This window comes from Lepisma saccharinum, unplaced genomic scaffold, assembly GCF_977018435.1.
Source record: "Lepisma saccharinum unplaced genomic scaffold, izLepSacc3.1 HAP1_SCAFFOLD_739, whole genome shotgun sequence".
In the NCBI taxonomy this organism is placed as follows: domain Eukaryota; kingdom Metazoa; phylum Arthropoda; class Insecta; order Zygentoma; family Lepismatidae; genus Lepisma; species Lepisma saccharinum.
Genome location: NW_028143405.1, coordinates 24,741 through 96,829, shown reverse-complemented (window position 1 = coordinate 96,829; position 72,089 = coordinate 24,741). Strand labels below are relative to the sequence as shown.

General features: G+C 39.0%; 1 protein-coding gene across 1 annotated transcript; it reads right to left on the bottom strand.

Moving 5' to 3' along the window:
* Nucleotides 1–24,186: 24,186 nt before the first annotated feature.
* Nucleotides 24,187–55,807, bottom strand: LOC145983280 (battenin-like). Its single transcript, XM_083116434.1, has 9 exons — nucleotides 55,662–55,807; nucleotides 50,572–50,723; nucleotides 47,702–47,835; nucleotides 42,539–42,697; nucleotides 40,982–41,125; nucleotides 30,362–30,818; nucleotides 29,319–29,468; nucleotides 28,135–28,275; nucleotides 24,187–25,127 (listed from the first exon to the last, which is right to left on the bottom strand). Exons 1-9 carry the CDS (start codon nucleotides 55,681–55,683, stop codon nucleotides 24,999–25,001), a joined length of 1,488 nt encoding a protein of 495 aa, XP_082972560.1. The 5' UTR covers nucleotides 55,684–55,807; the 3' UTR covers nucleotides 24,187–24,998.
* Nucleotides 55,808–72,089: the final 16,282 nt, after the last annotated feature.

Sequence of the window (72,089 nt, the reverse complement as noted above, 5' to 3'; positions counted from 1 at the left end):
ACATTTGGTCTCGTAACTCGTGATGTGATGCTGTCTTTGACGTGTTGACCAGCTGTTAAGATCCTCTCCCTGAGCTCTTCTTGCGAGTTTACCGGTGCCTTGTAAACTAATTTTTTCATGTGGTAATGTAAAGGTCGCAAGGCGTCAAATCGGGTGATCGAGCAGGCCAGGGAATCGGGCCGCCTCGGCCAATCCATTTCTTTGGGTAAGTTTCATCCAGCCACTGTCGCACGCCCAGGCAGAAGTATGGATGGGCGTCATCAACAATCATTTGATCGACCCATTTTTCCTGCCCCAAATCTTAAATGGCATCACTTATGAACATTTTTTGAGGAACGGAATGGCAATGTTGTTGGAGGATGTGCCTCTAGCTACAAGACATGACATGATCTATCAGCATGATGACTGCTCAGCTCGATCCTCACGCCTTGCGACCTTTACATTTGGAGCCACATGAAAGAATTAGTTTACAAGGCACCGGCAAACTCGCAAGAAGAGCTCAGGGAGAGAATCTTAACAACTGGTCAACACGTCAAAGACACCATCACATCACGAGTTACGAGACCAAATGTCCGTAAAAACCTGCGTGCTTGCATTCGTAACGGAGGTGCCCACTTTGAGCAAGACTTGTAATATTCTTTAATTGTATTGTTCATTGATTCCATTCATATGAAGATGAATGAAGTATTATTTCTTGTACACAAATGTGTATGTTAGCAACATTTGTACCTTGTTGGATAGCAGATGACACAAGGAAGTATTTAAGTAATTTGTACGCTTCGTGTCATACCATTTTTGTTATTAATACGTTGCCAAGTAAACTAAGAGTGCATTTTTTTATCATCACTTGTAAGTTTAGACCCACCCGGTACTTACATGTGATGGTTATTTGGGAAAAACTTTTTTTTCAACGAACCACTTATTCGTTAGCTATCAGAAAATGCTGAAATAAGTTCCATACACTGCGCAGTTTTTTCTCAATTCATGTTTTTATGTGGAAAATTGTCATTTTTTAAAAAAACAAAAGAAATTCGATTATCTCGAAAACTACTAATTTTCGGACGGGGTATCATATGGTCAAATTTATTGCAAATTGTCTCTACTTTAACCCCTTTCAGGGAATACACCTAATTACTAGTCACCCTGTATATATAATATACATACACACATATATATATATAGTGTGTGTCTGCCCGTGCGCGATTTGTAATTAATTAATACACTTACTAGGGAGGTATAAGTCTCCCCCTCCGATTTCCATGAAACTTGGCAGGTGTATAGAGGCCCCCCCCCCCTCAAATGTCAAGATCAGGAGAAATTGAAGTGGGGATCTGACCCCGAAACCACGTAAATATGGCATAGGAAGAAGCAGGGGCATAGGGCCTCTCTATACACCTGTCAAATTTCATGGGAATCGGAGGGGGACACAGGGGTCAGATGATTCCCACGTCAATTTGTCCTCATCTTGACATTTGAGGCGGGTTTTGCCCCCTAAAACAGTCTTTTAGCCGAAACAAAAAAACACGTATTTCTTCCTTTGGGCCCCTCTATACACCTGCCACGTTTCATGGAAATCGGAGGGGAACACAGGGGTCAGATCCCCACTTCAATTTGTCCTCATCTTGACATTTGAGAGGAGGTTGCCCCCTAGAACAAATTTTTTGCCGAAACAAAAAAACACTTATTTCTTCATTTGGGCCCGTTTATACACACACCTGCCAAGTTTCATGGAAATCTGAGGGGGACACAGGGGTCAGATCCCCACTTCGATTTGTCCTCATCTTGACAATTCAGTGGGTTTCGCCCTGTAAAACAGTTTTTTAGCTGAAACAAAAAAAAACACGCATTTCTTCCTTTGGGCCCCACTATACACCTGCCCAGTTTCATGGAAATCTGAGAGACACAGGGGTCAGATCCTCACTTCAATTTGTCCTCATCTTGACATTTGAGGGGGTTTTGCCCCCTAAAACCGTTTTTTAGCTGAAACAAAAAAACACCTAATTCTTCCTTTGGGCCCCACTATACTGCCAAGTTTCATGGAAATCGGAGGGGGACACTTAGATAACCTCCCTTGTTAGTCATACACTTTGTAATTATTTAACACTGCATATATTATAATGTTTTATTTTAATTTGTAAAACTGTAACTGTAGAACAATTGTGTAATTTTTGTATAACATTTCTATTTTGTTATATGTGTTAAAGGTTTCATCCTGGAATGGAATGTCTCACATTTATGTGTGTTTTCATTTCCAATACATTCGAATGAATACATATTCGTTTCAATGGCATTTACAAAATCACCTCGGACATTTGTGCACGAGTGTGTTAGCCGATGCGTAGCAAAGTATTTTAGGAACAACACTTGAAAAAAATTCTTGTAGGACTAAAGAAAAATTTCTTTGTAATCGAAGATCATAATACCTTTTAAGGTGTGGTAATGTTATAATGGGATTGAGATACGAAACTCTCAGATCCGGATACGGATTTTCGGATCCGGATCCATATCCGAAACTTTCAGACCCGGATCCGGATCCGGAACTCTCGGATCCGGATCCAGATCCGGAACTTTCAGACCCGGATCCGGATCCGCGGATCCGGAACTCTCGGATCCGGATCCGGATCCGGAATTTTCGGATCCGGATCCAGATCCGTAACTTTTGGATCCGGATCCGGATCCGTTTGGCCATCCCTAGTCTCTATGTGTGTCCCGCTTGATCCAGTGCACAGAAGGGCCTGCTTACAGTGGAGTCAGCATCATCGAAATTGAACCCTGAACGAACTGAGGAATGTGCTCTTTAACAGATCAGTTCAGATTCAATTTGAAAAACGATTCCCGTTGCACATTCATCTGGAGAGAACCTCGATCACAATTTAATCCAAGGAATATCATCAAAAGGGATCAGTTTGGTCGAGATGGAATACTGGTATGGGAAGACATCATGCTCAATGGACGTACAGAGCTGCACGTCTCTGCTGGAGGTACTCTTACTGCCCAGAGGCACAGAAATGAGGTACTCCAACAACATGTGCGACTTTTCAGAGGCGCAGTCAGCTCAGACTTCAACTTCAAGGATGAAAATATGATAATACATGTGCGCATCGGACCAAATTGGTGGATGACTTTCTTGAGGATCTCCGACTTCCTCCTGATGGGAAATGGAACCAGCTGGCTGTAGAATTCTTGAACCACCTTGTAAACAGCGTGGTACGTCGTTGCAAGGTTGTGTAGCTGTTAGGGGTAACTTCACCCCATACAAGTATCTTTTTTTGTCAAGGAAGTATCTTCTATATTCATGTGTGCCTTTACACTAAAAAAACAATAGTTAATTTCATGCATTCTACTCTATTGTATACCATATATCGTTTTGATTAATTTTCACTATGTTTTATGCAGTTTTGTAACTTTATTAATAAAACATTTTCTCATATCTAAGTTATGCTTAACTATTGGACACTAGTAGTTATAAAAATTATAAAAATATTTTATACTTTTTAATTATTAACAGAAAATGCCTCTGGAAAAATCTGATAATCGAACTCGAAATCAGGATATGGACAATATATCACGTGCAGAACCTCCAAGGCAGCCATCTTCGATTTCGGACGTCATGTATGGTTTCTGACACATTGTAATACATGATTGCATGCCTCCAAATGAAAGCATTCTCCATACACATGTCTTCCCTTCAAACTTACAAATTATCAAAATTACTCCTAAAGGAGTAATCAGGGGGCGCGATGATATGCGATTTTGTGTACGGACGCTTGCCATCTCTTGGGGGGGGGGTACGTATTTGTAAACACTGCTAGGATATCTCCGAATCATGCTACAGTGTAGGAACATTTTCCAGCTCTCACTGTTGTCTAGGATTACTACTGTAGGAGTTGCAATCCTGCCCAATGGTGGTCATGTTTCACATTTGATTTCACGCCATTGTCAATTGGAGCTACGTAGAGACTCTGGAGTTGCTGTATTATTGTTGTTATGATAAGATCTTTCAAACGACACATTCTTCGACCCCCTTGCTATTTGAAAAAATTGAGTCGACCCCATCCTACCCCCTTGTGGGAGGCCCGGGTAGGGAATGGTTGACCTCAAAACGTTTCCCCCTGAACATCATGGAATAAGTGTTTTGCTATTTCTTCCTATTTACAGCCGTTCTCATCTCACAATACCCAGGGTGGTGTGGGTTCAGACGGAAACAGAGAACTGAGCAGTAGACTGTAATTACGTACATAATTTATTATAAATTATATTACTTACAATTAAGAGTAAATATGTCACTGCATATGCACGGTCCACCTACTGGCGTACTGGACAATTACCGACAGGTTGATTGTGGAAATTGTAGTAACTACACTTTCTTCAAGAAAATTCACAAAGGCTTAACACTTATAGTAGACACACTTTTCTTACCTTTTTCGCCGATTTTTTTTTTTTTTTTTTTTTGGGTGGAGGCCCTTCACAGTTTCCTTTTGGTGGGGGCCCCGGGGCAATTGCCTCAGTTGCCCATAGGTTAATCCGGCCCTGATTGCTCTGTATATTGAATATTAAGAAAGTTATTTTTGGTAAGTTACCAGTATGAGAAGCAATGCAATACCAATATAAATCATACCTAATATATTTGATTCTCGTTATTTGCATTTAGAATATATTTTAGGACTGTGGAGATGGAGTGCCTACACATTGGAAGAGAGCTGCACCACTTGAAGTCAGCACTTAAGAGCACAAAATTAATTAACTGGAACACTCAAATACTTTTAAAAATGTTCATGTAAAGCATAGACAAACAGTGTTAGATGTTGCTCAAGAGAAAGAAAGATTGTCATCAGGTACAGTGGAACCTCGATTTTACGTTTTTCAGGGGACCAGACTGAGAAACTTAAAATATGGGAAAATGTAAAATCGAGGAAAATTTTATAACATTTTGCTATGTTGGGATCGTCAACATTGAATGTGCATATAATGCGGGAAAATGTAAAATCCGGAAACGTAAAATCGGGGTTCCACTGTATATGCAACATGTACTGGATCCAGCATGACAAGGCAAAGGATATAGATATTCAATAAGTACCCACATATGCAAATGCAGGAAAAGAGCTTACAAAGAATTGGGTTTCAAAGGTAATGAAGTTCTTGGGGAAATATTTGTAATTATGTTATCAAGATTCTGAAAAGAAGGAAAGTTGAAAGAGGAATATCTTTGACCTGCTATTTATGTGTAAAATAGAACTTGCTGTTATCTTAACTTTTATCTATAGAAGTAAATTCAGACCACATTGGAAGTTTCAATTTGCATCTATCTGCATTACTAAGCTCCAGCTTTACATAATAACTGTGTGTTCGGGCATTTTAAAAGAAGACTGGGGCCAAACTACTTCACCAACTAATACTTAGTCAGGCATTCTTCTATAGGGTCGATGTAAGTTATAAAGCTTGATGAGAACATTTTCATTCAAGGTGCCCACCAGATGTTAAGACAGCACTTCTTGAAACTTCACATATACAACAAGTTCTCCAATTCTGGCCATTCGTTACATCGTCATCTAGCAACTTGATTGAGAAAATGATAGAGCTGAACCAAGGATTTGGAATATTTTCGAGAACAGCTGAATTAATCTCTTGGATATTGTGGACTGAAAATGGAGGTTTAGGATTGTTACACACAATGGAAAATTATCACAAAAAGAGGATATAGTAAGGTAGTTGTCAAAGCTCTCTGTACTGAAATGCACAAACAAGGAATGCATCCAATTGCTACAAATGTGGAAGGCAATGTTGCTTCACAACAAATGTTTGAAAAACTAGTTTTCAAATGTATTTGTAAGATAGACTGGATCCAGTATGAACCATATGCTTCTGAATAAAAGGAAGAAAGAAGTTTGTTTTCTTTTGCAATTCAACAAACATACTTCCTTTTCAATGCCAAACATGTATGTCATGTATGTCATGTATGAACACAGGTAAACCTTTGAAACTGAGTTTTCAGTCCCATCTCCGGGACATCACAAAAATTTACAGGTTGAGCTTGAAATAGAAATTCCTAGACCCAGGATGTTTGCTTGAGCCTTGGCATCTCCACCTTGTAATAAAGGGCTCTCAGGTTCAATATCCAATGAAGGCAATTGCACAGTGATTGAGATCCCACTTTAGACTGTAGATCCAGTCCTAATTAGCCTATCTGTGCATAAAGTGGACTTAAAAACTCAAAACTTGGGAATAGACTGGAAAGGAGTGCTTTATGTAATTTATCCTAACTGAGGGATAAATTACTTTGAATTCTCTATTCAATATGTGGGGGAAGTCGGGGTGGAACAGGGTACTTAACATAAATGGCAATATAAGGGCACTTATAATGATGAGTGTAACGCTATTGCGTGGGGTTTCTAATAACTAAAAACTTAACACTAACTCTTCAACTAAAAAGGCATTGTTTCGTGTCATGACATATGTTTAATATCTTAGACTTACACTATAGTACCTAAGTACTGATTGCTAGCTTCATGGCCATATCCTGATTATAGCTAATAGGCAAATTCTAAGTGGAAAGACCACTCAGTAAAAATGGGTCTTACCCTCCAAGATAGCAGCGGCGTCAGGCAGGGCGGCCTCTCGTCGTCACACAAGTCGGCAGGACACAGACCCAGAACCTCGTTTTGCAAGAAGTATATATTCACAATACGACCTTGTCTTCGTCCTCAACCCAGCTCTTAGTGCTCCCAACCTTGTGGCTATTTTCGTAATCTGTCCATTTGGCCTTGCTGGCCCTGACGGAGGTTTTCTTGTGGTTAGAATGCCTTGAGGCCTGTCGTCAGGGCCAAGGTCTTGGCCTTGTTTATTTTTACTAAACCACCTCAACTTCCTGTTGGTCGCCTTTACGGTAACCTTGCCCTTGACTAAGAAGAAGGGGGGAGGAAGGGCCTTGTCTTTATCACACGCGTCAAGGATGAGACAAGTGTATGTGACGTAAGTCCTTACTTCCTGCTTGAGTTCTGTTTTTACACTTCCTTAGAGGCAACGCCCTTTTATGCAGCACAATGAGCTGTACGTTACATAACGCCCCTCCTTATCTTAGATGGCCCCCATCTAAGCTAAGTATTGACATGCCCGGTATATAATGTATGTGGCAGTCAAAGCTAAAATTAAAATTGAGAATATATATATATATGGATATCATGGATATGGCCTTTGAAGTACTAGCTACATTTGATATAATTACAATAATATATTGGCCTTTTGTCTGGCTAGTAATGTCCTTTAGATAGGTATCACTTTTCACTTCACTTATGGTAGTTCTTGCGCGAAGGTCTCTTGGATGCAGTGCGCAGGTCATAGTTGATGTTCTCAGCCGAAGGGGAGAATGTGGTGCTCCGTAGTTGAGTCCATCAAGTTGAAGATTCTTGTAGAGTCAGGGAAGTCCTCTCAGGGATGACTTGTTCCGGGCTCTGGTCATCTTGGAGAATAAAGATGTCCATACTCTGAAACTTACGTGTCATTAGTAAAGTGAAGTTTATTCTAGAATACTTTCATAAATGGGACATTTCGGTGCTTCATAAGACGGAGCTCTCATGGTATTTGTTTTCATGCCCACCGGAACGGAGGTAGGTTTCAATGGCTTCGATTTTCTGCAATGGACCTTGTATAGGATCCATGCTATGATAAGGAAGACTATACCAGTCATAATGCTCAACCAGGCATGAGTGGGGACTAGTGATATTGGGTCTCCATTCAAGTGTTGTATCTGATGACTGTCCATGGTGCATGCAGGTTTGTCAATTAATTCGGTTGTACATTCATAGTTAGTGATGTTTGTGGATTGATAATTTATCCAGTGGATAGGAATAAAATTAGAGATTTGGGCTCTTGACTGATTGGGTAAAATGCAAGGAAATTGTGCTTGATAACACCTAGAAAAGACGCAGAGTGTACATTGACAACCAAGTTGTACAACTAATGTGCCATAGGGAGAGTTCCTTTTGAAGCTAAATAAGATGCTTTCACATTTCACGCTGATCTCTTCATCCATTGGTGAGAGTACTAAGTAAGTGGAAACATTTAGTAATACAGGTAGATTAACCATCGAGTCAGTGTGACAGTGTAGGGGACAGTTTCGTACGACAGAAGGTACATTCTCGCTAATAATTGATCTAACACATTGATGTTCTGTAGTAACTACATTCCTAATCGGAGAGATGAAGCATAACGTGTCTGTGGTTAAGGTACATAAATGATCGAAATAGGTTTGATCGATTTCATCGAAAATAATTGTATCCTTTATTATTTGCACTTGACATATTTGATCGTTATGCTGGAAGGGCAGGGGTTTTAGATCGAATATCCTAATTCTGGAACGACGTTGGATTAGCGGTATTTTCAATGCAATGAGGGCATATGTGGGCCCAATAGTGCATTCGAGTATAGGTGTGTTGTAATACTGTCCGAGGTTATCAGAAGGTATGGCTAGAGTATAGTTATAATTCCGTAATTTACTGGTGAGAGCTTGAATATGTTGTAACAGAATGTGAAATGGTAACAGAGCAGGATGAATCTTCCTATTCTGACAAGCGGAAATTAACATAGTTAGCATTTGGGGATGAATGTTTAGTGCAAGCTCCTTAATATCTATCCAGTCACCGGCAGGGAATTGCCGTATTCTGGTTTGGATTCTGTTGATATCTGGATCTTTCAGGAAAAGTGAGCGAATGTGAGTTTTGGAAGCTAAGAAATAACTCCATCCTTGTAATGTGGGATCAGTAGCAATCGTGGTATTTCCTAAAGAAAAGGGTAAATTTTCCCAATCAACAATCTCAGTAAAGGCTGCATTGTACTGTAAACGGTACAGCAGAGGAACAGAAGTTGTATATAAGATAGGGGGATCTATTTCTGTCATATAAATTCCCGGGGTGACAAAGGTTTTCATTGATAAGCCATTATTTGGTATAAATGAATGTACTAAGATTGTCAGCACGGCTAGTCATGCTGTCATGCTCATGTGTATCGGGTTATGCGCTGGTGTGAACGTACGTGGTAGAGGTCGTGGTGTTTTGGGGGGTTTGGGTGTCAGTTGCACCTTGTCATTATGAAATAGTACACTTGTAGAAGCAGTTGGGGCTTTCTGATTAGGTTTGTGTTGGCAACAACTTTCCTTATATCTCTTGATTATCCAAATTAAAAACACAAAAACTAACATTAAAATCATTATAACTATTGAGTAATCAATGATTGTATGGAATACTTCCTGTGAGGGTTCCAGTGCTTCTGAGGGTTGGACTTGTTTAAGAGCAATTAACTGTGTGGCCAATAAGCGATATTTGTATATCAACCATGCTGTGATTAGAGTGAGTGCTACATTCCAAATTAGACTAAACGAAATTTTGGAAAGGTTTCCCTTATAGATGTCGGTGTCTAAATCGTCAATTAATTCATTATTTTCCTCAGGCGGTTCTGTTTGAGTTGTTATCTTTAGAAATGGTATTTTTGTGGGCCACTTTGCATCTAGGCAGTCGTTGAAATGGTTAAACTCGGCTGCCTTACTACCAGAAAATAATACATCTATTTTCATCGTCGGTATTTTGCCCCACGAGGCTGGCAGAATATGATAACTATGCAGCTCGTCGCTCGTTTTACTAGAGCAGGGGAAAGTTCTAGGAATATGAGTTTCGTCTGTAATTGACAATGAGCAATTACATGGCAGAGTGACTTCCAAAGCTCCGGGTTCAGTTTTGTAAGTGTCGATTATGATGTCATTGCCGTTGCATTCTCCTTTAATCTTGGGCGGTGGGTTGGTGATTACGTAATGATCCTGCGATACTTCCGTCACGATTACGTTACTTCCTTCGTAACATTGATACATGCAATGGCCAGCTAACTCACTAATAGTCGCTCCTTGGCGGATCTTTTGTGCACAGGAAGAACCTAAAGTGGCATCGTGACCGAATCGAGGTAAGTAACACATTGGCGAATTGTGTGGGTCGCAGGTGGCCAAAAAGGTCCCTGACAGGAGTCGAACCGAAGTTGGACTTGTTGCCGAGTATAATGGCGGATGGATAATGTTGCAAGTGCTATTTAGCCAACGAAATGGAACCGTAAGAAATTCTTCTAGGATAGGGTTTTCACCTATTTTCGTGATCGGAATTTTTAATGTGACTACTACTTGTTTAGGTGAAAACAAGCAATGAGCTAATGGCACTGTATAGTATTTCATTAGATTAGTAGTAGGTATAGCTAACTGATATCCCTTTACTGCTAAGGTGAATTTTAGTTGTTTGAGGTCTCGTTTTAATGTTTGAGGTCTGATTAGATATAACGGAATTTTGTTTGCGAAACATGACGTTCTTAATTCTCGTATCTCGGAATTAATCATAGAGCTTAACAAGAGCTGATGCAATAATAGAGATCTTAAAGCCATTATATTCAAGTTTTGAGTCGTCCTATTGGTGATTCTGGCCAATTATGTCAATTTATTTCCAAAACTAGTTTTTAGTAAATTTACTTGAGTTTCAACAGTAATCAGCGTGTCGTTTGTCTGTTGAATTAAATCACGAATTTGCGTTTTTAATAAGTGTACTTTCTGATGTTCATTTTTGAGACTAGACGTGACCTTATGTATTTCAGCGTTAAGAGTGTGTTCATTCACCAAAAGTTCATGGAATTGGTTCTCACTCAAAATACCGCAGCACCAGTTAGCAAAGTTTCCAATGAAATTTAGTCCAAGTCCACGTTTAGCTCTGGAATACTCCTCAGGAGGTGGAGGAAATTCAACATATGTATTATTCAAATGAACACTAAATAAGTGTTGAAATTCACTTACCATTTTGTCCAAGGAATGAAATATTTCTACCTCGTGGTTCGTTTCCACGTAATTTACCTTATCCTTTTTAGCGAAGTTCATCATAGAATAGTCAACAATATCTTGGTCGGGTAGAGACTCCATGTAGGTAAGGGGGACGCTTCCTTCATAGAGGATGACCTTGGGTAGTTGGCGCCAGTAAGCTCCAGGCATGAGCCTAATGGTTGGGATGGTCCAAACATCATCCAAAAATAAAATTAGGTATACCAAAAGCATCTTGAATATCTGAAACTAGAGATAGCATAAGTGCCCATACTATACACTTATATATCTCCCCTGGGAATTATTGCTTCGACCCGAAGCAATTAAAACACGTAACATAAGTTGTGACCTAGACAATAGCCAGACATTGTTTGTAGGGTTGAAGGAAAGCATGTTGAAAATGCTATGGGTTGTAAATGAACGCTAAACGACACTCGGTTGCAAAACTAAACAACAATAACTAATAGTATTATTAATAATAATAAAAATAATAATAATAATACTCAGAAGAATATATGATAATATTGGTATGAGACATTACAACAGTGGCAAAGGTTGAACACCTACAGTAATAACTTTGCCAACAATAATAACAATATAATAATAATAATAATAAAAATATAATAAAAAAAATAATGAGAAAAAATATATATAGGTAGATATAATATGAGTACTTCAGCCCGGTCGAATAAGACCGTGAACATAACTAGTTGTACACATAATCATATGTATATACACAACAAATGAACTACGGTTCGTATAAGCCTACCCTAGCTTCAAGGTAGACAGGCCAGTATTGCAATGACCCATTGGTAGTATCGAGGCAGGTATGAAGAGTCCATAGATCTCCTGCCACCTGAACAATGGACCCAATGTAATTCCGTAGCTCTATAGCTCTCTCTTCGAGCCAGGTTGTCCGTGACTCGGAAGTCACCAGTCTGCGTAGACCCTCACGTAGGAATGTAATAACGTCATGGACAACATAAAGAAAAGCCGCAGAGTCCCGTGGTAGGACTGCGGGCAGGATATCAATGCCCTCATCTATGTGCACATTTTCCACTGTTACAAAGGCCTGTACGAAATCGATATGCATAAAGGTAAAAATTAATAATTCGATTTCCTCATCATGGCCTATTGGCATAAAAGCGTCCTGAATATCCATCATGGTTGGTGAATACAAATGTAAAGGTAAATTGGGAACTTCTGGAAGTATGCCCCAGGCAAATTCATCGTCATTCACAAGAATTGATATATTATCCATTGAGTCATCCGAGATGGACATGTCATCAGGAAAAGCATGAACAAGAACAGTCGAAAGGCTAGAAATAGAATCTTGACTGCTCTCGTCAATGTGAATGGGAACGGTATCAGAACTCATGTTAGTAAGCATATAAATCCAATGTTTGGAAGGAAACGTTGAACTCACAATCAAAATGGAATTCCAAGTGATAGAGCTGGTAACATCTAAAAATGAACGTTTGAATACATAAAAGGGAATCCTCAAGAAAGGCGTTCTTTCTCTCAACTGTAACTGCGCAAGCGTTGACAAACTTTACAAATAACAATAGCTCCGAAAAAACTACTTGCTCACACACGGAGTCTCTAATATTTCCAACACTTGGAATTTCGAAAATTTCTGTACTCAATCGAAATAACCAATGGTCAACATTAATTGCCATACTGCATCTTTAAGACCAAGTTAAATTAAAACGTGATAAAACTTGTGTACCCCCTAAAAAGAAATGTTGTTTATCTACAGGTAAGAATATAATATAGAGATAGGCCTACTAACAATACAATTGGACGTAGACGACGCTTTCTTTGTCAACGCAATAAAACTATTACATATCTATAATCTGTGTTAAAATTGCCTTTCACACTCATGAATGCTTAAGTAAGTTCCGAGAGCAGTAGTTACTCCAAGGGGGAACGTTCTTTTGGCGCCTCTGTAGCTAAAAGGGTATCCAACTGTTGCAAAAGTTGCAATACTTCCGTGTTACTTTTATCGCCGATGCTAATCGGAAAATTCCTATAAATACCAGCTTTCATATGAATGCGTATAAAATTACGGGCAATTTCAGTGCAATCCGTGAAGAATTTGTCGGCCGACTGAGTTTTAAATAACACTGAAAGATATTTGTTAATTGTTTCTACTTTAACTGGTTCAAGAACTCTCGATGGAGAAACGTTTAGCTGCGAAGCTATTCCTTGAATGATGGATTGAAATTGGGGCCCAGCAGGAGTAATTACTAATTCCAATCCTTCTATTACAATTTTTCCCAGGTAACCGTTAGACATAGATAAATATATATTAAAAGAGTTAAAATAATAGTAACAATAATGGGTAGATAGAAAGAGAGAAAAAAAATGCTAAAACAGCGTAAGCGCGATGATTAGCCAACTGGCGTGCTTTCGTGTCTTATGAAGGCGAAGCGTATATACGCGTAGCGTAAGGCACAAAAATAGAACTGTTTTCCTACCTTCCTAAGAAAGTCTTTTAATTATGGCAACTGAAAGAAAAAAAAAAATATTTATTTTTGTGACTATAATGCATATGGGATTTTATAGTAGATATGTATATCTGTAATTTGGGCTACTATAACCGAATAAAACAAGTTTAAGAAACAATCGTGTGCTATTTTATTCTGGAAGGCAGGGCGGCCTCTCGTCGTCACACAAGTCGGCAGGACACAGACCCAGAACCTCGTTTTGCAAGAAGTATATATTCACAATACGACCTTGTCTTCGTCCTCAACCCAGCTCTTAGTGCTCCCAACCTTGTGGCTATTTTCGTAATCTGTCCATTTGGCCTTGCTGGCCCTGACGGAGGTTTTCTTGTGGTTAGAATGCCTTGAGGCCTGTCGTCAGGGCCAAGGTCTTGGCCTTGTTTATTTTTACTAAACCACCTCAACTTCCTGTTGGTCGCCTTTACGGTAACCTTGCCCTTGACTAAGAAGAAGGGGGGAGGAAGGGCCTTGTCTTTATCACACGCGTCAAGGATGAGACAAGTGTATGTGACGTAAGTCCTTACTTCCTGCTTGAGTTCTGTTTTTACACTTCCTTAGAGGCAACGCCCTTTTATGCAGCACAATGAGCTGTACGTTACATGAGATAATACTAAAACTGAATGGAATTTATTATTTTATGTCTTAGTTACAAAAAAACACCTGTAGTTGCAGTATATTTGTCCGAACCTAAATATCTAGAGGCTTTTTTCTAAAGTAGTGTTTTTTGGTTTTCACTTGAACACACGGGGCACAATGGGGTACTCAGATTTAAGGCTGGCATAACTCACGTACATACACATATTCGTCATCACTCTCGGCACCTGCACACACGTTATGTGACCACTTGTTGCACTGCATACACACAATCCATCCCTCGTTGGACTGGGAATACCATTCATCACAATGAAGACATGCGGCGTCCGCTGATGAACTAGCGCTCAATCTCTTCTTCCCTTTTTATGTTGTCACCTCTGATGAACTAGTGCTCAATTTCTTGTTCTCTTTTGGTGCTGTCACCCCTCCTGCATTCAGAAGCATGTCACCTTTCCTCTTTGCCAAATTCCTCTTGCTCCCCTGCTTCCCTGATGGCAACATCCTAGACACCGCTCTTCTTGCCCAACATGTTGATCCTTGTCCTTCTTCCTCATTTCCAATACTGCTTTATAAGGCGATGATGTCAATATTGCTGTTTTTTTCGTGCCTTCTTGGCAGTCTTGTGGTACCATCCTTAACTTTGGGGAAAGGTAAAATGTCTGTCGTCGACATTCTTGAAAAAGTGGTCACATCCGGAAGGTCCTGGTTTCGGTTCGTCAATAGGTCTAGGCATACTTGCTGGAACCGTTTGCAGACGTTCCTCGCTTGTGTGGGTGTGTTCTCTTTCTTGTACTGTGATATCAGTAGGCAATGATGGCAGGAAGTCATCATCACTGAAAATGTTCATATTCGGGGGCCATATTCTCAAATGCATAAAGTGCATTCTTCATTGTGGCAGTATTCACAAATGCAGCTCCAAATAAGGTGGAAATCTGGAACAGTGTCACTACCTTGCCTGGATTCATGCGCAACCACCGTCTCACCTCTTCTTCAAAATAGAGGCTTAAAGGTCTCATTACAGCAACGTCCAGTGGCTGGAGTCTGTGAGAGCAATGTGGTGGAATACAAAATAATATCACACCATTGTCTCGTGCAGAATCAATTAGTGCAAGATTCTTCATGTGTGTAGCATGTCCATCCAAGATGAGTAGCACACGGTGGTTTTTACTTGCGTTTGAGAAAACAATCAACTTGTAGAGCCACATCACAAAAATGTCAGATGTCATCCACCCACTTTCATTCATCATGACAGAAGAACCTGGCGGCAGTCCGAGCTCAAATTCTTTATGTGTCCTTTTCCTAGGGAATAATAACATTGGCGGCATGTAAGAACTCGATGCAGAAACACACAACTCAACACTCATATCTTGTCCGAGTTCTGCAGATGTCATAACCCCAACTTGAGAATTACCTTTTGTGGCTACAATTTGTGAAGTAGTCTTTAGATTAACACTAATACCTGTTTCATCACAATTGTAGATCTGAGATGCGGTTAACTTGTATTACTCTATAGTTTCTGTAAGCAACTGAAATAACTGGGCCACTGCAACTCTGTTAAAGCCCATGGCTCAGGCTCCTGACATTGCTTCCGGCTTCCTGATGCTCAAATCAGGATGTCTAGAAATAAAATTATTCATCCGGTCCTGGCCGACCATCTGTTGGGACGTGTTGAAGTTATTAGCAATTCCGTTGCATTGCACAAGTTCATATGCTAATTTTCGGCAATCTTTCATTGTTAATCTGAACAGCCCCTTCTCCATACCCTTCAAGTGGTCACCTAATTCTTCTTCTTGTTCCTTGGTAAATACACATTTGAATTTACCAACGTTTTTACCAATAACAAACTGTTCATTGTCTCTTTTCTTCCTGACGTATCTCTCGAGAGTGGTTTGCAGTACCCCTGTACTGTGTAGCAGCTTTCTTGTACCACATGATTCCAGTTCTCACATCAGATATTGCTTGATTCATAGATAGTACAGGCCAGTTCTGCCTGTTGGTCTTCCTGATGTAATCACGAACCATCTGGAATCATAAGGGAGAAAATCAGACTGTTAGAATATTACGGGGCACAATGGGGTACTATCCTGTTCTGCCCCGATATACATAATACCGCATATGATGTCAGCGAAAAACTGGCCACGAAGGATTACACACTATAGCCACTAAAACATGCCCTGTATATGCTACTGTCAAACTATAATTAGAACTTATACATTCTTTATGTTACTGCTGTGCCTATTTTGAGATTTTTTGATGATGATATTACAACTCACTTCGAAAACAGGGAGAAAACAGAGCAATGATTCACACGTGCCACATTACTTCTGTAACACTGACGTCATTTTCTCCTCTGATGGGCAAGGAGTAAACATCGTTTCATGAAGCTTCTGCTAGGTTGCAGCAGCATAGCGCAGAAATATGTAAATGCATTCAATAAATAACTGGAAAAGTAGTATAAAAAATCTAAAATACGACTGTGATTGTTATAGGTTTTGTGAAAGTATCTGTAAGCTATTCATAGCTAGGACTGGCATGCCTGCATCGCTCATGGGACGCTGGGAAACAGTTACACAAGATGGCGGCACCCTTACAGGAGTGCTCCAAGCTGGGGTAGCGAATTGTCGTGAGATTTTTGTTGAGTGAAGGCATGAAACCGATAGAAATTCATCGCCGCATGACAGTTCAGAATGGTGACAACTGTATGACTTGATCACAAGTGTACAAGTGGGCTGAGAAGTTCAAACAAGGTATAACCCATGTTGAAGATTCTCTGCATCCAGGTCACTCTGTCACTGAAGTCATGGAAAGCAACATTACTCAAGTGGAGGGCTTGATACGGGAGAACCAGATTATTACTCTAAGTGAAATTGCTTCCCAGATGGAAAAAAGTGAAAGATCAGCCCACCATATCAGTCATGACATACTGAGGTTCAGGAAAGTGTGCGTAAGGTGAGTTCCGAAATGTTTGACACCGGAAATAAAGGAGAGACGTGTTGATGTGTGTAGGAAGATTTTGTGCCGTTATGAAGCTGATGATGAGGCATTTCTTCATCGCATTTTCACTGGAGATGAAATTTGGTTTCACCTCCATGAACCAGAATGTAAGAGGACAACAATTGAATGTTGACATTTTCGTCTCCCAGACCGAATAAAGTGTGTGCACAACGGAGTGCCGAAAAGGTCATGTTAACTTTGTTTTGGGACCACAAAAGGCCCAATTCTTAAACATTACATGCCCCGAGGTCATAGTGTAAACAGTACCACCTACTCCAAATTTTTGCATGAAAAACTGAAACTAGCCATTCTGCAGAGATGACGTGGTCTGGTGTCCACTGATGTGCTTTTGCTCCATGACAATGCGAGACCACACACTGCCAGTGTCACATTGCCTGCCATCGAAGAGGTAAAGTTTGAGTGCTTACCCCACCCTTCATATTCACCTAATCTCACACATTCCGATTTCCACATCTTTGGCCCACTGAAAGATGCACTAAGTGGACCGATGTTCCAGAATGATGATGAAGTCCAGTCAGTGGTGCATGAGTCAAAAAGAATTATTTTCCTGTGGAATCAGTGCCTTATCATTCAACTAGGGGGGAGGGGGAACTATGTTGAAACATAGTACTGCAGTTCTTTTGGTGCTTGTAATAAATACAGTTTGTAAAGAAAAATAGCGACACTAGCTCGCACACCATTTACAAAAGATATATTAACCAGAATGAAGGTTGATCACAGTACAATCTATATTGTCAATGACCATTACAATCTCCTCATTCACACCACAAATTGAAACAAACAAACACATTATATTGAATTTATATGCATATATATGTGTGTGGCCTACAATAATACAATTATGTGCTTTAATTAAAAATTGTGAATTAATATCAAAACATCAACTGAAAATGATCAAGAGTGATTTTCTTGTATAAAACAGCTCACTAGTATTTGGTACCCCCCTCCCCCCTTGGCTTCTTCATGTAGCCAATCGTCGAGGCTGCTTGCAAGAAGATTACAGCAAAGTTCAACCTGGATTGATGAAACCACACCCTGACGATCTGGTCTACGAGTTCCAGCCTACTCGAAAATGTCTTGTTGCACATTTTTGTACTCATAATGACCCACATATTTTCAATGGGATTCTTATCAGGGGAGTTAGGTAGCCAATGAAGTCTCAAGAATATCCATGTCCGTGAACTACTGATTAACCATTCGTGATAGATGCCATGATGCATTGTCATCCTGGTAGATGAAGTAGTCCATATTTGACCCAGAAAACTGATCTCTGGCTGTTACCAGTACTTCGTGCTGTAGAATGTGCAGATATTTTTGAGAATCAACTGATTCTTCACTCATCTCGATTCTTCCAACACCTTTAGCTGCAAAGCAAAGCAAGCGCATACCATTACTCCTCCAGATAATTTCTATGTCTCAGAAATACAATCATTTTGAAGTTCCTTGTCCTTTCTTAGCCACAACTTCAGTCCTGCATTGTATTTTCATCTGTGAAAATCACGTGTTTCTAATCATCCTCAGTCCAGCTTGCATATGAGCTCACAAACTCACATCTTGCTGTCCTGTGAGCTTGTGTCAGCTGCAGATTCTTACGTGTTTTTTTTTTAGGTAATACCCACATCTTGCAATCAAGACACTACACTAGTATGACTGAGATCAATTAAAAGGACTGTTCGCGGAACAGATGCAATTTGGCGGAAACTCGGTCCTCGATTTGTCAATGCCATTGTTTCTATTTTGCGATCTGCCCTAGGTGATGTTTTCTTCCTTCTGCCACAATGTTGTCGGAGAGACGATTTATGATGTTCATTCTGTTCTTTAATAACTCTGCCTGCTTTTGAATTATGAATTATCAGTATTCCACCAATCTGTCTCTGGGATTTGCTTTCACTATGTAAAGCAAGGATTTGCCCTTGCTTACAAGGTGAAATGTCACATTTTTTACCCATTTTGGCTCATTCACACTTTCCAGATACCAACAATACTATCATGTGACACTGTTGAAACAATACAGTCACTGCACAAAACAATAAAAAGTCACCTTGAGGTCAGTTAACGCAGATTAAAAAGGAACTCCTCACACAGACTTCTTACACCTTCACAGTAACTGCTTTCTCAGAAAAATAATGGATGTACGATTTCAGCATCATCTGGATGGTAAAGGTAAAATGCTCCCCTGTGCATAGCACTACGCCATGAAGGCGTATAGGGGGTAACGCCCCACACTTTCTTGATCCGGTCGTGAGTGGGGGTGATGTGATCAGCATCACGCCCCTGACTGCCTTTACACCCTAGGGTTTCCCCCAGGTACCCATGTTATTCGACGCTGGGTGGGCGCCGGGGCCGCTTCCATCATTAGAAAAGTTCCCGGATTTGAACTGGCCAGGGATTGAACCTGGGACCTTTAGCATGGTAGTCAGACGCGTTACCGACTGAGCCACCGCGGCTATATCATCATCTGGAGGTTGTATTAACAATACAGAAACAAGTGACTAGCACTGCTCATGGGAGATGATGTCCCATAAAACCCATTAGTATTCTGCTTTCATTTGCTTCTTATATGCCTGTGTTATGTACTGATATTCATGAAAATTGCTGTGAGGATGATGTGTCACTATTATTTATTTACAAACTGTATTTGTTACAACATATTTCCGGTTATATATTGAATGAAACTTGTATTATATGATCATAAGCTTAATGGTGAAATGGAATCATTTTCAGCTGCTTGCCTAAACCCAAATGTCACCACATGCTCCTGTTTCCTATGGTGTTCTGAAGATTACATTGCAAGAAGTATTTTTAAAATTATATTTAGATTTTTTTATGATACTTGGTGTAAATGATTGCACACACACAACAAAGTAAAGTTTCAACATGTGAACTTACTGTTTTTGCACTGAACGTACTGTCATTCATGCCATTTACCTACTTAATGTTATTACAATTTTCCTTGCCTATGATAAACCAAGTGTTTTCACATTTAAAAGTCCACTTTTAGAAATCCCCATTCCATCACCATAAAAATCAGAAGCAATATAAAGGGTGATGGCATCTGAACATAGAAACTTCTGATTCATAGATCATTACTGTATTGGTCCCTACAACACATTTATTATGTAGCAATGTAATGGAACACAACTGTGTCTGGATTGAACAAGAATGAAACAGCTGACAAATTTATCGAAATAATAAGTTTTAATAAGATTCATCTGAACAACAATTTTGCTTCAACACAAAACCATATTAATTATTATCACATGTTAATAATATGACTTACATTTTCTTTGATACACATGAAACTTTTATGACTTAACATGAAGAGTTTGGATAAGAAAAACTTCTTAACTATTAACAAATACACTTTCAACTTTCTACATTAATTTTCTGCCAGTACTTAAAATGCTGATAGAAAGGCTTTAAGAAAAATATGTTAAGTACCACTCAGTAATGTTTCTGAACATGGAATGATATATGGCAGTATCAGCCAAATAATGTGTGTGTATGTAACAGACTAGATTTATTTGAACAGTTTTTCACTTCTAAAATCTTATATCACTAGTATCACAATGTTTCTTTGGTTTCATTCATAAATATCACACTTGAAATCTCCCATAATACTTAATATCATTCATTAAAAATGACATTTATTTAACATACATGAGTCAAACAAATTCAAAAAAGTAATTGTATCACCTGACAAAAATTCTGTTTATAGCTGTATCCTGTATCTAATAAAAAATTTTCATCATATAGCACTTACAGATCAATAATTAAAATAAACATGTGATAGTTAAAGAGTCATTGTTTCAAAATATTTAAAAAAAACTCTCGGAACTGTTCTTTAATATTTTGGAAACAAGAAATCTGGACTAACTACATATAGACAACACCAATTTAAAATCGTAGGTGGTTGACCACATGAACACTTAAAAAAAAATTAGAATATTGAACAACATTAAACTCTGAACAAATCTTAGTACTGAAAATATAAAGCTTCGTTACTGCCACTTTCCAGAAATGTTGTTCTTTATTGAGGCTCTGGCAGGGCACACAATATATTATGAACTGGGATAGAAAGCAATCCTGCCAAGGTAATTCCAATAGCATCTGCAACACAAGTTATTCCCATAGAGAATTCTCTCTTGTCTTCTGGAATCTAGAAAAGAGAAAAAACATCAATTTTCATCACACTATATCTTCACGACACTACCATTATGAAATGGTGTGTGTTCTATATTTGACTGAGGGTTTATGAGCATCTATGTTGCTTATTCTACAGTTATGTATCCCTAGAGAGGGATGACTTAGGCACTTACCCAAGGCCTTGCACTTGAGGAGACCATTAACCAGATATAAATTACTTGGGTCACAAGTTTGTAGGACACTGGCACTTCAAACTGAGAAAGTAAGATCTTAATTTTTTTTCCATGCTGAAGGAATTCATATGAACCAATTTGTTGGTCATAATTTCTGTGCATGCCTGGCCTTTCAGTGATTCTTCCATGGTGCATGTATTTAAGGGAGCTTTCAGACCAAAGCAGCAGGTGATAAGTGACACAACCAGTGACTCGGGGATTAATTACACACCTTCATTGTGTAACTGAAGCAAGATAGGCCTCTTTAGTCTAAAGCAAAACATTTATCATGCATGTGAGAACAACAGACCAAGATGACACAATGCACAGTATTGAGAAAACTGCCCAGAGGCATGCAAGTGACATGTGCAGCTTGTCATGTTCCTAGTCACCCATCACTCCTCTTAGGGTTACCACATTTTGTGAAGTAAAAAGAATAACAATTTTACATCAAGATGTTTGTTCATACTTTATTACAACTTTTTTTTAACAACTTTCTACTGTAACTATAAAATGAAATAACAAAGCACACCAAATCATCTGGATGCCACATGATACCATGTTTACATCAATGTAGTAGACACAAGTTTGAATCTGAGACGAAGCAACATGAGAGATGGTTTGTGTAGGTTTCTGATATTGACTTATTGGTCACTATCAATGATATCTGAGAATTAAATTTATCGATGATTGTATTCAAGTTTGAAATACAGTACCATGACATCCAGTGAGCATGTTGTGACTTGCTATGCTTATTTTTAACATTTTAAATTTTTGTTAAGGGTTTGTAAGAAAACCCAGGTATTTTTACTCTGAAAAGAAAATCCACCTGGTTGACCCTTTTATTATATAAAGAAGAATTATTTGGGGAAGAGAGAACATATGTTAACCTTGGTGTATTCTGTAAATGAAGACCAAAAGAGTTTAGTCAAAGTTTGTTTGTTTAAAGACCACATGCTCAGAAAGGCTCAACACGGCTGGATCCACAGTTTAAAGTGGGGTCCGAACCACTATGCAATGTGTCTCCAATGGGGATCAAACCCAGGACCTCTTGATTACAAGGCTTCAGCGTTACCACTACATCATAATTCCAATTGACTTGATATTTTTTTTTTTTTCACATTTATGTATTTATAGAGGCATGCATATTTCGTTTTTGATTAAAACACGAAATATGAAATAACACATTGAAATGATAATTTTTCATGTTTCAGAAAGGTGAAACTCAAACAGGTGCCCTGTTTTGTCACGAAATGAACTGCAAAATGCGAAATGGACTCTTAAAACGAAATTTAATGTTTATTTACCGACGCAACACTTTCTGAAGTTTATCCTGCAAGTTATGCAATTCACGGAAAATTTATTAATTTTGCTGTAAATATTTGAGAAGCAAAAATGACCCCTTTATACACGAATAAACTTAATACTCTGTTAACTACATAAATGTACTATTAGAAGGGATATGTTTATTTTGTGTAATAAGTGCAGTGCAAATTTAGGATTATATTCACAATTTTCAAACCAAAATGTCATTTTTGCATACTGCTTTTGGTCCGATATTTCACCACTAAAATACCAGAACTTTATTTTATTTACCACTTTTGAACCTGAAATCAACTGTTTTTGTACCAAAATTTTGCTTTTTTATTTTCCAAAAATTTGTGCATGTATGTATTTATAATTATTTTAATTTTATTTATTCCAATGAATCTCTAAAGTTCATAAGTACTGAATTGGTAGTGATGGCAAGCTAACACAGGAACACATACTTACAATTTACAACATAAATTGATTGTTAATTAAATTTCATAAAAGGTAAAGTGTTCCCCTGTGCATAGCACCACGCCATGAAGGCGTATAGGGGGTGTGGGGGTAACGCCCCACACTTTCTTGATCCGGTCGTGAGTGGGGGTGATGTGATCAGCATCACGCCCCTGACCGCCTTTACCCCCCAGGGTTTCCCCCAGGTACCCATGTTATTCGACGCTGGGTGGGCGCCGGGGCCACTTCCACCGTTAGAAAAGTTCCCGGATTTGAACTGGCCAGGGATTGAACCTGGGACCTTTAGCATGGTAGTCAGACGCGTTACCGACTGAGCCACCGCGGCTATATCATCATCTGGAGGTTGTATTAACAATACAGAAACAAGTGACTAGCACTGCTCATGGGAGATGATGTCCCATAAAACCCATTAGTATTCTGCTTTCATTTGCTTCTTATATGCCTGTGTTATGTACTGATATTCATGAAAATTGCTGTGAGGATGATGTGTCACTATTATTTATTTACAAACTGTATTTGTTACAACATATTTCCGGTTATATATTGAATGAAACTTGTATTATATGATCATAAGCTTAATGGTGAAATGGAATCATTTTCAGCTGCTTGCCTAAACCCAAATGTCACCACATGCTCCTGTTTCCTATGGTGTTCTGAAGATTACATTGCAAGAAGTATTTTTAAAATTATATTTAGATTTTTTTATGATACTTGGTGTAAATGATTGCACACACACAACAAAGTAAAGTTTCAACATGTGAACTTACTGTTTTTGCACTGAACGTACTGTCATTCATGCCATTTACCTACTTAATGTTATTACAATTTTCCTTGCCTATGATAAACCAAGTGTTTTCACATTTAAAAGTCCACTTTTAGAAATCCCCATTCCATCACCATAAAAATCAGAAGCAATATAAAGGGTGATGGCATCTGAACATAGAAACTTCTGATTCATAGATCATTACTGTATTGGTCCCTACAACACATTTATTATGTAGCAATGTAATGGAACACAACTGTGTCTGGATTGAACAAGAATGAAACAGCTGACAAATTTATCGAAATAATAAGTTTTAATAAGATTCATCTGAACAACAATTTTGCTTCAACACAAAACCATATTAATTATTATCACATGTTAATAATATGACTTACATTTTCTTTGATACACATGAAACTTTTATGACTTAACATGAAGAGTTTGGATAAGAAAAACTTCTTAACTATTAACAAATACACTTTCAACTTTCTACATTAATTTTCTGCCAGTACTTAAAATGCTGATAGAAAGGCTTTAAGAAAAATATGTTAAGTACCACTCAGTAATGTTTCTGAACATGGAATGATATATGGCAGTATCAGCCAAATAATGTGTGTGTATGTAACAGACTAGATTTATTTGAACAGTTTTTCACTTCTAAAATCTTATATCACTAGTATCACAATGTTTCTTTGGTTTCATTCATAAATATCACACTTGAAATCTCCCATAATACTTAATATCATTCATTAAAAATGACATTTATTTAACATACATGAGTCAAACAAATTCAAAAAAGTAATTGTATCACCTGACAAAAATTCTGTTTATAGCTGTATCCTGTATCTAATAAAAAATTTTCATCATATAGCACTTACAGATCAATAATTAAAATAAACATGTGATAGTTAAAGAGTCATTGTTTCAAAATATTTAAAAAAAACTCTCGGAACTGTTCTTTAATATTTTGGAAACAAGAAATCTGGACTAACTACATATAGACAACACCAATTTAAAATCGTAGGTGGTTGACCACATGAACACTTAAAAAAAAATTAGAATATTGAACAACATTAAACTCTGAACAAATCTTAGTACTGAAAATATAAAGCTTCGTTACTGCCACTTTCCAGAAATGTTGTTCTTTATTGAGGCTCTGGCAGGGCACACAATATATTATGAACTGGGATAGAAAGCAATCCTGCCAAGGTAATTCCAATAGCATCTGCAACACAAGTTATTCCCATAGAGAATTCTCTCTTGTCTTCTGGAATCTAGAAAAGAGAAAAAACATCAATTTTCATCACACTATATCTTCACGACACTACCATTATGAAATGGTGTGTGTTCTATATTTGACTGAGGGTTTATGAGCATCTATGTTGCTTATTCTACAGTTATGTATCCCTAGAGAGGGATGACTTAGGCACTTACCCAAGGCCTTGCACTTGAGGAGACCATTAACCAGATATAAATTACTTGGGTCACAAGTTTGTAGGACACTGGCACTTCAAACTGAGAAAGTAAGATCTTAATTTTTTTTCCATGCTGAAGGAATTCATATGAACCAATTTGTTGGTCATAATTTCTGTGCATGCCTGGCCTTTCAGTGATTCTTCCATGGTGCATGTATTTAAGGGAGCTTTCAGACCAAAGCAGCAGGTGATAAGTGACACAACCAGTGACTCGGGGATTAATTACACACCTTCATTGTGTAACTGAAGCAAGATAGGCCTCTTTAGTCTAAAGCAAAACATTTATCATGCATGTGAGAACAACAGACCAAGATGACACAATGCACAGTATTGAGAAAACTGCCCAGAGGCATGCAAGTGACATGTGCAGCTTGTCATGTTCCTAGTCACCCATCACTCCTCTTAGGGTTACCACATTTTGTGAAGTAAAAAGAATAACAATTTTACATCAAGATGTTTGTTCATACTTTATTACAACTTTTTTTTAACAACTTTCTACTGTAACTATAAAATGAAATAACAAAGCACACCAAATCATCTGGATGCCACATGATACCATGTTTACATCAATGTAGTAGACACAAGTTTGAATCTGAGACGAAGCAACATGAGAGATGGTTTGTGTAGGTTTCTGATATTGACTTATTGGTCACTATCAATGATATCTGAGAATTAAATTTATCGATGATTGTATTCAAGTTTGAAATACAGTACCATGACATCCAGTGAGCATGTTGTGACTTGCTATGCTTATTTTTAACATTTTAAATTTTTGTTAAGGGTTTGTAAGAAAACCCAGGTATTTTTACTCTGAAAAGAAAATCCACCTGGTTGACCCTTTTATTATATAAAGAAGAATTATTTGGGGAAGAGAGAACATATGTTAACCTTGGTGTATTCTGTAAATGAAGACCAAAAGAGTTTAGTCAAAGTTTGTTTGTTTAAAGACCACATGCTCAGAAAGGCTCAACACGGCTGGATCCACAGTTTAAAGTGGGGTCCGAACCACTATGCAATGTGTCTCCAATGGGGATCAAACCCAGGACCTCTTGATTACAAGGCTTCAGCGTTACCACTACATCATAATTCCAATTGACTTGATATTTTTTTTTTTTTTCACATTTATGTATTTATAGAGGCATGCATATTTCGTTTTTGATTAAAACACGAAATATGAAATAACACATTGAAATGATAATTTTTCATGTTTCAGAAAGGTGAAACTCAAACAGGTGCCCTGTTTTGTCACGAAATGAACTGCAAAATGCGAAATGGACTCTTAAAACGAAATTTAATGTTTATTTACCGACGCAACACTTTCTGAAGTTTATCCTGCAAGTTATGCAATTCACGGAAAATTTATTAATTTTGCTGTAAATATTTGAGAAGCAAAAATGACCCCTTTATACACGAATAAACTTAATACTCTGTTAACTACATAAATGTACTATTAGAAGGGATATGTTTATTTTGTGTAATAAGTGCAGTGCAAATTTAGGATTATATTCACAATTTTCAAACCAAAATGTCATTTTTGCATACTGCTTTTGGTCCGATATTTCACCACTAAAATACCAGAACTTTATTTTATTTACCACTTTTGAACCTGAAATCAACTGTTTTTGTACCAAAATTTTGCTTTTTTATTTTCCAAAAATTTGTGCATGTATGTATTTATAATTATTTTAATTTTATTTATTCCAATGAATCTCTAAAGTTCATAAGTACTGAATTGGTAGTGATGGCAAGCTAACACAGGAACACGTACTTACAATTTACAACATAAATTGATTGTTAATTAAATTTCATAAAAGGTAAAGTGTTCCCCTGTGCATAGCACCACGCCATGAAGGCGTATAGGGGGTGTGGGGGTAACGCCCCACACTTTCTTGATCCGGTCGTGAGTGGGGGTGATGTGATCAGCATCACGCCCCTGACCGCCTTTACCCCCCAGGGTTTCCCCCAGGTACCCATGTTATTCGACGCTGGGTGGGCGCCGGGGCCGCTTCCACCGTTAGAAAAGTTCCCGGATTTGAACCGGCCGGGGATCGAACCCGGGACCTTTAGCATGGTAGTCAGACGCGTTACCGACTGAGCCACTTATTACATTTCCATTACATAAGATATTGCCATGTTAAAGACTGGTTGGTCTCTTGAATTCACAGGAATATATTTGGCAAAAGTTCCCTTGCACATTTCTGCCCCTGCAAAAAAAAAAAATACTACTTTTTTTTTTTAAAAAAAAAACCTTTGGGGACAAGTAGAAAATGTATCCTCCTTCCGTCTCTCCTCAAAATGAACAATAAAAGACATAGTGAGAACAAAGGCATGCTATGTGGCTTTTTCAATGGGTCAAATATGATCTTAAAATAATTCAGTTCTTCAGTTAAAATTTCCAGTTTCCTTGGAGTTTCATAGTCCAGCACAATACATCAGTCATAACAGGAGGATTTCCATTTATCAAAAGCAGTTATGGTAATTCAACAATATTTTAAAAAAGATACAGTAAACCTTAAGTTATGAGTTAAATAGGAATCAAATGCAGAATTTAAGATGTATTTTGTTACCCTTGGAAAATGTGTGATATGTTCCAAGTTTTTAGAAAATTCCAATTTGTTTAATTTACAATTCTTCTCTGTTTGCTTGATATGTTTTGTTAATTTAGAACTCGCAATGTTACCTGGTTCCTGTATATAACTAATGAAACTAATATCTAATTGTCAATAAAAACATAACTACCGTAAATATAATGCCGTTTAAATTTATTATTTATTCAAGTTCAAAGTAGCTGGTGTTATATACTTACACTGTACAAAATTTTATTGTATGTGTTAACATACGCAGCTCCTCCGAGCAAGCCTTCCCACAGGATTAAACCAAAAACAATCCATATCACTGGGATGTATTTGTAAATCACTTGAAACGTAAACATGCCCACATTTATTGCCTGAAAAAAAAAATATTTAGAAACTTACAGATATAGTACATTCTACAAATTGCTTAAGGCTGACTTTCCACAAAATTATTATTATTATTGACATTAATGATGCAATTGATCTCACTTAATTGATATAGTTTATTTTACTATGCTTTTCTGCCACTTTGAGCTAATTGTGAAGACGAGGATGAGTGATGATACGATGAAATTGAATAAGGGACACTCACAAAGAACATCCACACCCAGGCCAGGATTCGATCCTAGGACCCCTGGCAACATAGTACACTGCTCTAACCACTCTGGCATGGAGGTCAGCTACCTCACTTGAGGATGAACTTGTGGCAAGCTTTACAATGCTACATATTAAGCATTTCATTAAATATATTAACCTGTCACATGCAAAGAATAGTCCTTTTCTTTTACTCTGGAGTAACAAGCCTCCACAATCAAACAGAAGGCATTCAAGATTGGTGCATAAAGCTAACAAGGAAATGGGTAAAATATGTTGCTGCACAGATAAGATTCCTCTGAATCTCTAGGCTTTCATGATAATGATAATGAGTCATGATTAGACGAAATGAATGAAAGGATGCTCACAAGGGAATGTCCATGCAAGACCTGAACATTGAATGTTAGGTGGCAAGATTTTGAGTCAAGTACTCAATGTTCCATCAAGGTGGAACATTTTATTTATGTTATTTAGTGCCACTTTTGACTAATCATGATGATGTAGAAGAGTGATATGATGAAATTTATTAACAGACAGTCACAAAGAATGCCCAAGCTAGGATTCGAACTCAGGACCTCTGGCAACATAGCTCCCTGTGCTAACCACTCTGCCTCACAGCCAGGTGGCAAAATATACAATCCATAAAATATATCACTGCTATGGGCTATAACTAAAGGAGATGCTGGCTTTCAAATGTCAAATGGAAGCATGAATGAAACAAGTCTAAAGCATATATAATGAATTAAATTATTATTTCCATTTGTCAAAAATGATAACAACAATTATCATGTAACATTTTAGAGTAGGCACATGACATAATTACCTGCCATACTGATAACACCCACAGACGGTCAATAGTGCAACAATTAACCGATGATCTAGACAAAAAGACTCCAATCTGGTATACAACTTGAAACCATCTGTATTGTTCTTGGTGGCTTATTGAAGTGTTATCAAAGTAGATCAGTTCAAACTAAATGAAGGAAGAAATAACGAAAATAAAAATATAAAACATGAAAAATACATCGTCACAGATAACAGGTTTGTAAAGTAAATTTAACAAGTGTAGATGAATCAACATAAAATAAATTAGAGAAGGAAACAGAAAAATTAGAAAGAAAAGCTAAAATATAATTTTAGTCAAATAAGTGTCTCCTGATTATACCTTGAATTTGCGAGGATGGTGATATCTTGAGAATTTTCATAATGCCATTTGCAACATTACATTTTTAATCACACACATTCCTACCAATCCATCTTCACCTTTCTTTCCTCTCTGAATGATTTAAAAATTACTATGCTGTCTCAATGACAGTGGAGTTTGCGGCCAGCAAGAAGAGGCAGTTGCCTGATCCTCTTTTGCCTTCATCTGTTATGGTTTTACAAAAACTCCCACTGATGTTCATCAAAATACACACTTACAGAAAAATGTGATCATGAGATGCAGTCACAATAAGAGAACCTCTAATTTTCTATTTGTCATATTCAAAGCAGAAATAGGAAAGGACTCAATGAGTCTCTGATTTAACAATATTTTCTCAAGATTTTCCAGGTGACTGTAATAGATTTTACCTTAGTTTGAATTTTTGTTTTAAGTCCACTTTATGCACATATAGGCTAATTGGGACTAGACCTACAGTTTAAAGTGGGATCTGAACCAATATGTGCCTCCACTGGGTATCAAACCTAGGACCCCTTGATTACAAGATGATGGTGTTAGCACTAAACCATTGGGGAGGCCCCTGATTTTGCCATACAAAAAGAAACCATGTATCAAAACAAAAGTAGAGTACATGAATTACATGAAAAATAATTATGATAATTTATATTAATCTATAATATAAACACATTTTGCATGCAACTTACCAATCCCTGGTTGATGAAATATTCAAACAAGAAGACCGTTCCCAGAGCAAGCATGTAGTTAATTAGCGCTGGCACAGACTTAAGCTTGTCCACAAACTCAGAAAATATATTTCTACTCAAATCAGCACTTTCGGATGGAGGAGTGCATGGTGGACTTCCTGGTGGACTTCCTGGTGGACTGTCTGGTGGACTGCCTGGTGGTGTGGGTTCGGTTGATGTCTCCACATTGCTGGGCATTTCAGTTTTAATTTCAACGCTGGCTCCAATGGGAAGTTCAAGATAAATTTCCTTGCTGGAAGATTCAGTTTCAATGGTCAGGTGAGTAGCAGCACTACCAACAGTGCTAACGGCAGCACTGACGGCAGATTGAGGGCGCACTGCAGATGTACTTTTACTGGCAACCTTTCTTGGACCGCATACACCTTGTCCTTCTGGATGCTTAAGTAAGCACCAAAATCTATGGACAGAAAGAATATAAAAGATGAAGTTAAGTTGCAGTGTAACAAAATGTTGAAATACGGAATAAAGTCTAGCACCAAAAAAAAATCACTTGTAGGGAAAATATTATCGAAATAATATATTTTTCCTGTAAGGCCTTTTAATGTGCTTTTCAGAACATATCCATTAAGGTAAGAATTGACCTCTGTGGACTGAACACATTTTTCCGATGGGGACTTTTTAGAAAACCCCACCTAAAAAACACCAAAAATGCACGTTTTTCCAGGAAACTTTTGCATCATCATGATAGAAGTCATGATTAGTGAACAGATTGGGGTAGAATTCTGAAAACAATGCTTAATAGAGCTTCTAATACCTCCACTGAAGTAATGGCTCTTTTTTATACAGATAATTTTCTGCATTAAGTGTTGATTATACTTCACGAAGGTTAGTGTTTTAAAAAGTTTGTTTCAAGTTGAGTTAATGCTCAAATAGGTTAATTGGGGATGATCCTACAGCTAAAGTGGGAACTAAACCTCTATGTTCATCTATGGATATCAAACCTGGTTTAATGGGTGATATTTAGTGGTTAATGTTGTGATCTCAGGATAACCACCGCTATTCTATTGAGGAGCTGAATGCACTCAGCATTGATAACAATAATTACTTGCTTGTTAGAATGATTGGCTGAAATTTCTACAAAGTGCATCCCCTATGTTTGCCATATTATGAGGTAATATACAGCTCCATGCTGGAAGAAACTAGGCACTGTCAACATATCAGTGTTTCAAGGGCAACACATCCTGTAGTGATAGCACAGAAAGACAATTCCACACATGTCAAATAGCAGCAGCAAAACATAAGGCAAAACCAGGCAGACTCTCTAGCTCAGTTGGTAGAGAAATGGCACAGTATGCAATAGATCCAGGTTCAAGTCCTGGTTCAGCCTGCCTTTTTCACTAAAGCTCCTACATACTTATTTTTCTTTAAAAATACATTTCACACAGGTAAGGTAAAAAAAAGTTGAAACAGTGTCCACGGCCGGATCAAGGGTCTGGATGCCATATTTCTTGAAACAGTCTTTAACAAGGCAACCCACGTTGAGAGCGTCAAATACTTCGGTCGGGCAGGCATACTCTCTCACTACCGTCGTCTCAAGTTTACTCATAATGCTAACCTTTTAACTAGTCAGGGCATGAGATTCCATTTACACTCAGGGATCGGGTGTATGTTGCACGTTGTAAGGCCTACCAAATATTAAGCCAGAGCGATACAGGGAGTACACCAAGGTTTGCTTTAACATATCAAATTTTATTCATCAACAAGGTTTAGAAAGAAACTTAGACTACTACAGAAAGGTTATGAGTTTAAAGTACGGTTACAAAAGAAAAGTACAATACAATTGATAAACTTCGTCCGTACTCAAGTTACCATAATACATTTGAAAACCAACCCATTACTAACTATCTCCTAAAATAATATTCCAATTAAGGTTTCCTGAAATTCATAAGCTGGAGGTAAACATTCTAGTCTGATTAAAGAGATGGGGTTCTAAAAGAATGAATGACTTGTGTAAATGCAGGGAAAGCTGATTAGTCACTTCTCTCACTCGAAAGTGGAGCATGTTCTTAGCTAGACCAAGTCTACTTCTCTCATCCAAAGATGGAGTGAGGCTATCTCTCACCCAAAAGTGGAGCGGATTCTGTGACTAATGGACAGAGTCCAACCTCTTATCTCTCGTCCGGAGACGGAGTTCAGCTTCTCTCATCCGAAGATGGAGCCTTTACTACTCTGGGTCTCTCGCTGGGTAGGGCAGAGTGAGTCTCCTTATAGGTGCTTGGACTCTCGCCGGAGCAGAGCACACCTTCTCCTCTATAGGTGCTTGGACTCTCGCCTAAGCAGAGAGCACCTTCTCTCGCCCAAGGGCAGAGCAGAATTAAATTGCCAGCCAGGCTTTCGCCTTTATATAGGGATGGCGATGCTAGGTAAGCAAGCAGAGAAAAATAAACTATTAAAAGTATATTCTTAAAGAAAGTTTACCAAATTAGAGGTGGAACTCATTTTTAATTTTATACAATTCTCAAATTCTTAGATTCTTAGAAAGGTCATAAAAATAGAGGTGCGACTCATACAATTTGTGACTAGACAGGTTCGTTACAAGGTACAGTTCCCTGTGCATATAGCACCGTACCATGAAGGCACATTTTACATATTTGTATAAAAAAGTCACAATACTATGTTGTTCAGGATTGTCAAATCTTTTTAAACTAACATTCATAAGATAACAGTTAATACGTAGGTTGGAGATTTAATAGTGGCAACACTGCTGTATATACATCATGAAACAGAACCGATGCTTCTTGCTTATACCACACATTAGTTTGATACCTAAACTACCTCCCAGAAAATGACTCTTTCCTTCAACACTAGGTGCATGCGCACTGATAAGAGGTATAGAGTATCTTTGGAGTTGATAATCTAAAGCTGTGTAGTCACAACAATGTTTTCAAAGCAGGAAGAGCAGAGTTGGATAAAGATTGAATGTGGCCGCAGTCATACAGAACGACAGTGTCCTCATGGTCTTCAAGAGATATGTGAGGAATCTGCATTGCCTGCAACCTGCATTGCGAAAGAAGAGGCGATATATTTTGCTGCTGAATCCTCTCTTCATTTTGCAGGACATGCTCGGGTGCATGTAGGCCAACCTGTGCTGATTTGTTATCTCGATGAGGATGGCAGGTGCTCTACCATCCACCATCCACCCAGATCTTAAGCCCCTGTGACTTCGATTTGATCCCAAAGGTGAAATCACTGGCAACAATTGTACACAATGCTGGTGACTACATCAAAGTGCTGTAAAAGAAGTTTCACAGAGGCATCCCTTTCGTATTATTTGTAAATAAATAGTCACCACTATTAAATCCCCTACCAATGTATTTTTAAGGCATTCGTAAAGAACTTACTTCATAATGGTGCAAATTTGGATCAAGTTAATAATAAAATAAATGCATGAGGCAAGTGAAATATTATTTATGGACTTGGATATTGATATCTTACTACAAAAATATATGTTACTATGTTTATGTATACACAAAAATTCTACATGAACAGCAGTTGAAGCAAGTTAATCAAAGAGATTTCTGTAGACCTAGAACGTTGTACAGTGTCTCTCAAAAGTTTTAGGACAACGACATTTTAAACTAGGCAACCCAATTTACACAAGCCGTTGGTGGGTTGCGTGCAGAGTTAGGCTCAATTTCAGGGTTGCCACATGCACAATAGATATTTATAAAATACGCGAAAGAAATATAAACAAGTATTATTGTATAAAATTATTAAAAATATCACTATTATATCGCAAATGACAAAATTATTTCTGAAAGAAAAAAATAGCTTTTCTAGTATTTCATCGCTGATGAGTCTCCAGTAAGGAAAAGAGGTGAGAGGAAATGAAAGGTTACAAAGGAGAGGAGAAAGAGAAAGCGAAAGGAGAAGAGGAAAAGTAGAGGAGAGAAGAAAGAGAGTATAGACGAGGAGAGGAGATGTAGTGAGGAGAATGGAAAAAGATTCGAGGTGAGATGAGGAAAAAAGAACAAAGAAGAGAAAAGAGGAGGAAAACGAGACGAGAGGAGAGGAGGAGACGAGAAGAGGGAAGTGAAGAGTAGAGTAAAGGAGAGAAAAGGAGAAGAACGAAAAAGAGAGAATAGTGTAGTGGAGTCGGAAATCTAAGACAGGAAAGGAGATAAGAGGAGTGGAGAAGAGTGGGATGGAGATAAGATGCAAGAAAAGTAGGGAAGGCGATATGAGATAAAAGCATAACAGAAAGAGGGGAGAGAAGAAGGAGAAGGAACTGGAGAGAAGAGGTAGTTGCAGAAAATATCCAATAACATTTTGAAATGTATTGGAGAATATATTAGATCGGTGCGAAATGCTTTTTGGCTGAGTTCAGAGCAAGTTAAAATCTTCCATGTAAGATCTTTGATTTTACCTGCGATTACACCACTAAAAAAATGAACGTAATTTTTAATATTTATTCAATTTTTCTCTACTTCTCGGTTCGTTGAAATGGAGATTTTGTAATTCAATATTTCCCCTCACCCCATCGTTAATTCCAAACGGAATCATTCCATTTCACACGGCGTGGACAATGAACACAATGGGATATGTATAAAAGTTACGAAAATTTTCTGCCACCGGAAGGGTTTGAACCTACGACCATCAGTTTGACAATCCTGAACGATAGCCACTACTCTACAAGCTTTCGCTCCTTATGCCAGGTAGAAGAAGCTGACCAATGTGGAATATAGATGTAACTCTCCTGCATGTAATGTGCAAACAAGTATTGTTTGTAACAAAGAAAACGAAAGTACTACGACTCGGCGAAAACATTTAATGGGGAATTGCACATGGTGAGTTTTTCATTCGATATTTGCGGAGGTATCATGTGCTGAATTGCCACACTTATAAATAGTTATTTCATTAATATTTGTCAATGTCTTGGAAGCAGTACACAATTATCATTAGAGTATCATAATTCACGACCTTATATATAAAAATATCCCATTGAACGTGTGTCAATTCATTTATTTGTTTATTTTTTTTATAAATTCCATATGGAGAACAATGTAGCCACTATATACTGCTATTATAAATAATGTTACCATGCTCTTGTTTAATGGAAGGGATATTTTTTAAGGAACATCTAGTATGGAGGATCGAACGTGGGACCGCAATGCTTTCAAGAACTCTAACCAATACACCACGCCCTTTGTTTCTCTTGGAGCTACAGTTCCTAATTATTCTGTCGCCTCAATGTTGTAAACGTCATCTGCAAAAAAGAAGTTAAATACTCAGATATAGCTCTGTACTTCTAGAATTACTTTATTCACATGCATTTGAAATTTAACTCTGAATTTCTTTCTTCGTATTACGTAGTATATCTAAGCTTGTGAATATATTTTATTTGTAATTTTATAACGGTTTCATGAACATCTACGAAATAGTTCATTATAACTTGGAATATGGTGAATAGATATGAAATGTCTTGAAATTAATTTTCGACCACTAGATTTTGGCAAGGGAATTATGTGTGATCCATTTCCAGTCATTCATTGCTTAAACAAACGTTTTAAAACTATGTGGAATTTTTATTCTGGGATATGTTTCTTTACTTGCTACATGTATGCGAACTACACTCTGTCCCATTTATCTCTGGAGCAGGTGAACGAAGACAAGTATCTGAGCAGCGATGAACACGTGAGAGGAACGGGATTGCATGGAGGGAGGAAACCCACTTCAGTTACCAGCCTTCCCAGCAGCGTGCACTGATTCGCTCTGTGAACTCGATCCCCTCTCTCCACTTCTCTTCCACTATGCGCGGCTTTGCTCCAGAGATGCTGGGACAGAATACAGTTAATTGTTTCTCAAAAGGTATCATCTATCTCTGTATGCCACACATTTAATTCTTACTCACATGGAAAAAAAATGTCAATTTGTATTCAGGGGTAGTTTCGCAGTTACAAACTATTTTGGCCTTGATGAGAAGTTTAGTATAAGTAGGCATTTTGTTTATAATTTTGAAATTGAGGTCGTCTAAGGTTGAAATCCTCATATTTAGGGCTTGAACTCGTCACCTAAGAGGTTGAAGATCGTCCTCTACTTTGTGCGTGACCTTCTTTATTTTTCTATTCATTATTCATCCTCATCGTCACGATTAGCCAAAGGTAAAATAAGAAAAGTCCTCCTCCGTGACCGTGCGGTCTAAGGAGCTGTGCTTTGGACTCCGACTGCAGGACGGCATGGATTCGAGTCCACCTATGCTCACTTTCTAGGTTCTCAGCCAGTGTATGGGACCGGTAGCAACCCCCAATTGTGAAGAAATTGGGGAGCTACGAGTGTGTAGCGTAACCCGGTCTCGGAAATCTCCTATGGGGCATGTTCCTGGGTAAACAAAAAATAATCGATCAGACAATTCGATTATCGAAGGTGATAAAATAACCTCCGGTTGACCAAGTTGCCAATATAAATAAATGGAATACAGATTGTCTTCGAGCTTACATTGTTAAAAAGGAGCGGATACACGTATTACTAACCCAATAATTATTCAATACGGTTTTTTGTTTGTCAGGAATTCTATTGCATGTTGAGCTGGTGCCTACCTAGCCGCTTCTGATGAAATCTACCATTCTTCAGATTCTCTTTAAAATTCGACTCTGGTCACTTGTAACGTGCTGGGTGCAGACACTTTGCATCGAAGCACAGTGTTTTGCGATAAGAAGCGGCCTTGAATAGCGTGAGTGAGTCACTTTGATTGCGAGCAAGCTAGACTACCAAGCTTGTCTGCCTTTGAAAACCAAGTCATTTGTTTCATGGTTTCCGAACGCGATTGCTATTGTAGAAGTATATATTCTCTCAAAAGAGCAAGAAAGGAAATTCGACCAATGTTCTCTCGTCGTTCAAAACCAAATATTATCTATTAAACGAAAAGTTTTCGATTGTCAATAAACGGTTTAACCTATCTGAGCATAAGGTGAAGGTAAATACTAAATTTAATAGAAAGGTTCTCCAAAATTTCTCTTCCACTCTCTACGTAAGGTCAGTACCCAGGGGAGGGGCCATGTGGGCCATGCTCCCCCTCGAACCCTAAAATATTTAAATGTGAACCTAATAATAAATAAATACGAAAATTACATTGTCGATTTTTGAAATGTGTAAAAATTTCAATTTTGCTCTTGCATAAATGAATCTGTTTCTTGCGCAAAAGTCTTCAAGCTGCAATATTGGGTGGTTTTAGTTTTACAATCATTGATCCTTGGCTACAGACGTCCGATTCACCGATTTAGTCAGGACAGTGAGTTACTTTCAATCCCTGTCCCGACTTTTTCGAACTGCAATAGTGATGCGAAAATGTCTCTTTATTATTGTTTTTTTTTGTTAACTCACAATTAGACATGATCTTTATTTTATGAATAATTCTAAGTATGCAACATTTAATTTATAAATATATTATTTTCTAAACATAGAATTATCATAACTTTTTAATGGCGCTCGCACTATTTGAACTATTTTGTAATATCTGTCTGTCTGTCTGTCTGTCTGTCTCTCTCTCTCTCTCTCTCTCTCTCTGTCTTCTGTCTATACATATATGCCCATAAATGCAACCGCCCCAGGTGCAAGACCTGCCCCATCCTCATCACTTCTCACACCCTCCAGGTGCACACGGCCACTGGCAAATTTACCCTCCATCCCAAAGGGACCTGCCATGCCTCAAACCTTATCTACATCCTCACCTGCAACATCTGTGGTGATTTTTACCTGGGGGAAACATCAACGCCCCTCAACCTCCGCATCAATAACCACCGCTCCTCCACCCACAACCTGGACTTCACTGTCGCCGTCCACACCAACCACCACAACATCAGTTTCAACGACTGCTTCCGGGTAGCGATCATCCATCTCCTACCCCAACCAGCCAACACCTCTGTTCGCAAAAGATGGGAGAGGGCCTATATATCGGCCATGAGTGCAACCACTCCACCTGGCCTGAACAAGGCCACCCAGTAATGCCCAACCCTCACCCACCCTCCCCCCCTCCCAACTCATCCTACACACACAGTTTACGACGAGCCTTAATCCCCAACCCTCACCCACCATCCCACCCCCTCTCCCAAGTCATCCTACACACTCACAGTTTACGACGAGCCTGGTGACGAAACAGTGTTTTTTTTCGTTCTACGCACCGCTTCTTCTTCGATGGGGACCTGGCAACTCTGCAGGGCCCCAACTTCCGGTTCCGTCTATTTCTCCTCACACCGATGATGCTATGAAATTAGCGAAAATTTTGAATTTTTCTACTGTCCGGTGAGTGTTTCCTTTTACCTTCTTTGATTTTTATATATATATATATATATATGTGTGTGTGTGTGTGTGTGTGTGTGTGTGTGTGTGTGTGTGTGTGCGTGTGTGTGTGCACACACACACATATATATAATTGGGTCTGGCCCCTCCCTCAAATAAATCCTGCGTACGGACCTGGTCTACGTCAATGACAGAAATGCAAGCAATAATCTTATTTATTTTTAACCCAATTAAAGGAAAGTGTAAGCATTTAAAAGAAATAAGAAAGAGCATAACTGTTGCTTTTCCTTAGAAATTGTTGTTCTTCGAGGACGAAAAATTAGAAGGATTTAGTCCAGCACCTTAACACAGTGTCCCACGAGTCTCTCTTGACTCATACTGTCAAATGTGAGATGATTTTATGAATAAAATTTTCCGCCTGTTTACGTGTAACGTTGTGCAGATTTGGTAGTTCACACACGGTGTAATTATTTCGTGTTACCTTAAGCAACAGCAAATACATTTCATGAGACTGTTCTGGACACAAGACTTGCATCAGTAAACAAGCATCTTGTCTGTTACAGTATCACAGGAAAAGAACATCGTCCTGTAATGTTCAAGCCTCTAGATATTTTCCATTAATAATGTCTAATCACAATAATAAGTTAGAAGAAATAACTTGCATTTTCACAACTACCAATATTCTCGTTTTTAATCACTTCGAAAATTATTTCTCGAAGATATCGGTTATACTACAAGAAAGCAAATCAAAATTAAAGTAAAAGTTCAACTACACGTATACCAAACGACATTTACAATATTCGAGGGACAGAATACGTAAAAACAATTGTTGTTTCATTCGAAGGTAAAGGCATGGTGTAGTGGTTCTGCTACCTGGTTTAAGGAGCTAAAGCTTGTAGGGTAGTGGCTACCGTTCAGGATTGTCAAACTGATGGTCGTAGATTCAAACCCTTCCGGTGGCAGAAAATTTTCGTAAGTTTTAGACATATCCCATCGTGTTCATTGTCCACGCCGTGTGAAACGGAATGATTCCATTTGGAATTAACAATGGGGGGAGGGGAAATATTGAATTACAAAATCTCCATTTCAACGAACCGAGAAGTGGAGAAAAATTGAATAAATATTAAAAATTATGTTCATTTTTTTAGTGGTGTAATCGCAGGTAAAATCAAAGATCTTACATGGAAGATTTTAACTTCCTCTGAACTCAGCCAAAAGACATTTCGCACCGATCTAATATATTCTCCAATACATTTCAAAATGTTATTGAATGTTTCACGTCGATAATTTGACCAATGCATCCATTCTTGACGCTCAGAGGATATTTTCTGCAACTACCTCTTCTCTCCAGTTCCTTCTCCTTCTTCTCTCCCCTCTTTCTGTTATGCTTTTATCTTATATCGCCTTCCCTACTTTTCTTGCATCTTATCTCCATCCCACTCTTCTCCACTCCTCTTATCTCCTTTCCTGTCTTAGATTTCCGACTCCACTACACAATTCTCTCTTTTTCGTTCTTCTCCTTTTCTCTCCTTTACTCTACTCTTCACTTCCCTCTTCTCGTCTCCTCCTCTCCTCTCATCTCGTTTTCCTCCTCTTTTCTCTTCTTTGTTCTTTTTTCCTCATCTCTCCTCGAATCTTTTTCCATTCTCCTCACTACATCTCCTCTCCTCGTCTATACTCTCTTTCTTCTCTCCTCTACTTTTCCTCTTCTCCTTTCGCTTTCTCTTTCTCCTCTCCTTTGTAACCTTTCGTTTCCTCTCACCTCTTTTCCTTACTGGAGACTCATCAGCAATGAAATACTAGAAAAGCTATTTTTTTCTTTCAGAAATAATTTTGTCATTTGCGATATAATAGTGATATTTTTAATAATTTTATACAATAATACTTGTTTATATTTCTTTCGCGTATTTTATAAATGTCTATTGTGCATGTGGCAACCCTGAAATTGAGCCTAACTCTGCACGCAACCCACCAACGGCTTGTGTAAATTGGGTTGCCTAGTTTAAAATGTCGTTGTCCTAAAACTTTTGAGAGACACTGTACCATCAAAAGGGCTTTGCACAAAACATGCATGTGCAATCAGAGCCACATTAATCGAATCATACTACCTATGCAAATAAGTTTAAAGATGGCAGCATCAAAATTAGTAAGTGCACCTAGCCTTCATTGTGAGGGAATAATATGTTTAAGTTGAGACCTGTGCAAACTTTCATTGCAGAGTGAGGGGGAGGGATTGTGGATGAGGGAAGTAAGATGCAAATTACATAACAAACCATATAAGCATACCAAATGGAAATGTTTTTTTTAAAAAAAGTATCCACTTACGTGAATGCCATGATAACTTGAACAGACAGCATGAGAAGCAATGAATTCCTTGGTGAAATTCCTCCAGCCGTAAGCCAGGCATAGGACACAGCACCTGCTATGCCTGCGCCACCAGTACCAGATGACCACGTGGAAATGACATTTCTAATTTCGGGAAAAAAGCAATTGTGTCTTAATAAATTAAATCAATGTGAAAGTAGCATGATTTGATCACAATAAAAGATGATGATGAACATGATGAAATGGAAGTTATAAAGCTATAATGTATGGTATTAAGGTCTTTATTTCGCACGGAGGATAATCTGAATTAGATCTGTTCTAAATAGGACTGAACAATAGTCACACAAAGAAATCAAACATAAGACTTAACCCATAATGTATCATGAATTTCCACATAGTTAAAAAAGTCTTCCATTTGGAATATTAATTGAATATAGGATACTTCAAAAGCTGATCAAATATTACACAAAAATGGCATTGTTTCATCTTCTACTGCCCCGTAAAGAAGTTAACTTAATTCATCTGAGATACGAGGGCAATTCAGAATAAAACCTCAGTTTTGTTATCAATGACAGACACTCGTAGATTCAGAACTTTTATTCTACAAATTACAAAAGTACAATATTACATTATTTTTCGACATAATCACCATTCAAATTGAAGCACTTGTCATAACGTTTTACAAGGTTTGAAATTCCTTCTGCAAAAAAATTTCCCTCGTGGGAATGAAGCCACTCTCTACCAGCACCGTGCAGCGTATTGTCCTTGCCGAAGCGGTGCGACGCAAGCCACTGTTTCATGAGCCTGAAGAGCAATTGTGTGACTCTGTTACTGTTGTGGACACGGGTGTCATTAGCTGGAACAATGTTGTATGTATTTGTTCGGTGCAAAATCTGAGCTATAGGGAGAATGATCATAAACATCCCAACGGAACTACTCCAAACGTTCTTGTGTGTGTCCATCGGTGTGCGGGCGAGCATTATCGTGAACCAAAACCACACCGGAAGTCAGCATCCCCCGACGCTTGTCAATTTCATTGCTGACAACAGATGGGTGCCCACTTCTTGCCGCATCATGCACGTTAGTTAGTCCATCTTTAAACATACGACCATTCATATATGACACCTTCACTCATCACGTTTGGTCCATAAACATTGCACAGTTCGCGATGAATCGCAGCTGCCAAAAGGTTTTTGCACACAGAAATTGTATTACTGCACGAACTTCACATTTGGCGGGATTTTTTATTGTAGTGTTCATTTTCAATTGTTGTAGCGGATGAGTCAACTGAAACACAACCTTCTCCTTTCACTTCTCACTGCCTGCTGAACTACTGCGCACAGCACCACAAGACTGACGTCGCTATCCCTAGCTATTTCACGCCTATGCGCAAACGGAGTTTTTTTTCTGAATTGCCCTCGTACAATTAACTGATTTGTATAGCAAAGGAGACTGAACCAGTAGCTTAAAAATTAACAACTTATTTTCAGATAGCGAAACAAATTATATTGTACATAAATATCATGTGAAATATATGAATTATTAAAAAATAATCACCTTTCAAAATAGGCTGAGTAAGATAGAAAGGTGCCTTCTCCCAACCCAGAACCCAAAGCTGTGCAAACTACACCACAAATAGCAACCCATCGAGCAGATGACAATGCAACAAGTAAAAATCCAGCAGCTCCTAGGATGATGACCATGAGCACCCTTATGCTAGAAGAAAGAACAATATTTTAAGTAAAAAATTCTCAACCATATTTTTTGCAAACACTTGAACATAGAAGTTATGTTTCTTGACATACAGTGCTCAAAAAAAGTTTTGCATATTATGATTGCATGCGGTTTGAGTTGCGATATTCCCAAAAGGTATACAATGTTCATTATGTGAGCAATGCTCGAGACAGAAACCGACATAATGGCCCAAGTGAGTTCGATATTCAGCAGATAGAGGGCAGCCACATGATCCCTGAGCAGATTTGAAAGCAGCCCGATGGGAGGCATTGTCCGTGTCTTATCCGCACCAGATTCGAAATGTAACGCTGCTGGAAGAGGGATATGGCCAAGTAGATGTCAATGCCCGTGTTGGAGTGAGCCAAGGTGATGTCTCTCGAGTGTGGAAGAAGTTCAGGGAGACACAATAAGTTGCTAATCGACCAAGGACAGGGCAGCCACGCAAAACAACACGCAGGGAAGATCGGTACGTGGTGATTTCGGCACGTCATAGACCCATTGCAACTGCTACCAGTTTGTGCCAAGATCTGTGGATAGCCTCAGGAGTGAATGTTTCCAATCAGACAGTGCGGAATCGACTTCATGAGGATGGATTGACGTCAAGAAGACTCATACCCAAGTTTCCTCTTAATCCACACCATAAGGGAGACCATGTAAGGTGGGCAACAATGCACAGTGAATGGAGTCAGGAACAGTGAGAGCACACGTACTTTACAGACGAGGTCACCATCAGTTTGCACCCATTAAGCAAAAGCATAAGGGTTTGGAGACTATCAGATGAGAGATTGAACGAGCCCTTCATCCAGGAACGTCACCAACAGCAGGGGGGCTCCATCATGTTTTGGGGTGGAATCATGTTTGGTCAATGTACGCCCCAAATTCCTCTCCAGGGTCACCTGACCGGTCTGATGTACAGAAACGCTATTCTCGAACCCATGGTAGCAGGTTTCTCTACAACTTTGGGGGATGGTTTCATGCTGGTTGATGATAACGCTCGACCACATCGAGCCAGAGTGGTTCAAGAGTTCCTCGATGTGCATGGCATTCGACACATGGTGTGGCCGGCGTATTCACCAGATATGAACTGTGTGGAACATGCATGGGGACACCTGAAACCAGCAATTGTCAGCCGCGAAAATTCTCCTGTGAACAAGGTGCAATTGTGGGAGGCTGCCATTCAAGAGTGGGACAGTCTTCCTCAGGAGAAGTTGAATGATCTTGTCCTTAGCATGCCCCGTCGTGTTCAAGCATGCTTTCGGGCTCGAGGTGGCTAAACACGGTACTGAACTCCCATCTGTTGATCCCAAGCATGCCTGCGAGACGTAGAGCATGGCTGCACTGTTTTCTTTCTGTTTGTATGTCTCCCCTGTACTCTTGGATATGATTCCATGTATCTAGTACAATAAAATGATCACAAACCCTGAATATGCAAAACTTTATTTGAGCACTGTATATACATATACAGGGTGGCTCAATAAGTCACTTAACACCCCCAGTACAACGACACTGACATGGAACGTGAAAATGGCGATGACCAATCGTTATCAGGCCAAGGGGGAACCACATTGACGTCACCCGCATGGTCGGCAGCCATCTTGATGTCTGCCATCTTGAATTCAACTTCAGAAATTTAAATGGGAAGGGGTCGTGCGACATATCAAAATGGGCTAGAATTTCACCAGGAAAACAACTGTGACATTTGTTTTCATCTAACTTTAATTGTTGCAGAGTTAACAATACCACAAAGTTATGGCTCAATAAGTCACTTAACACCCCTAGTACAAGGCCACTGTGGCATGTGACGTGAAAATGGCGATGACCAATCGTTGCCTGGCCAAGGGGGAACCACATTGACGTCACCCGCATGGTCGGCAGCCATCTTGATGTCCGCCATCTTGAATTCAACTTCAGAAATTTAAATGGGAAGGGGGTCGTGCGACATATCAAAATGGGCTAGAATTTCACCAGGAAAACAACTGTGACATTTGTTTTCACCTAACTTTAATTGTTGCAGAGTTAACAATACCACAAAGTTATGGCTCAATAAGTCACTTAACACCCCCAGTACAACGACACTGCGGCATGGGACGTGAAAATGGCGATGACCAATCGTTATCAGGCCAAGGGGGAACCACATTGATGTCACCCGCATGGTCGGCAGCCATCTTGAATTCAACTTCAGAAATTTAAATGGGAAGGGGGTCGTGCAACATATCAAAATGGGCTAGAATTTCACCAGGAAAACAACTGTGACATTTGTTTTCACCTAACTTTAAATTTAAGGGTGATTTCTGCATGGGAGAGTGACACGTCCTTTCCTTTTTGCTTAAATGTTTATTGTTCAAATAATCGTTAGTATGTGATTATGTGGTATTTATTGTTAGACCAATCACTGAAAATGTCCGCATATTGACTTACCGGTATGTACATATCTTGTAGTATTGGTTGGCATGGGAATTACGATTGTGTTTTGTCTTTACATAAAAGTTTAAAAGAGTGACGATGTGAATTGATCATGTCAAGAGTAGCATATTTCCTTTTTCACTTAACTGAACGAAAATGCCACTAACACGTGAGGAACGGATTGCCATCATATTGATGTCAGGGGAGAGAAGTACGCGTGACATTGCCGCAGACTTCAATAACCGCAATCCTGCAAGACAACCGGTGTCACATGTGGCCGTCAGCCAGTTGCAGGCAAAGTTCCAAGATACTGGATCTGTGGATGACAAGCCGTGACATGGACGTCCGAAAACAGCCACGGATGAGGGTACTGCTGTAGCGGTGTTGGCATCATTTGCAAAGTCCCCAACCCGTAGCACACGGAGACTGGCACTGGAAAGCGGTGCCAGCAGGGGTTCAATTCAAAGGATTGTACGTGACCACCACTGGCATCTGTATAAGATACAGCTGCAGCAGCACCTTAGTGAGGACGATCCAGACAGGCGTTTGCAGTTTTGTGAGTGGGCTATAGCACAACTGCAACGTGGCCCTGCTGTCGGTAGCAAGATTCTGTTCAGTGATGAGGCTAATTTTTATGTGTCGGGAGAGGTGAATAAGCAAAATCTGCGGTACTGGTCACCCGAAAATCCACATTGGACAGATCCCAGCAAGGTGACGGGAGGCGGGAAGCTAATGGTGTGGTGTGGTACTTGGGGTTCCCGACTTGTTGGTCCATTTTTCATTGAGGGCAACTTAAATGCAGAGGGCTACTTGCTTCTGCTACGGGAGCAGATCTTACCATCCTTACTGTCCGAGGATGGGAGCTATCCTGAATGGTTCCAGCAAGATGGTGCTCCAACGCACTATGGGAGGATAGTCCGTCAGTATTTGGATCAACAATTCCCTCACCACTGGATTGGTCGCCGAGGGACTGTGGAATGGCCAGCGTGCTCACCTGACCTGACACCATTGGACTTTTACCTCTGGGGACACCTGAAAGCCGTGGTGTATGCTACGAAAATCAGGGATCTGGCCCACTTGCGCACACGCATTGTGGATGCCTGTACTGCAATAACTCCTGAAGTTCTTCAGAATGTGGTAAGGTCATGGGAGAGACGTGTGTGTTGCGCAAGAGGGAAGTCATATTGAGCATGTGTTATAACTTTGTGGTATTGTTAACTCTGCAACAATTAAAGTTAGGTGAAAACAAATGTCACAGTTGTTTTCCTGGTGAAATTCTAGCCCATTTTGATATGTCGCACGACCCCCTTCCCATTTAAATTTCTGAAGTTGAATTCAAGATGGCGGACATCAAGATGGCTGCCGACCATGCGGGTGACGTCAATGTGGTTCCCCCTTGGCCTGATAACGATTGGTCATCGCCATTTTCACGTTCCATGTCGCAGTGGCCTTGTACTGGGGGTGTTAAGTGACTTATTGAGCCATAACTTTGTGGTATTGTTAACTCTGCAACAATTAAAGTTAGGTGAAAACAAATGTCACAGTTGTTTTCCTGGTGAAATTCTAGCCCATTTTGATATGTCGCACGACCCCCTTCCCATTTAAATTTCTGAAGTTGAATTCAAGATGGGGGTGTTAAGTGACTTATTGAGCCACCCTGTATAATAAACAAGAAGAAAACAATTACAATACAAATGACTTGCAATGATTGTGTTGTTTAGTGTTACCTGATTTTGGTGCTTTTTCCATCATGAAGAAACCATCTGCACAAATTAAAAATATGACAAATAGCCCCACATATTGTTATATAAATCTGATCCTGGCAAAATATGTGCTCATAAAAAAAATACATATTCTCTCCCTTCTTTTGCAGTAGACATTTGTGAAGAAAATTCACTCAAACATTCTAACAAAACTCCTGAATTTTACTAATTATAGAATACTCTCAGTTCACAGTCTTTCCAAATTTCATCTCACATTCTACTGAAATACGCAATCTGCCTGTATGCCCCATATACTGAGAAAGAGATGTTTTTATCTCTCTGAAATGGAAACCTCTACTATACTGTTAAGTCCCGCACCATGGCCATGAGTTCTAAGGTGCAAGCTTTGGGCTATGGGAAAGCGCAAGTTCAAATCTTTTGGAGGAAGTGTTACAAATTTTCTGAGATTTCAGCCAGTGGTCATCCACCATGATGAGGGAATGTACCATAACCCAGTCAGAGAAAACCTACGATGAGAACTTGGGGTCGACCGACCAAATGTTGCCCCAAAACTGGATGATCTAACAAGTCTGATGGGAGTGAGGCTGGCAGTCTGTAGGTAGGCACTGGCCCTCACAGGCTGTTATACCATGGGTTATTATTATATATTATTATTATACTGTTAAACCTAAATCAGTTCTTCAGACATGTTATCTTCTTCTATGGCCTTTCGACCCATCTGCATCTTCCCTCAATTTTTATCTACTGAGTAGCTACAGCTTGCAATTTAAAATGTACTTATTGTTTTATACATGGTTGTTTTAATATTTTTAAAGATCTACTTTACACATGTATGTCATATTTTCAGTCAGATACTTACTGCACTAGAAATGGGAGAAAAGGAGCTATCATCTTAATAGTAAGAGATGGAATCACATCAGCCAGCAGAATGGCACCAGTTGAGGTAGGGTTGCAGTCTCTTGAACCATTGGTAACATTTTTAACAGTCTCCCCCTGCAACAAAAAACGAAATATGCTAATAAAATTGGTATTCTCTTTTTCAGCATATCCTGGAATTTTTCAGTTATTTGTTAATTATCCTTTTCTATTTCATATCTACCACAGCCAATCAGTTTTCATAAGTTAAGGTTAACACCCACCGAGATGCCAGAAATGAGCCCCTCTGAATAGAAAATTACATGTGCCTTTCCAAGGGCAGTCAGTCCATATACTGTGCCATCATACTGCGATGCGGAACATTTTCCATGCTCATCTGTAGCGGGGCCGAGCATGACACTTCCTGGAGCTAAACAAAGACATGCGGAATTACAAAAGAGTACAAAATAAATATGTAAATTGTATCAAAACTGTTCAAACTTACGTGAGTGAGTATATGTTAATCCGGACGACGTTTCAGAGGTAAATACTTCCTCCTTATTCAGGTCTAACTAGAAGCCTAGACACCGGACATGGTGTCACGTGAAATAGTGTTAAATAGGAATATGGTTGAAGGAATTGGTAAAAAACACTTAAAAATCCTAGTTATTAAAATGGTAAAAATCCCTTTCCAGGTAAAACATTCTAAAAAATACTCATATTCAAAACTAAAAACCAGGTGCCCACATGGCAGCCGAGTAACTCCCATCCAGCAGTAAGGTGAAGCGCATGGGTAATGGTCTACACGCACAGAGTTGGAGATTACCTCCTCCCCCACGGGACTGATTCCCCTCAACTGCAATGTCACCAATCCAATGAGAATTCAAGTTCTTCGCCTACAACTCTCAAAACTTCAGTGGCGACATGAAAACCCAACTTAGCGTAATTTTTACCGGCATTATCCCATTTTCTAAGGAAATGTATCCACCCCTCTAGACCGGTGTCAAAACCTCTAGTTAGACCTGAAGAAGGAGGAAGTATTTACCTCTGAAACGTCATCCGGATTAACATATACTCACTCACGTAAGTTTGGAAAGTTTTGATACTATTTACGTATTTATTTTGTATTCAATAGTGAGTAATACGCACTTTCTCATCATATTATTACAAAAGAGAGCTTTTGGAGATGCGGCAAATGGAAAATTTGCACCCTAGAAACCTGCAGACATCTGGCACAGAAATTCTGCACTTCAGTTCCGTGTGTTTCACTGTAGTAGGTTTTACACCATTTGATTACAATAGAAGCAGACAGCAGAAGTTCTGTTGCTGCATTTCTCCTTGTCTTAGTGGGCATTAAGTTTTAAACAGGAGCTGAGAACTACCTGTTGTAAATCTCACATTCTTGTCTTGCAAACATGACTCGCACACACATGGAACTTGTAGCACGATACTATGGCAGAGGGTCTACCAATGCAACAGTCAATGATTTCTTGGAATCTCTTAGAATTTGCACTGAAGCGACAAGCAACACGTGCCACTTAGCATTTCACCAATGGAATGCAGGCTTGTGTAGCCTGTCATGCCATTATGGTGTGAAATGTTGCGGTTGATTGGCTCGTTCCCAAGCTACATGCATCATATGTTACTTGTTCCTTTGATCTGAAATCTCCTTAGGTGTCCTGTGCATATTCTGAAACAGGTTTCTTGCACCTGGACCATATAATTAGATGTGAATAATTTAAATTTTTGAAATGCAGTTTTAGGTCCTGAAATGTGCCTCTATCCTTTAGCATTTGAGCAAAATGGCTCCCCATCCTGTTCTGTGGAGACATTCAGTGTCAGCTCATACATATCCCATTCCACTTAGAATTCCATGCATGTATGGGGCCAAACTTATTCACTTTGGGAAAAAATACTCAATACCAAGATTTAGAAAATCACAAATACTTGGTAGAATAAAATATTACATAAAATAAATCAGTATTCACAGCAATTTTCTCACATGTCTCATGAAATAAAATGGATTCTCTAATGAATCAAAGAGGAAATTATGTATTCAGTGGTACTGATGTTAATCAAGGAAGATCTATGCCCTTTGCAAGATGGTCAATGATTTTTTATGGTACAATTAAAAGGGTCATCTACTTGCCAATGTACACTACAATATAGATAACTTTCAGGTGATACAAGTTCTGTTTGTCATATAAAAATGTCTTCTTCTGTTCAATAATACACAGGGTAATTCAAAAGTCCAGTTACATAGGACAACTCCATTATTAGTGTACATAGCAAAACATGGGAACAGGGGAAAGTTGTTAACACTTTGTGGGTTTCAATTTAAAGCACTGGGATTATTAACATATGCACTGCTGAGGCTGTACCCTGATATGAGACTCAATGGTAGCTGAAAATGCCCTGTGAATCATGAACTGATGATGATAATCATAGGCAAAGTAAAAAGTGTGAACACGTGACTTGTGCAGTCCCTTCCACCTGTCCACATCAACCCACAGAAAAGGAAAAACATGTACAAATGAAAATCTGGCTATATTACACTTGATACTGTTGGATGGTAAACTCTGTTGTTTCCTGCACTGAAGGAGAGACTGATGGATGTCTGTGACTGGCAGCACAGTCCAAGTTTCGTAAGTGTAGGATGGGGAGGGGCCTGCATTTGTCACATGTTCACATCTTATTTTGCCTCAAATTATGGTTAAGGTATTTTTGATAAAGATGGCAACTTTTTTTTTTTTTTTTTTTTTTCCCAACAATAATGGAGTTGTGTTGTCCTACGGGATGGGGCTCTTGAATCAGCCTGTACACTGGGAGAAGAAGGATGAATGAAAACATCACAATCCACAAATATATACATACGCCAGCATGAAAATCAGAACTCAGTATGTCGTGAGCAGCACTCAGCATAACAACATATCCATAGTTGTTGCAAAGGCCCAGCAGCCAGTAGGCAAGCAGATTCCATTTGTTACGGGGGCCTTCTCCAGATGCTGCTGTCATGGTGCTGCTACCTGTAAGGGAAGACAAGTGATATAAAATATACCAATGCCAATAGTTCAAGTATTTAGTCAAAACCCGAATTCAATAATAATAGCTTATGTGTGAAATGTGAAGTCAGGTGGTCACGAGTAGATTTACCTTAGAAAGAGAAATTAAACATTAAAAATGTTGCTTGTTTATGCACACATAGGCTAATTGGGACTGAGCCTATAATTTAAAGTGTGATCTGAACCACTGTACAATGTGCCTCCACTGGGGATTGAACGTGGGACTCCTTGATTATGGCAGAGGCCGAAATTATACATCTAATGAGTGTACCAGGGCTATTTACAAAATAAAGCAACATGGAAATATTGCCACTGCTGTGCTGGGCTCACAATGGCATGCATGCTTGCCAAGTTTGTTGATTCTTTGGAAAGGCATGAATGCCATTTGCAGACATTCAAGCAGCATTTAAAGATTGTGATGTGTGTTTGTATTGTTTAACCCTTCATCGGTCACACCTTGAAAAGTAACATGATCAGTTGTGTTGTATCTGTGAAATACAGGTACAATTTTATTAACATATCCATGATTAATTTTTAATTTTCACTTATTTTATTTTAGTCTTACATATAATGATTCTTAAGCATCTAAAAAATACTTCTTTAGCACTACATATGATATTTAATGTCACCTAACAAACATTTATATACATCACTCTGTTGTTCATCGTAATCATTATTACATTCCAGTTCAGTCTCCAAATCACCTTCTCTATCCTCTACATTATCACAATCGCCAACAGACCCATATCACTGATATCATCATATTACCTGCATTCACCACACTGCTGCAGAGAATGGAACAAATGAGTTCAGTGTTTTTCCGGATCCTGGCAGTCCTTTCTGCGAGCAAACTGTGATATCATTAACCCGACTGGAATCCGTCACTATGTATCTCCGAGATACAAAAAAAGCTTGCTAAGCCCAGACATGAAGGGTGCCAGGCAGAGACCATGGTCATCTGTATTCAGACAAAGAGGAAAGAAGCTACCGACAAGCTTAGAACAGCATGCCTAATCATAAGCAATTTTATTTGCATGTGCCTTCGGGATACAGCATGACCAATGGAGGATAAAGAATATCGAGGAATCTGCTGCATGTGTAAAGCAGTCTGTAATCTGTTTCTTGAATGCAAGGAACATGAAACCAACTTAAATTTGTTAACTTTGTGAGATGTATGGAGAACATGACATGACTAATGCAATGGCATGGAGATGGGTGTGACTTCAATGAAGGATGTGGAAATGTGCATGATGATCCATGGAGTAGCTAACTGTCTGTGGTGCATACAATTGAAGAAAATATTAGAGAAAACAGACAACATTATATCACTTTCCTGTGTGATTAGCCATGGCTTTCATGTGCAGAACAATTTTTTCATCCCATTTCTATATGCTTCGGTGAGTAGGTTAAGCAGATCAGATTTTGGTATTCATAGCACAATAATTAAGTTTCTACAGGCTCATCACTATTTATACTCTTTAAGTAAGGGTTGTTTGTCTTGAACCCACACTTTCCTTCATCTCCTGCATGTGTAAACAACATTTCTTTTGTAAGAAGAGTGCCTCCCTAATGGCATAGTGGTAACATCATCACCTTGTAATCATGATGTCCCAGGTTTGATACAAATTGGAGGCACATGGTGGTTCAGATTCCACTTTAAACTGTAGGCCTGGTTCCAATTAGTGTAGATATGCATAAAGTGGACATTAAACAAAAACTCAAGCACATGTGAGAGGAAATTTTTGGCAGAGGTGATCTACAAGCATGGTCACTTGCGCAATCTATACGGCTCAAGTTCCTTTTATTTTATTGAGATTTCATCATGCTATGTATGCAATTTTTACAATATTTATGTTGAAAAAAACAATTAAAAAATTACCTTATGAAAGCATGCACGCTTCAATGGACAATGTATTTTCCATTGACAAGCGACTGCATTTAGTGATTTTATTATAATGCTAAGAGAACCAAACCTGGCCTGCCTAACCTAACTACAAAAGCATACATTGAACAAAATCTTAAGGGTAAAATTTAAGTATACCCGAAACATATTTCTTCAATCTTACAGGAGAAAGTACTTAACGAAAAGAGTTTCTGTATACTCTACGAAGGTTTCGGAAGTGTTTTTTCCCCCTTGGTGAATGAATTTTCGTGGAAAACCATATATTTTTCAACATTAATGTCTCTCCGATGCACGAAACCTGTTCCATTGATGTCCTTCTACTACGTGAACAAAATTTTGCATGCGCTTGATGACATAACAACCGGTCAGTGTTTCTAAACACACGGTTTTCCTACTGTGTATAACGTAAATGAACGTGCATGTAACTGTGGGGCTATCCGTGAATGGTTCGTGGGGCTATTTATGAATGTTTGTAACAATTTTGAAGATGACAATTTGAACTATGTTTGCCTAACCTAACCGAACCTAACCTAACCTTGCCATGCATGGTTCGTGGGGCTATCCATGCATGGTTCGTGGGGTTTTCAAAACTGGAAAAAAATACAAAATCAGTAACATGAAAGTAGGTATTTTTCGATGAAGAAGGTTGTGCAACATTGCATAACCACCGATCATCAACAATGCTAGTCAAGATTTCTCCGCCATATTGCATGTAACGCAAATGAAAACGAACAAACAAGAATTACTCGATATGTTGAAAATTGAGATTATTTGCACGAAAAAAAAAAACGAAATGGCACCTTCAAGAAAATAAAGGAAGTCCAGACGTTTCGGGGATACTTAACATTTAATAATCTTAAGTAATCGCTAAAACTCAGCAGTATGCGTTAACAGAAGTAAATCAAAATCAAACCATGTTAAAATTGCATAAGAAAAAAAAAAAAAAAAAAAAAAAAAAAAAAAAAAAAAAAAAAAAAACAAAGGAACTTGGGCCATACAATTTAGTTTCACCAAACTTCAAACTTCCATCCACAATCATTTCCAGTATTATAAATATTGAAGTATTTTCTCTATCCTAGATATTTAAGTATCTGAATATTTTCCTTTACAACTTGCAAAAATCATTATACAATTGGAGCAATGGTAAGTTTGAAAGTAGTATCTTACTAGAGAATCACAACAGCTGTCCCCTCAGAAAAAAAATATGCACATTTCATGCTTCCAAATGTTCTAAACATGTGAGAAACACCACTGCTCCCAAAAGTACAGGTGTGGTGGTGGATCAGTAGATACAGTAGTTCCAATAAATATATTTAGTGACAGGTGACATCATAACATGTTATTTCAGTACTATTATCTTGCTTTAATTTGAAATATGTTGCATCTTTTACAAATGGTTCGGCCCTACTCAGAAAAATGTCTTGCCTACACACCCATGACTACAATATTTTAGATGATTTTGCACACTGTACAGAAAAAAGAAAAGCATTCACAGGATTAGAAAGTAGTATGAAAATATCATAGAAGCGTTGAAGATTTCGAGGTTGTCCTTTTTATTATTTATTTATGAGTGAAGTTCTGTCCTCAAGTACAGGTTTTTCGTTTGTTTTTGCATGCATTTTATGTTCAATATCCTACAGGAAAAAGAAAGTAGAAAAAATTCAAGCAACCAAATCTAACTGACCTAACTCACTCAAAACATTATCAAAAATTCCTACTCTATTTAGTTTAACCTACTACAATACCATATAACATTCAGTAGTTGAACCCATCTTACTTTCACAGGATGATTTTTATTACAACTATCGAACCTCACACTGCATAAAATTAAGTCACTGTAAATGGTGGATAATTTTAGTACACGCTCATTTTAATCGACCATATCTCAATTTCAACCCACTGTAAAAGTAAAAGTGTTAAAAAAAGTAGGTACCAGTTTCATAGATCGGAGACACATTAAAATCGCATATTTTGTGTTTCACATGGTTCGTACTTACCAATTGTGTATTGCGGAACATAGTTCAAGGTGCCATTATGCTTTTTACACGAAAACAAACACAATTTTTCACATTCTGAGTGCTTTTTTTTATTCATTTCTTTGCTTCCAGAACACACAATATGGCAGGCATATCTTGAGTCACGTTGTATGCAGTGTTTCAACCTTCTTCACCAAAAAATACCTACTATCGTGTTTGTCACCTGTGGAAATTATGCACTATGAACGGGTAGCTGATGGATAGCCCCACAAACCATTCATGGATAGCCCCACGAACCATTATGCACGGTAGCTGACCGATAACCCCATGAAACATTCACGGATAGCCCCACGAACCATTTCCGATAAGGTTAGGTTAGGTCTGGTTGTTAGGCAAGCATAGTAAAAAAAAGGGGGGTTGAAACACTGACATGGACTTACATCATCAAACGGTTGTCGTAGGGCAAGGAAATGAAAGCAATGCCAATTGTGCATTGGTGAGATATTCCTCTTGAAAAATACATGCTTTCCCGGTCAAATATATTCCACGATGACAGAAAAAACCTCGACGAACGTTGTAAACCTTGGAGAAACTCATTTCCGTAAGTAGTTTCTTGTGTAAAATTGAAGAAATGTGTCTCCGATGTATGAAACTGTTACCAAAAAGTGCATTGTATTCTCAAAAAAGTTATGTTTATGGTATAACCATAAAGCATCAAAGTATGGATAGGCTTGCAACATACAATTGCCGGGTTTCAATCGAAGAATAGGTTAACATTAGTTTGTGCTAGCATTATATTTTGTTTTACCCTACGAATTCTATGTAATTGTTTTTGCTATTGGGTTGAAATATTTGTATTTTCAAGAATTACTAATACAATACTCGAGAAACCACAACGGCTTAGTTTCATATGCAATGGCCTTTTCCATTTGTGAATTCATACTCAGTTTTCATTTTCAAAATAGTATTACGGGCAAAAAAACAGTTTGTTTGTTTAAAGTTACCATTACTTAACTAACTTACCATAATGCAAGAATTCAAGCATTGTCACTTATATTTGTTTATGTGGGCATTAGTTACTCTTCTTAGTCAGCTTCTCTTTAAAGCTCTTAACAGACTACCACCATTCAGTTACATAAAATCGGTATTAAAAAAGAGTGATTTGATGTTGGAACGTAAGCTCACTTCACGTCTTTTGAAAGCGGCCGCGTTGTATCCAATGTCAGAGAGCAGCCAATGTTGTCGTCACAATTTCCCTTTTAAAGGTGAAATATTTCCCTTTTTCTTCCAATGTATCTCGTTTCATCCAAAATTTCCCTTCATCTTAAAAAAACCACTGGAAAAACTGATATCGCCATCACAACTTCATAATTTTTTTTATTATTGTCGCTAACATTACGATTTAGTAATAATAATAATAATAATAGAACTATTACTATTATTACCACTTGTTCACAGAACAATTCGCAGAAATATTGAAATTGAATTATTAATAGATTAAAATAAGGAAGGAGAAATGAGTAAATGAGTGATACCAATATCAATATGTTTATTATTAATTAAGCATTATTTATCAGTATTTTGTAAGGCAAAGTTCTCCGTGCATGTTGCACCGTACCATGCATGAAGGCACATTTAGGGGATGTGGTCAGTGGCGCATCCACAGAGGGGGGATTGCCCCCCAAACTTGGACGGAATATTATTAATGCATTGCAAATTACCAGAGAGAGAAGTAAGACCAAATATGTACTTCCGACTGTTGCTGCTGAACAGTTTTGTCTTAAATGCATTAACATGCGAAAGGCAATTTATAATATTATTATTGTTGGTTTGTTATGAGATGGACGAATTGATTATGTAATGTATTTAAGTTATATGTTTCACACACACACACACACACACACACACACACACACACACACACACACACACACACACACACACACACACACACACAGGGCCGTACTTAGGATCTGTAGATCCCTAGGCTCAACCTGTGGTGCAGGCCCTACCGGGAGGAAATTATTTGAAAATAATATTTTAATTTTAAAAATAACATAGCTGAGAGTTGTACAGTACCGACCGTCCTACAGTATCGGCCAATTGTTAGTTCGGACATTTGACGCTACACAGCAGTAGTTCACGGGAGTAGAAGGGAAGGGTATGTATTCGTGTACTCTATAGTTCGGGGTCACCCCCTTTCACGTAGTATTGTGAGAGCTGTGACTGTGTTACTCAGGCCCGTAGCTAGAGGGGGGCAGGGGGGCAACTGCCCTCCCTGAGAGCCTGCTTTGCCCACCTGTGAAAAGTACAGAACACATTCCTACCCATGCCCGCCGACTACGTGGGTGCTCCGGGGCTTGAGCACCCACATAAATAATCTTGTGGGTGCGCCGCTCCCACAAGATTTTTAGTTTGATAAAATCAAAATAAAATTACATTTCTGATTGAGATGGAAGTTAAAATTTCTAACCTCTAAACCATAATTGTTTCAGATGCATTTGTGCATGTGCGAGACTTTCTGGTGATTCTTCGTCAATTAATATCATTTGTAAGACATTCGCCAAAGAGCCTAGCAGTGTTTCAATCGCTACAAGAAGACAACGAAGATGGTGTTGTAAAAAACATTCCCAGTCTGACTTTGCGACCATTCTGTCCCTCAAGGTGGTGTGTGAGGGTAAAATCACTACAATCGTTGGAAAGTATGTAATTATGACGTTCTCTTGAAATTTTTGGAAGATCTGTCAGAAGAAAAAAGTGAAGTCGGTGGGAAGGCTAGTGGATATTTTTCAAACCTACATCAATTCAGATTTCTTATTTTCCTGAAAATGTTAATTTCAGTTTTCGGCAGGATTGAACAATTTCATTCCTCTTTTCAGAAGAAATCATTGCCGTACTGAGAAATCAAAACTTTGGTGGAAACTTTGTGTGCAAGTTTAGCTTCACAAAGTAATATTTTTTTGAGTTGTGGAATGAAACCATGAGGAAAGCGGAGGAATTGAACATTGATGAACCAGTTTTGCCTAGAAAAAGGAAGATGCCAAAACGCTACGACGAAGGTAGTGGTCCTCATACGTATCAAACGCCGGAGGAAATGTACAGACAAATATTTTTTTCAAATAATTGATGTGGCTGTGGATTCGCTAAATCGTAGATTTCAAACAAAGATTTTGGAACTTATTTCACAACTTGAAGCTCTTGCTATAGGTCAAATTGGTACTGATCGAATTCTGCAGTTCTATGGGACAGACTTTGATAAAGACAAGTTAACATTGCACAGGGACATGTTTCTAGATGTTTGCAGAACGAACAAAGAAAAAGTGGCCAACTTGTCAGACTGCTCACAGAATTTGTGAAGTTTGTACGGGTGATTTTAACTATACGTGTTACTTCTTGTACCTCTGAGCGGTCATTTTCAGCACTTAGATGATTGAAAACGTTTTTGTGGTCAACAATGACCCAAAAAAGATTGAATTATTTGGTAATTTTGCATGTTCATAAAGAAATTACTAAAAATATTGACATTTCCAAAATTGCAAACAAATTCATAAGTACAAATGACGTAAGAAGGAATGTGTTTTATATTGAAAGTTAACATGTCATGATTGTTATTATTTGGTACATAAAGTTATTCATTTTGTAGTTTTTGTTCACAACAAATTCTTGCATAGTTCTTCCTGCAATACAATTAAAATTATTTGCATTTATGAAGATTTTTTTCATTTTAATTTATATGAATGTGGTATTTTCTTTTAGTAACGTGTTGATAATATCATTGCCTCTTGCAATCATTGTGCATGTAAGTTGTTTAAAGTATACAATAGTTGATAATTACAGAACTAACCGCCATTGATATGCACCCACAGAAATTTTGGAAAGTCGGCGCCGTTGTTCCTACCTGGAATTCTCACTAATCTTTACAATTATATCCTGTATTACTAAGCAACATAACAAATACATTTATTGATTTTGTGATTTATGAAGGTGTGTGGGATTCCGTATAATGTCGTATCAGGATTGAGGGGAAGCATTCCCTTCCAGATTCAGACTTCGGGAAATGATTTCGCAATTTTCAGTATCTAGAACAGTTGTGGCATTTTGGGTAGCCTTGTATGAAAGGTGCCTAATTTATTTGAATGTTTTTCTTGGATGTGTTGCTATGAAGTTTGAACTGCATATTTTCTTGTTTCCCAAGTCTACCTTTTGGTAATAGCGATTCATATGATAGAGAGGGGGAGTGGATATTTGATTTTTGTTACTTAGTGTTGCTTTTCTGCCACTTCTAGCTAATCGTGCCAATGAGTTTTGACGTGAAATTGATGAGGAGACACTCACAAACAGTACTGATACCACGGGTGGGGGTAGGGGCATTGTCCCTCCCCCAATCTTGGACGGAAGTCCAATGTACGGGGGGCAAACATTGAAGTAAAGAAACATGACTAGCAGAATTTAATAATATCAGGACAAATGGATACTCAAGATGTAATTAGTTTTCAAGCATTTCTTGCATTTTTCTCCCAGACGGCTAAGGGCACTTGCAGGAGGCACAGCGGGGCCCCCTCGATTTCAAATTTTATACAAATAATAGTACATTTCCTAAAATTTTCAATATCTGCTACTCTTATAGACCAAGTTCAGAGCCATAGAAAGGGGGCGGCGGGAGTCAGCTCTGGGAGCCGAAAAAGAAAGTTAAAGAGAATTCCATGGCGCCCCGTGAAATTATTTGCGTCTTATTAAATCAATATTGTTTTCAGTTTGCAAATACTTGGATCTAAAAATTTTCCTGCTCGCTACGATCCCAATATGATTACTTTTTTTGTAATGCATTCTAAATTACCCGAGAGAGAAGTAAGGCCAGATATATACAAAGCAGTGGCGTAGCTGCCGCCCTTGCAGCCCCCGCAATTCGGGGGTTTCCGAGTTGTAGTGGGCCCGCAATGTGCTTCTGAAATTTTATGTAACTGCAGAAATTCCACAATTAGTGTCGCTTACAAAAAGAAAAAAAATAATAATAATGAAAAAAGTCGATTTGTGAAACAGAAATCTGGTTCCCAGTAATATCATGTGACGACGTCTGTGATAATAAGCAGTGGTGCATTATCTCAGCAGGAGGGGCCCGTTTAACTTGTCATATGGGTTCCCTCTGAAATGCAGAATTAACTTATTTGCTCCGCAGATAGTAATCGATAGGAAAATATCCCTCATTTATAGCTGCGCAGTTAGTGGTAAATGTAGTGTAGTGAGATTCAGTTGCTCAACCAGTCAATTCCTTATTACTACACAATAAACATCAAACTTGGTAATTCTTAACCATTTTACCGCTAATATTAGTGCTACACGTGATATTTAAAATGTAACTTCACGTCAAATATTTTCAAAGGGGCCCCAAGCATTTTCATGTTGAAATAAGAACTGAAATGAATTTCCAACATTGTCTACACCTGATACGTTTTACTTCAAAGGGCACCAAGAATTCAGTAGAAGGTGGGGCCAAGGGGCAATTATCCCTTCTTTGCCCTGAGGGCCATTATCCCCTTCTCTGCTATGCAGGGTATACGACGTATGAGTGAAATATGTCCATTATTTTGTGTAATTTTGTGAAGTTCATTTTTCTTATGTATTGAAATTTTGTGGACATTTTTGTCGAACTATTTTTTTCTTTTTCAATGTGTTAAGATTTCTGTGTTCTGCAGTATTCGAAGTGAAAATTCCTAGCTGCGAATTTCCTTGTTCTAGTTTGGGATAGAAGGAAGTATCCTTGTATGGATCAGCTTGAAGACAATGCAGTACACTCTGTCCCTAATATCTCTGGAGCAGGCGAACGAAAACAAGTCTCTGTGCAATTAGTGTCACGAGACGGGTCCACCAATGAACACGTGAGAGGAAGTGGGTTGTGTGGAGAGGGGAGGGGGGAGCGACTGCAGTTACCAGCATTGCGTGTACTGCTTCGCTCTGTCCAGTCGATTTCGCCTCCCTTCTCTGCCGCTATGCACGGCCTTGCTCCAGAGATACCTGAGACAGGGTATATAGGTGGAGGAGGATGCTTATACAAATTCGAGCACTGATGATCTATTAATAAAACGGTTCTTGTTTCATGAAAAAGTCTTTGAAATATATGATCAATAGTCTATCGAAAAGAAGTGGCAGCGTTAAAATTATGAATAATGAATGATATTGAGGTCCAATAACACCAAAATTAAACATTATGTCTGTGGCAACCTTTCCCTGGGAGGAGGGGTCATCCTTCCAAGTAGCATTTTATTGAGAGACAAATTTTCAGTGAATAGAGTCCTATCGCGGCTTTATCTCTCAAGACCGGAGACCGCGGCCATTTCTTCGTACCATATAGCAATTGACTTTATGTGATGTTAGGTCACCACCGATAATCTAGAGGTCCGGTTCAACCCCCATAACTGCTTGAGTATTATATTACTTCCTATTAGTCAGTGGCGTGCGGTGACATTTTCAGATGAGGAAGCAGATCCCGAAAAATTAAGAAAACCAAGAATTCATTGCTTCTACATGGTACGTTATAATGCAAATAACAGCACTCTACCGGATACTGTTTCCTTAACGCCTCTAAGGGAAAGATGAATGTCCTGGCGCAGTTGTTCATTTTTTTGAATTTCAGTTGGTGTGTTGTCAAACGCATTTAATGCAACAGACGATCGCGGACGATTGAAACAATTTTCAAAATTTTCACACATTGCAATATTCACAAATCCACTTTGGCACCACGTAGTTCTCTCCGTAGTAAATACTAAACAATACCAACACTAAAGTTTTTGAAGCAAACAAATAGAAATTCACCCGCCTGAAAAACCGTAACTTTTCACCTCGCAAAGTGCTTGAAAAAGTGTGACCGCGGCCAGTGAGTTTTACCAACTCTATTTGGCGGATGTGTCCAAGGACATGTCAGCTGTCTTAATTGACCGAAAGCTCGGAAATGTTAATCTTCACATAGAATATGTCATCTGTGTGTCAGCAATCATATTTTTGTGTATCTCCTGTGTTTTGAAACATTGTAGCTTATTTAGGAAAATAAATTTTAACTAGCTTGGTGGATATGCTACATCGCTGACAGTATACAGTACACTTGGACACTTAATCGTGCTGTTCGCAACACTGAGGACATCAGCAAACTGAACCGATGGCACTCTCGGCTTTCTTTCAGCCCTTACGGGTTGGAAAACAAACTTTGTCTCCACACAACGTTCCCTCCCATTGGATCCCTCAAGGTCGCCGGGGTATTTTTCGGGCTCCTGGTGGCATTGCCAGGAAGATACTTCGCAGATGTTTTGTCAACACGCCGCGAGAGGGTGTTGATGGCCCCATATCGGAAAAGGACGAACCTTGGAGGCTTGCATTTTGATATTCTGTTGAGGCAACCCGGAAGAAATAATGAGAAAACCAAAAGTTAAATAATTAATTTGTAACAGTTATGCTGTGTGCCACTACTGCTGGCCTTGCTGTACTGGAGTGCACGCGCATGCTATTAGTATTAGAAGGCTCATGTGAGCGACTCTTACATTGAATTTTGGCTTGGCGCAACCAGGGATGGCTTAGGGGATGAAGGCGCATCCACCTCAATGTCCATAAGAAGAGTGTTTACTATACTTTAACAATTCCCCCAAAACAGTATTTTTTAAAATATCTTTGTATTCTATGTAACCTCGTTAAAAAATGTTTCAAGCAAAAAACACAAAGGATCAGGAACAAAATATTTGGCAGTGGGAAGATCCCCCTCCTCCAAAAAAGATTCCTAGCTGTGCCGCTGCATTGAAATAAAAGAAAATATTTCCAGATTCTTTTTCCAGTTATTTATCAGAGATTCAGATCATCCTGATTTAGTTTCAAGAAGGTACTACACTGATATACAATATAAGTCAATAACAAAAAATGTGAAGGGAGAGTATTTGGGGTAATGGTTAATTTCTTGTACAACTTAAGGGGGAGGGGGATTAGCTAACTATTGCACGTCCGTTCCACTCCGGCATCATGATTTTTTTTGTCACTAAGAGCGGGGGGGGGGCCATGTTTTACTTGTAGGGGGCACAAGACTGCGCTACGCCACTGATACAGAGCATTCCCTGACATTCGCTACGAGACTCGGCGGCAAGCGGCCCGCATCAGCGCTTGTCTTTCCCGGTGAACGGGGTCCGCAACAGTCGCTAGAGTCGGCTATTAAAATTACAGTTTTCTTATTGTGTACTAACCTTGACTACAGAAAGTGTTGACAATGTTGTCCCTCTCCTGCAACACATTCCTGGCATCTCCGAAGGAAATTGGCATTTACACGTGCAAGTTCGTCTACTGTAATTCTCCCGATTTATCGTACAATACTCTCTTTTAACTCACGGATGGTGTGCGGATTGTCTTTGCATACTTTATTTTTTAGATTTCCCCATTTTTCTTTCCACTTTTATTAAGGCGAAGAGGGACAATTACGCACCAGGCATGCATTTATTCCAATATCGTCGGAATGAGCAATGCTACTAAAAAGATCTCCGGCAGAAATGAAGAGTATGAATTTCTCCCCATGTGGCAAGTGGAAGCGGTTTCCTAAGTTGATTATTAAGCCTTATACGATTTTTGAAAAATATGATGAATTAGTATTTACCGAATCCCATGTATTCCTTATGGGGCATCAACTTCAACTTCAAGCTACGGCTCATCACATGGGAGTTTCGACTTTTCCTACTGCTATGACATAGTTCTACGTGTCCTTTTTCCGTCCATGTACTTTTCTATGTCATCGGATGTTTGATATTCCCGAGAGAACGAATAAAATAATGGTCCCATAAGCCTAGTGCATTTCTCCTTGCCTCCTACGGCCATCCTGGCAGTGTTGCCAAACCTGATGTGCATAATAGAGCTAAATTTCACCATTAATATAGCTAAAGAGGACTTTCAAGGAGCTAGATTAACGAAGGCTGCATAAAGTGCCTACTAGGGTAATTTTAGTTGTCAGAGGGGTAGGGGTGCTGCTGTTACCGTTAGCTTTAAAGTGATGGCAATTTATTCTTAGTTTTCACCGCCTAGATTTGGCGGCATCACCCATCTCAATAATCCAATGATGTTAATATAAAATCGAAAATAAAGGGTTCCCGGATAACAAAATTGTCATCTTAGCCACAGCGCTATATATAAAAATACATGGGGAAGAAACAAAAGGTGGGTGACGCAGCCTATAGCTATACGAATATCACGTCACGTGCAAAATGTACACTCATGGCAAAAGTTGGTATTTTTGGGCCGGAGCCAGTGGTGGCATCATAGTGGGGCAGAGGGTGGGTGCCACAGTTCACAGTCAAACGAGTGCACGAAAGAGCCAGATTTGGCTCCAAAAGAGCGAGTTGGCAACAGTGATCAGCAGCTTCCCCAGCGAGAAAGACCAAGGGGAAATTGTCCCTCCTCGCCTTAAGAACTGACCCTGTTACTCTAAACTTTTTTACGAGGTTTAATATAGTGGTCCTATGTGGAACGGGAACACCAGGAAATTTCGATGTAAAACGTCGTCGCACTTCTCCACAATTCCTCTTTCCGAAGTAACACTCGACAACATAAATCCTTTGTTGTAATGTAAACTTTTGTGGTGCCATATTAGAGCCACAATCTTCAACACACGGATAGGATACAACACAACTTCCGAGCGAGGATTATACTGGCGTCAGTCTGCAACGTCAACAGAAAGGGAAAGAGAGCGAAGGCAGGGAGAGCGAAAAAAAAACAGACTGTAGCGTGCCACTGTCGCGGACCCGTTCACCGGGAAAGACAAGCGCTGACGCCGGGCCGCTTGCCGCCGAGTTTCGTAGCGAATGTCAGGGAATGCTCTGTATATACTACTTCAGATTGTTGCTACTTAAATGCATGAACAATTATTTTGAGGAAAAGGAGCGCGCGCATTTGAGAGACAATTTGGCGGATGAATTGATCATATAATGTATTTAAATAATATACAGAGCATTCCCTGACATTCGCTACGAAACTCGGTGGCAAGCGGTTCGGCATCAGAGCTTGTGTTTCCCGGTGAACAGGTCCGCGACAGTCGCTTATATTAAACCTCGTAAAAAAGTTTAGAGTAACAGGGTCAGTTTTGAATAAAAGTGGAAAGAAAAATAGGTAAATAAAGTATACAAAGACAATCCACACACCATCCGTGAGTTAAAAGAGAGTATTGTACGAAAAATAGGGAGAATTACAGTAAACGAACTTGCACGTGTAAATGCCAATTTCCTTCGGAGATGCCAGGAATGTGTTGCAGCAGAGGGACATCATTTTCAACACTTTCTGTAGTCAAGGTTAGTACACAATATGAAAACTGTAATTTTAATAGCAGACTCTAGCGACTGTCGCTGACCCGTTCACCGGGAAAGACAAGCGCTAATGCCGGGCAGCTTACCGCCGAGTCTCGTAGCGAATGTCAGGGAATGCTCTTTATATATATTAAAGAGACTTTGAATACGTACACAATTTAGCGTTAACATGTTGCATATACGTATGTATTTTCTCATTTTATATCGCTCCATGTTGCATATGTATAAAATATATGTTGCACATGAAAGTTATACGTGTCATATGTACAAAAAGAATAATGTTCGTCATGCATATTCTGTCTTTCAAAAAAACTATAGTTTGTGTACTTGTTTTCCATTATTAGCTAATATGAAATTGAATGTGTTTAAAAAATATTTCAAATCATTTTTTCGAACACAAACGCTTTAGCACCGACTTCTACCCCCTTTTGCATGATTTACGATGATAATAACGTGTTTTAATGCTACTATTATTACTACCACTACTATATTACTATTATTATTATTGGCACGTTTGTACTGGTACTTGACCCCGCCCCCTCTCCAGATAAAAAAAATGTGGTTTCGCCTCTGCTCACAAAGAACACTCATACCCAGGCTCGAACCTGGAACCCCTGGCTTCGTATTGTGTTATGTAACCATCCCATCATGGAGGTCGGCTAGTGAAAGATGTAGGACATCTTACTGGTTCAAATTATTATCAAACACGATGAAAATGTGATAGAGTTTCACATTTATTTCTTCGGTTAGAAAGCGATAAAATTTGTAGTTTGATACGGGTTACACAAAGCATCTTATGGAGTGTAAATATCAATTTCAAATCTTATGAATCATTTCTGTATGCAAACGCATCAAATATGATAAGCAACATAGGTGTGCGTTATGATATCCATTTTATAAAGGAAAAGTTAAGTTTTAACCCTGACTAGTGTTGCTCACGGGACGGGACATGTCCAGTCTCGTCTCGAAAACGAGACGAAACACAAGACGGGACAAAGCTTTTGAAATTCGAGACGGGACGAGACGTAATGCCTGTCTCGTCTCGTTTTCGAGACGAGACACGGGACGGGACGGGACGGCTTTTGAAAAGTCTCGTCTCGTCTCGAATGTCTCGAAAAAATAAAAGCAAAATATTTAATCAGTTGCAAATACTTGTTTAGGGCGTCCCCGATGGCGCAGTGGTAGCGTCGCCGCCTTGTAATCAAGGGGTCCCGGGTTCGATACCCGGTGGAGGCACAAGTGGTTCGGATCCCACTTTAAACTGTAGGTCCAGTCCCGATTAGCCTTACTGTGCATAAAGTGGACTTAAAACAACAACATATCATAAGCAAATACTTGTTTGCTTGGAATAAAGTATTTAAATTAGAAACGTTAATAAGAGTGTATTAAGTCAAAAGAAAACTATTCTAGAGAGAGTAATGAATGAATTGAATACCTAAACTTATTTTCAATACTCTTTCGAAACAGCAATACTACCCATTTTTTTAAAAAAAATATTCCAGATTAATAATTTTATTATGTTACGATGGCACTCCAGATACTAAAACAATTGTGAATAACATCAAGTAAAGGGGCAGGTAGAGAAAGTGGAAGGAGGGGCCAAAACATCGTGGAGTATCTGAGTCCGAGATTTATCTTGTAAACATAGTCTCAGCTCTATAAGTTGGAAAGATAAACGGACCGACGGATAGGGTTTATTATTATTATTATTATTATTATTATTATTATTATTATTTAATTTTTACATCAAAGGTTGTACAGAAGTGAATGTTTTTAGGAAGTAGGAAAAACATTGTATAAGTATTTATTGCTCCTCTCGTGTGCGAGCCATAGGCTGTGCGCACTACATCTATTCTTATTACATAACTATGATTCCCTACAGACTACACTATCCGTTACATTCCGTATAGATGTTAACATAGCAGTTCTGGTAAATTAACACTTATTCCTCTTCCTTATCCAGTCTCTTTACAGCACTTCTTTTCCCCTTAAATGTTTGTAAATACACCCCCACTTTTTCCAATAGTTCCATGCTCCTTTGCACTACAATTGATTCGAACACTCTCTCCAAGCTTATGTTGTGTAGCTTCTCCTCCTGCAGAACGCGCGTGTCCTGACATAAGAATAATTGTTCTGGCCTATCATTACCATTGCGTAATACGCATTTATATCCCCCTTCCTCGTTTTTTACTGCCTTGTGTCTCCATCCACCAGCCTCATCCATGTCAACCACTTTCTTGCCACCATGCTCACCTTCTTGATGTACGCTACTTGTCCCCATTCCCGGAACTCCCCTTCTTTGGAGTTCGAGCGATCTCTTAGTTTCACATTCCGCTGTTATTTCCTGCCTATCTATATCCTCTAATCTTTGTTTCACTAATTGCAATGTCCCCTGGTCGACGTGTCCCCCCTCCCAGATCCATCCCAGTCCAATTTCGTATAGTTTACCTCTGATCTCTCTCGCTCATGTTCCCATTTCCTCCCCTTGTACCCGTTGCATCAGCGCTTGCCATTTTACCGAGTTCTCCCTTCTCGATATTATGTCGTCCAGTATTTAACCCTTCTCAACATATCCCACGTATGCTCCCTGACCAGTCCAAGTTCCCGTAGTACGCCTCAGTTTGCAGTGCCCATGCTGATATGCAAAGCCCTCTTGTAAAATGTGCATTGGATTATGTTTAGTACATGGCCCCCCTTTGCTCCCCATATCTCCCTCCCGTACCCTATTGACCCTATTAATAATGTACGATACAGTTTTCCACAAAATGTATATCGTCCCTGCCATAAAGAGAACTAGTCCCAAGTATGTTATTATTTTTACCCTTTCTAATTCTTGCCCTCTGAAAGTCCACCTTTCGTCTTTTCCATATACATATCCGTTTTTGAACACCATAATTTTTGTTTTTGTGAGATTTACTTGCAGTTTGGATTCTCTGCTGGACGTATTTTTCCAACCCGTCCAGAGCCCTTTGTAGGCCGGCATTTGTCTCTGAGATCAGAACCATATCATCTGCGAACAGGAGCACCGGTACCCTTGTCGTCCCCACCTTGTGGGTGTCTGCTTGTTGACTCTCTATATACGCCACTATATAATATACAGGGAGGTTATTGCAGCATGCCACCGCTTCAGCGTCGGCCGCTTGCCGGCCCAGTCATGCAACAGGTGCCGGCAAATTGCGTAACAGATAGCCCGTTACACAAACCGCTTGTTTTGTAATGTTTCCACTTTTCACAATTATAGTTACAATTACAACTTAAATAAGCACGTACCTTGCCGCAAGGATGCTGGAAAAGGTGTCCTCTAAAATACAAATATTTCTGGCACTTTATTTCTGCCCATATCGCTTCTGACAGCAATGACTCATCCAACATAAAGGATTCAATTTTTCATTCTTGTCTTGCCTTCGAATAAACAAAACCGTGACTCTTATTTTGCAGATAACACAAGATTAATCCTTTTGAACACTAGAGTCAGTGGCGTGCCCAAGATTTTCGAGGGGGGAGGTTACGTATACATTATTATGCAAAACGAAAGCGCAGATAAACGAATTATTTAACAGTGTCACTTAATTTTAACGTGTGAATATTTTTGAAGTAAAGTAGCGATCATACACTGTGTGCGTTTTTCTTTCTGAGAGCGCCATTTGAAATAAGCACTTTTCCCCTTTTGCTACTATGGGATAAACTGAATATAAAAGGCTATAACTGCTCAACAACTGCATCTTTTTAAGAAATTTAAATTCTAAATGTAAGAATGAACAAAAAGCAACATTTTATGTAAATTCCGACAATTGTGAGTCCAGGGGGAAACGGGGGCCAAATCCCAAAGTTCTATTTTCCCCGTAATTACGCAAAATTTCTGAACGTCGTAATTTCCATATTTTTTTTTTTCAAAGTTGCGGCAGGAGCATTACATATCCTCATAGAGTAGTCTTTTGTTGTGCTTCCCTCAAAATTTGGTCCATCCAGTGTCTATAGAGCCGACGCTAGAAGCGAAATTCCTCAGATGTCGCAAGAGCGTCAGCGGCTTATCGGAGTAGTGGTAAGCCGCGAGAAGCCTCTCGATACTACGCGAATGCGACAGCTGTCGGCTACCAGTTGTTTAGACGTGTTCACTTCGGTTTGCGTTTATCAGTACTCGTGTTGTTCAGTGCTAGTGCTTTATCGTGTGTTAATTGTTATTCATTCATTAGTTATGCCGCCAAACAAATATAGTCTTGAACAAAGAGTTTTTATGTACGATACTTACGTGAAAACGAACTCTTGCAGAAAAATAGTCAGGCGATTCGCAAGAAAATTTCCTGGCAATCCTGTTCCGGACAGACATACTGTTTACAACCTCGTTAAAAGATTACGAGAGACAGGATCTCTTGAACCTAAGAAACGTGTTTCCAGACGACGTGTTCTTACGGAAGAAAAGCTAGACGAAATTGGTGAACGACTTGAACATACTCCAAAAAAATCCCTCCGTCGGCTTGCTCAGGAAACAGGCATTTCAAAATCCTCAGCACGAAATGCCACTAAATTACTTAGATTAAAACCCTACAAAATTACAGTGGTTCATGAATTGCAACCGCGAGATCACGCGACTAGAGTTCGATTCTGTAACTGGATGCTGGATAATATTGTTGCTGGCAGAGTAAATCCAGAATTAATCATATTTTCAGACGAAGCTTGGTTCGAATTGAATGGCCGAGTTATTTCACAAAACAATCGCTATTGGAGCGCAGAAAAACCTGACCTTGTGCATGAAGTTCCGCTCCATCCTGCAAAAATTGGTGTGTGGTGTGGTTTGAATGCGCACAGAATAATAGGGCCTATTTTTTATGAAGGTACTATCAATGGTGAAAGGTATCGAAGAGACATACTACAACCATTTTTTGAACAATTAACGGACATTGAATGCCAGCAGTCATTTTTTCAGCAGGACTCTGCTACTGCTCACACTGCTTATGAATCACTTAATTTTATTGCCGAGATTTTTGAGGACAGAATTATCAGTACTGAGTTGTGGCCCTCTCGTAGCCCCGATCTTACTCCTTGTGATTATTATTTATGGGGAACATTAAAAAACAAAGTGTATCAGAATAACCCGCGTACAATAGAGGATTTAAAAGAAAATATAAGAAGAGAAATTGCCAGAATCACACCTGAGGAGCTTATGGATGTTCAGAGGAATTTCATACGCAGATGCCGGAAATGTATTGGTGTTGAAGGAGGTCATTTTCAACATCATTTATAACACAGAAGGTTAGTGATCATCATTATTATTAGTTTTAAATATAATTTTACACTTTCGGTTTGCTTTATGCGCCGCGATGCTGTTTCTGTTACGGACTATCTGTTACGCAATTTGGCGGCACCTGATGCATGACAAGGCCGGTAAGCGGCCGACGCTGAAGCGGTGTCTAAGAAAGATTACATGTCAAAAATAAAGTGCCAGAAATATTTGTATTTTAGAGGACACCTTTTCCAGCATCCTTGCGGCAAGGTACGTGCTTATTTAAGTTGTAATTGTAACTATAATTGTGAAAAGTGGAAACATTACAAAACAAGCAGTTTGTGTAACGGGCTATCTGTTACGCAATTTGCCGGCACCTGTTGCATGACTGGGCCGGCAAGCGGCCGACGCTGAAGCGGTGGCATGCTGCAATAACCTCCCTGTATATAGAGAGTGAAGAGCAGGGGTGACAGAACACATCCTTGTTTTACCTCCGCTTCCGATTTTCGTTTCTCTGTCACGGTATCCACTTGACACCGTACAGAGAATTCTACCTTCGAGTATTGTAGCAAACATGCCAGTACAAATTGATGAGGAGTTGTTGGGAAAGTTATTAGGGAGTCCAAGATATTGGCAAGACTAAGAGAAGGAGATAATTAGGGACAAATAATCTTGCATTATCCCACTCCGAGTAGCTGAGAGCTAAAGAGGAGGAGAAAATACGGTAAATTTGGTGATTTTAGTGTTTACAGGGAACCATGACAAGATTTTAACACATGATTATTTGCACGGGTTGCGAAATTATTAGAATGTTATGAAAATTTCGGAAATGTCTTTGTTGAGAAAATTCTTGTTGTTTCCCTCAGGCATTCCACAGGATTCGATTATTTTACGTCCGTTTAAATATTATTTCCAATGCTTTTATTCTTATTTAAGGAGAATACTATTCCTTGGATTGTAATAACGAAATACTGAGGCTGAAATACAATAGAATAGATTTCAAGTGAAGGAAGGTAACTAAGTTCTGTATAATTGTCGTAGGAGGAAACTTTGTTCTATGAGGGGACTCCCCAATGGTACAGTGATACCGTCGTCGCCTTGCAATCAAGGGGTCCCGGGTATGATACCCGGTTAAGGCATATAGTGATTTGGATCCAACTTTAAACTGTGGGTCCAGTCAAGATTAGCCTTTCTGTAAATCAGATGAACGAATGTTGTATCTGTCCTTTTTATTCTGTGAAGTTAGCCAAGTTTTTGAGCAAAATACATGTAGTATCTACTGTCTACATTTTCACTCGTTACAAATTTCACAAAGTAGTTTTTTATCAAACTTCAGAGAGAAGCTGACAGCAATGCCAGGAAGGGGGGGCGGGAGCTCAGCGCACCCCCTGCCTGGTTAAGGCCAGGGTGTATTCCGAGACTATTTTTCGCCTCTCACCACTGACAGAGGTTTCGCTTTGAACAATGGACACCGTTGCTTCAGGGGCGAGGTTGACCTGCAGTAGCGGGTAAGTGCCATAAATCCAGACCTAGGAATGAACGTTGACGCAAGGGAGGGGCAATAAAAATTCTGTAATTTCCTTTGCTTGTGGACAGGAAGTTTTGCAGGAACAATAATACGAGCGACACTTAGGATTCTATTCAGCTGCTAGGAAAAGCTGAGATAAATGGAAAACGGCAGACTTTGAATAAAAGAAAGACAGTGAACTCCTTGTAAGATAAACAAGTCCTTTGTATTATTCGCCGACGCGCAAGCTTCCATTTCGAAGCTGAGGCTATCAGCAGTGAAGTTATTAGAGGGTTGGAAGCAGTGACGACGCCAAAGGGGGTGGGGGCATGGGGCGCCCCAAGTCAGACACTTCGCCCCCCCGTGCCCCCTACTGAAGATAATTAAATATCGAATAATAAGAGAAT

Bases quoted from the DNA above. Each gene is read 5' to 3' on its own strand.
- LOC145983280 (XM_083116434.1), bottom strand. From the start codon at position 55,683: ATGCTTGAATTCTTGCATTATG. The intron at 50,724-55,661 runs GTAAGTTAGTTA...CTTCCCTTACAG, and splicing joins GCTTGAATTCTTGCATTATG to GTAGCAGCACCATGACAGCA. The intron at 28,276-29,318 runs GTAATTATGTCA...TTTTTTTTTCAG, and splicing joins GGGTGTTATCAGTATGGCAG to GCAATAAATGTGGGCATGTT.